At 38.5% G+C, this 69,060-nt stretch overlaps 1 protein-coding gene across 1 annotated transcript; it reads left to right on the top strand.

Moving 5' to 3' along the window:
• Positions 1-16,783: 16,783 nt before the first annotated feature.
• On the top strand, positions 16,784-46,365 carry LOC311289266 (uncharacterized protein). Its single transcript, XM_084407102.1, has 10 exons — positions 16,784-16,884; positions 17,017-17,098; positions 17,321-17,543; positions 34,700-34,950; positions 35,052-40,408; positions 40,516-40,681; positions 43,688-43,905; positions 44,227-44,499; positions 44,641-44,747; positions 45,159-46,365. Exons 2-10 carry the CDS (start codon positions 17,030-17,032, stop codon positions 45,374-45,376), a joined length of 6,882 nt encoding a protein of 2,293 aa, XP_084263228.1. The 5' UTR covers positions 16,784-16,884; positions 17,017-17,029; the 3' UTR covers positions 45,377-46,365.
• Positions 46,366-69,060: the final 22,695 nt, after the last annotated feature.

Raw genomic sequence — 69,060 nt, 5'->3', positions numbered from 1 at the left:
CACGGACGCTCAGCTTCTCTGGGGGTGAATGAAGAGTGGGCTGGCCTGGACTCTGGGCTTCTGCGTGATGATTGGAGGGTCTGTTGAAAGGCTGCATCTCCTTTTGATTGAAAGCGATTTCATACAATAAAAAGTCGCTGACGCTGAAGCTATTCAAGCTCAGTCCCATCGTGGATTTTGCAAGTATAGTCGAAAGACAAACTGCTTGTCACATGCCTGTCCTGTCTCGTGTAGCACATGTGGTGTTTGTGTTCCTGTCTCTGTTTTGACCCCACCCTCCTTGTTATCTCATTATTGGTTTCATTTGTCCCACCTGTTGTTCCCTCATCACCTGCCTGATTTGTCCCTTTATAAGTTCCTTTGTGTTTGCAGTCTTTGTCGGGTCGTTGTCTTGTTTACGTCTCCCGCTCTCCTGTGAAACCCCGGTATGTGTTGTTTTTGAAGTTGTTGTTTTGTTTTTGAAGTTGTTGTTTTGTTTGATATTATGTTTTCCCCCTTGTGGGTTTTTGTTTCATTTTATGTTTCTTTTCTTTAATAAATCATTCTTTCTGCACTTGAGTCCTCTCCCTTAGTTTTCTTTAGTTAACGTGACAGAACGATCCGACCATGTCTAGGACTCAGCAGAAGAATTCACGTCACCCACCAGACCTTCCTGTCTCGTGTCCCTACTACGAACGCATTGTTCGTTTTCAGTCACTAAGTGCCCTCCGCCAACAAGGGGCTGACCTGAGGAAATTCGCAAGTGAATTCCTTAGAGCGGCGGAGGGTTTAAAACTTAATGACAGGCCTCTTAAGGACCTTTTTTTTTACGCACTCAATGAGCCCATGGACTGGGTTCTCAGGAGGGCGTATGATGGGTGTACCTTTGAGGCTATGGTGGAGGGTCTCGCTCGCTTTCAGGAGCGAGAGGCCGGGAAGGTAGTCCCTGTTCCGGTGGTCCCTGTTCCAGCGTTCCCGAGTCCGGTGGCCCCAGTTCCGGTGGTCCCAAAACGGAGGAGGAGAAGGAAGACTCCCTCCGTGACTGTTCCGGTGGCCTCAGTTCCGGTGGTCCCGACTCCAATAAGGCCTTGGGGGGGCAATAAGGCCTTGCCGTGGCCGCCTGAAGGGCCGTCTCCGCCCTGGCCGCCTGCACTGCCTTCTCCGCCGTGGCTGCCCGAAGGGTCTTCTCCACCGTGGCTGCCCGAGGGGTCTTCTCCGCCCTGGCCGCCTGCACTGCCTGCTACGCCGTGGCCGCCCGAAGGGTCTTCTCCACCGTGGCCGCCCGAGGGGTCTTCTCCACCCGTGTCGCCTGCACTGCCTGCTCCGCCCTGGTATCCCGTCGTGCCGCAGTCTCCAGGTCCTCTTCCGCTTCATGGACCTGGCCCTCCATCCCACCCCCGGGTCCGCCTCCGCTCCACCACCCTCCTGGACTATTGTTTCCTGGGGAGTGTCTGGAAGCCACTCTTAAGGAGGGAGGGAGGGAGGGAGGGGGGGGGGGGGGGTTATGTAATGATTCATGTCTGTGTTCCTCTGTCTTGTAGCTGTTTCCATGTTCCTGTCCTGAGTTCTGTGTTCCTTTGTTTGCCCTGGAGTTCCTGTTTGTTTCATTAAATTAGTTTTGCGTATGGATTTCTCTCTGCTATATCCTTGCCTCATCGTAACACTCCCACATGTGTTCAAGAGTGTTAAGGCAGGGTGAAATACTCGTCCACAGAAGGTTTTTCCACCTTGAGAGTGTATATTGTAGTTATGGTTAGGGTTGAAAAGATGCCCAACAACACGGGATGAGGAGAGGGTAACATCTTCTGTTTCGAGTTTTTGTTCAAAGGTGTTTGAATTCATGACACCATTAGCTATGTTTACATCCAAAGTTGCGAATATGCAAATCGGCATCCTTCCTGTCTCTCCCTTGAAACTAATATGGAAGTGAATTAAACTGCAATTCATTGACTGGCCGCTAGAGACAGGCTGCAAAAGAGAGTCAATCCCATAGACCCCCTAGCCTGGAAATCCAGACTCAAATCCGAAAGATTAAGGGTCTGGCATTGAGTAATGAAAGTGGCACCAAGCATGCATTTGAAAATTTCACTGCACGCAATTTGGATAACACTATGACCAATCACAACAAGCCCCATTCGCTTAGCTACCAGCGGAGCTAACTGGTAGATTAGACTCTTACCGTATCCGGTCGGCAAAAGTGCTTTTGGTCTATATAGATAATTTTGCCCTTCATGACAACTGTGATTTTTTTTTATAACTTATCCATTTAAATTAAATTAAATTTAAAGTCTTAAAGTTCTGCATAATTATGGGCATGTCCACTTGAGTGACAGGTGGATTGCCGCTGCTGTCACTACTAGCCGTTTGTCTGCTGTGTGTTAGCGTCACGTCACCTCAGCTAATCTGCCTCGCTGCACAGTTTCTGTTATCCGGGAGTGACTCGCTGCCAAGATGGCGACGGCCGGCTCCGCCTACTTTGGGCTTCAAAAATGCTCATCAGAAACACTACGGGTGATGTCACGGACACTAAGTCCATATTTTTTTTACAGTCTATGGAATATGCGCAAAATTTGCAAAGCACCGTTTCCATCCAGTGAGTTGAAAGAACAAAATCGTCACTTCCTGATAAACTGGCATTAAATATCACTAAGAAAAGTAGGAGAAGCCACTGTATATAATAATTTTCTTGTATAATAAATGACTTGTGTCTCAGAGTGCAGACAAAACACGATAAAGTTTTCTTAATTTCTGAGGCTGATGCTGCTGTTTGGGAACACAGACGGTTCTGGGAGGTAATTATACTGAACCATTTTAACGACAGACTTTGCTCAGGCGTTTCAGACGCTGTGCAACGAGATCAGTCATCTGGTTCGTCCAGTCATGCCATCCCATCACGCAAAATCACATGATTATTTTGATGTGCATGGAGGAATTTATTCGGTAAATGTGTTTCCATCAGCCTTCATGAGTTTATTGCTCTTTGGCTACAGTTAGTACAGTAGATCCGATGTGGACAAGGATCATACATTTCACTTCTGCACGTTGTGACTTACTATGGGAGATGAAACAGTCACTCTTTACATAGCTTTTGTCAGCTCTGAGACACTTGCTTGGTATCTTTTCTGCTCTTTTCCTCACTCAAAAAAATCACTCATTATAAAATGTACAAAGACATAAGCCTCCTGACAATGAAGTGATTCTATTGTCTCCTTTAGTCAACATCATCATGCACACTTAACTAGAGCACAGTAAAAATGTTCTGCCTCCAGTGTTGCGATACGTTCGGCTCATTTCTTTGTGGTCCTCTGCATGTCCTCTTCCTGTTGGGCAGCAGCAACCACATTTTTAACAGTGTTTGCACACCTGTTTTTATTTATTATTTTTCATAATCAAAATGTTTAAAGTGTTGCAATTTCTTCTAAATTTGTTTACACAAGTCTCATGCGAGTAATTTACTGTAACCTCTCATTGGTCAGAAGTGTGACGTTATGTTCAGGGCTTTGGCTCCCCCCCCCCCCTTAACAATGGTCATTCTATAAAAACGTAAAATTTGGTTTAAAAAAAGAATGTCCAATAGTTCAAATTTTAAAGCAATACATTTAAATATCAATATCATAGGAACTTTCCAAATGGATGACAACATGTTAAAGTTAAGCAATGCTAAAGCTAAACTGTATTGTATAACCCTTTATATCCAGATCTATTTTTTTTTTTTTTTGCAACCATGTTGACAGCTGATTTGCTGTGAAGAAAAAAATAAAAGAAACCGAACATGTCAGCTTTTGGCATTAGTCCTAGTGCATAAGTTCAAATTGTTCCTTATGTACTGGCTTTTCCTCATCTTCTTTTAATTACTTCTGCTTTCAATATGACTTCCTCGTTCTTCTGTGCACTTGCTACTATGCTATTCTCTCTTCTCTCCGTCTCCTCTCTTTCATTCCTCCATCTCAAGTGAAATAATCCTTTATCTGTCTGTTTCTTCACCCCCTTTGTCTGTTCAGTATTTTTGTCACTTTTATCTCCCTCTCTCTCTTTCTTCTTCCACAGGTCTCTCTGCTTCTATCTCCCCACTTTCTCTCTGTTCTTCTTCTATCTGCTCTGAATCTTCCCTCTTCTACATTCTTCATAATGTATGTATTTATTCTCTCATGGTCTTCCTCTGCGTCTTCAACATCCTCTTTCTCTTCCAAGTCCTGATTCTTTTCCTCATCACCTCTTGTTATTTATCTGAAGGGTGAATTTCTGCACTTAAACCTTTGCAAAATGCAGCATTAAAAACAACTGTGCAGTTCAACATATACATTGTATAGCTACAGAACTTATTAAAGTACGAATTAAAATATTTTTTAAAAATGTACGTATCAGTGCTTTCCAAAACATTTTATCCTGTAAAATATACTCAAAGAATAATGAGGATGTATTCCCCCCAACAATCCATGCCCCCCAGTTGCCATCTCAAACATTTGCCCCAAAGCAGAAGAGGGACATGGCCAAGAGCTATTAGCTTTTCCATCTAAAATGTCTTTTTAAAAGTAGTACAATTGTCAAAAATTGTTCATAACAATTCTGAAAAAAAGAGTTCAAAACACTCAAAAATCTGCTTAGCATCATGTCACTCCAAGCCAACATGTTAAAAAATAGATATTTAACAAAATTGCCATTCTTTTCAATACAAAAAATTATGAAAGTCCACAAACAATAGCCAAAAAACACAACTTCTGTTTTCAATTCTTGTAAAGCCGTGCATCCATAAATGCATGCAAAATAATCGAAATAAACAAATCATGGCTTTTGCCAAAGTTCCTTTAAGGAAAGTCAGTTCATTTAGCGGCCGTATTTGCAACACCTCCAGGCAGCTATTTTGGTCTTGCAAGACTAACTCCTATTTATTTAAATGGGGAACTACTGAAATCTGAAAAAATACTTGCCAAACTCTCGATTAAATAACATATTTCAAATCAGCAATACAATCTGTCATGAACTGTGTCATATATTTTGAATCTTACCCCTCTTTCACACCGCAAGCGTGAGCGGCGCACGAGCGGCGCGTCCGTGCAACTACATCGTCACTGCAGCAGCAGATTCTCGCGAGTATTCACACTGGAAGCGTAGCTAAGTACAGCGTCACAGCAGCAGCTGCGTATTCGGCAGACAATAAAACCATTTCAAACAATGACAAGTTCTTTCAACATTTTTGTTTTTATACATTATAACTTGCAGAATATTTGTAATACCTGGAAGAGTTTGTTTTATCTAAAATCGTTGTTCATGGTCTACTTTACCGCCGTACGTATTTAAACATTTTGTTTTAATTCCTTTTAGAACGTGTTGTTTTTTGGGTCATAAAGCACTTTGTGCTTCTCGACCTCCTCGTGTCATCCATTGATACAGGTTGTGTTTACATCATCTGCTGCACGCACATGTTTACTAGAGCCTATATAGCATAGTGTCTGTGTATAATAAACTCAAATAAAGTTAATATCTTATTTTGTGGCTAGTTTGACTTTATTTTATTTTTATAATACTACCATACTTTCACCCAAAACGAATAATTAAAAAATGTAAATGGGTAACACATATTTGTTATACTTAATCAATATTTTCTGGCATAATTGTTAAAACACTAGACATTGGCATTGTTGTTAAAACTCTTGACATGCTTATTCTGTGCATTTTAAATCACATTTATTTTGTCCATCAAAATTGTGCTTTCACTTTAATTGAGCGTGAGCAGCACAGCAAAAAATAGACTGGGCGCCGAAACCCTCCGCTTCACTACTGTTCACGCGACGCTCCTGCTTGACGCTCACGCGCTGCTCCTGCTCCCGGTGTGAATGCAGTCATTGATTAACATGGACGCCGAAAAAAATACGCGCTGCTCACGCGCCGCTCACGCTTGCGGTGTGAAACCGGGGTTAAGCTCAAATAGAATTAAAACACTGTTGTTGTTGTTTTTTTAAATTAATGAATTGCTCAGTCTTACACAAGTAAATTATTCACATTGGCCGCCTCTGTATTAAAAAAAACTTTCAGTGTTTTTGTTATGGTCCAAATAGATGCCATCATCTTACATTTAGAGGAGAGGATGAAGGACCTAGAAAGGGAAAGTCCCGCCAACAGTTTTAGGGCGTTCGATCCATCTGGCCCAAATGTGAGAACTCAGACCTCAGTGCATGTATGCAGTTCAGGAAGAGTGGTCAGGAATCATTAACAGAAGCACTTCAGTGGTCTTCTGATGTTCTATCTGACTTCCAGAGTTACAAGGCATTTGCTCAGGGCAGATCAGCACATTTGTGAAGATCCTGATGTCAGGAGTGTGTAGTACTGTACTGGAAAGAATTGATATTCAATTCTGAATCCTTATATTCTGCGTCCTTTACAGGACAATTTAAGTATGATTATTCGTCCCTTTTTTAATTCATGATATGAAATGAAACAAAAATTACAGCTGAATGTCATGCTTTTCAGAGGAAAGGTGTACAAGTTTCAAGAATGTGCCTCTTATGAATGTCTACCTGGTCCAACCAGTGAACACAACGGTGTGCGAGAAGGATCCTCCACCATGAAACGAGTGAAGTCTGATTGGAGGACCAGCCTGAGCCCAGTCCAGCGACTGATGTTTTTATCTGTGGAGGACCAGCAGTTTAAAGGAGCATGCCGACTTTTTGGGACTTTAGCTTATTCACCGTATCCCCCAGAGTTAGATAAGTCCATACATACCCTTCTCATCTCCGTGCGTGCCGTAAATCTGTCTGACGCACCCACCGCTAGCCTAGCTTAGCACAAAGACTGGAGGTAAACGGCTCCAGCTAGCATACTGCTCCCAATAAGCATGTTGTGATTTGTATAGTCACAGCATGTACAAATAACAAGGTCACATGAGACACAGCCATCTTCTAACCATATCAGAAGGCGAAGCACTGCTACGTGGGCGGAGTGATTTGCTCGCAGCGCCTGAGAAGCCCCATGGTGAGGAGTAGAGAGTTCGCTTGCGCCTAATCACTCCGCCCAAGTAGCAGTGCTTCGCCTTCTGAGAATATAGTTCCCAGTATGTATACGGTTAGAAGATGGCTGTGTCTCATGTGACCACGCTGTGACTATGAGAAGGGTATGTATGGACTTATCTAACTCTGGGGGATACGGTGAATAAGCTAAAGTCCCAAAAATTTGGCGTGTTCCTTTAAAGCCGGACTGACAGTAGAGAGGTGGTGGACCAGCAGCCAAAGACGATATCGACAAGGGTTTAACTGCTGGGAATAAAGACATATGTACAGTGACACCAAAGATACAGAAGTGCTGGACTGAATGTGATATACACTCAAACGTGAATGTATACACTACTATGTGCGCTAACATTTTCTATAACTACAAGAAATAATTATATTTACACCTCAATTGAAGTGTCATTTTTTTCTCTCCAGACAAGTAACTTTTTTACTCGGACAGGTGAATGACAAATTTACTTGTTCCAAGGACAACCACACGACTGCTTAATGTCAGACCCTGATTAAGAATTGTATTATGCTTTAAGGAGAATTCAGCCCTTTAACATTCCAGGAGGTGAGCCTCATAACACCACTACAAGTACACATGTTTTGGAGGTATACAAAGAGAACAGAGGAGAAAAAATGCACCCTGAGATAAAAATACACAAGTATAAACAGTCATACAACCCTGATTTCGTCAACACCCGTTGGAACCTTCTTTTATATCGCTCTTTTCATCTTTTTTCAGCTGCTAAGGCTTCTTGTAGCTCTTTCACTTTGTCCTGGAGCTTCTTCCTCTCTTTCTTGGAACGCTTCCGTCCCTCTCTCTTTTGCTTGCAATATTCATCACACATACTATCACCCTGTTATAAGCAAGCTGTAATATGAAGTGGTACTGTGATGGTAGCCCTTTCTAAACTTGAAGGCCCTGGCCCTAGCCCTGGAACAGCAGCCTTTCTCTTATCCCTAGAGGTTTTCTGTTGCTCTTTCCATAATTTGCGCCTATGTTTTTGGTCTCGCTCATTCAACTCGTGAATACTTTTCTTTCTTTCATTTTTCTGGCTCCATCTCTCCCTTTCTTTCTGAAGACGTTTCTCCTTACTCTCAGGGTCTACATTTAGTCGTGCCCGACATTGCCTCTCTCAGCTGCACTAACTGGAGCCATCTAACTGCAATCTGTATGAATTGGAATAATTACAGTCATTGTTACTAAAAGCTGATATAAATGACAATTATATCTATTTATGTATTGAAATATCATTAATATACAAATTGCAACCCTTAAAAGCGGTGCTACACAGGCCTAGGTAAAAAAAAAAAAAATGCCAATGAGCATAAAAAGCTTCAAATTTACAGTGTAATGTCTATTTATTCAAATAATGTTTTACTATGGCATGCATTAAATACATATTATATGCAATAAAGGTAATAAAAAAGAACAATGCCATTCATTTGTAAGGCCGTGTCACAGGACTGTCAGGCCCTGTCACAAGGGATGTGAGTGTGACAGGACCGGACATGATAGGGCCTGACGGTCGGCCATTTTAAACTGCTATTACTCAGCCTGCTAGCATGATAGCATAAAAACTGTTAACATGCAAACAAGGAATTTCAGTAACATTTTTAGACATGTTTTGGATTTAAAAATAATTCATTATTATTCTGGGATGTTTTATGTAAAGTGACAGGACTGACCGAAAACATGGGGACAGTTGTAAAATAGTATTTATTTGTAGAATTTATGTATAATTTCACGTTTTTAATCAATTGATGTGAATGAATACAAGTTAAACTTATTGATGGAGTTTTTTTCTAAATAACAGTTTTTAGCATAAGAAAACTATGAAAGATGTAGCTCCAATTTGGCTGAGGACAAGTGTTTTTAATAAAGAAAAAAATATCTGAGAACCTAATGAATGACATATTCATTTACAGAACAACTCACAGAAATCAACCATCAGTCAGTTTTAGAATTTTTTGGGGATGAAATACTATTTATTCACTGTAACAGTTCAAGGACAGATTCTAGTTACGTTTCTGGTAGAATGTCCCATATACCCAGTGCTGAAGTTGCTAGAAATTAGAGCGGTTAACGTCATATTCCACGTGTTAGTCATATTAGCAAATGCATAGCAGCCCTATCCACCTAGGAAAAAAATAAACAGTGAGCAATTTATTTATGTAAACCGAAAATAAAACTTACCAGTAACTTCTGAGGACAATATCTTCATCTCTTCATGTCTGCTTCGATTTAGACTTGAAAAGCTTGGCTCTGATTGGTTAAATTGAATGCAAGTTAGCTGAAAAAGATGCTGTTACACTTTGTTTAAAAAATACGACTGGCACAGACAAGTGACGTTAATTTAATAGAAATCTTAGCTAGAATCACAAAATAATGAGGTTCAAAAAGTCACACACCATGCAAACTTGACGAAGCTGGGTAAAAAAATACATTAAAAAATAACACTACGTTTTCAAAAGGCTCATTGCAAAAAAACATCAACTAATCCATATGAATCGCGTGGTTTTCTCCAAGTCCTCTGGAGAGACATGATTGCTCTATATAATTTAACAGTTTAAATTTAGACTTCTAAATCTAAACACATTCAAGTAACAAACACACGCACAGTATATCTGATAAATGGAAGCTCTGAGTGAGGTGCAAGCTCATTATCATAAGAACCAATCACAACCGTTCAGCGGCTCTGGAAACAATCAGGATTAGTCAATCGTGTCATGCATTTTGTTTGAATTTAAACAAGTAAAAACTTTTTTTAAAATCTTTGGAAAATTTATTTATGATGCATTTCAAATAATATACTGTGATGTGATATAATAAATTCCTTGTGGGAATTTCAGTAGTACAAACTTATCATGTAATGGACAACAGCCCATTAAGTAGCCTTTTACAAGTACAAACAAGTTAAAGTGAACAACATATTCATTTGAGGTATGCTTATTGCAATGCTTCATAATAGTTGACAAATGTTTATAATACATTATAAGTTGCTACATTGTAAATGTAAATTTCTTTGTTCAAATTATTAAAATGATAAATACATAAATATTTAAAATATATTGCAGCAGGCCTAAGCGTTTATAAAGTACATATATTTTAAACCCACTGAAAGCTTAATCATTTTGCTACGTTCTTACACAAAAGTACACATAAAATATACTATAAAGTAAGAGTAACATAAGTATGTTTTCTGTAAATACACTAAAACTTCACTAAAAGTAAGTTTGTGTTTAGCATATTTCTTAAAAGTGTAACTAAGCATATATTTATTACCAGTTTACTTCTAGTATACTTTTTTTTTAGATATATATTAAAATGTAATTCAATAATTCAATATATTTTTTTATAATTTTTACAAATGTATTATGAACATACTATTTGAATTTCAAGTATATTTTTAATACATTTAATACTACGTCTTTTTCACCTGGGAAGTATGCATATGTGTTTGTGGAGACATGCAGTGTGTTATTAAACTTAGACAAAGATTAAAGGCCAAACTGACCGTTCTCTTTCTACAAAATATGACTCTTGAATGAGAAAACTAAATAATTACAAAACTAGCACATATTTATTCTCTGGAAGCCGAGCTAAACACTGTTATTGCAATCCTGGCATGGTCAGACCCTCAGTCACCTCTCAGATACCAAATACAGACATTGCCTGTAACAGAAATGCCAGAATAGATACACTGGATTTAAGAAAACTATGATGACCAATTCATTATAAAAATAGGGATTGTGAATCCACCTCCTTCAAAAGCCTGTGGTGAAAGAAAGAACGACACGGACCAGAAGACTTGAGAGGTGAACTAATCGATACAGGCAACAGAATTGATTAGTTCACCTCCTGGGTCTTTTCATTCATAACGGAAAGGATGTTACACATGTGTGGTGTCAAAAATGAACTCTTTGAGTAACTCTTAACTCTAACTCAATACTCCTGATGTGAAAGATTTGTTCAAAATTAATCGTTCATGATCGACCCACAGTTTTGTCGCTGGAGGGTGAGGACGTCTCTCACTGAACAGTGCAAGATACGTAGCTCTTTTGCTAAAGCTAAATGAAACCTGTGTTTTCTAGTAACAAAAGCTACTTTAAAACCATAGTTGTTTCATAGGTTTTGTGTCTTAAACACATTTGTTTTCTTTTTTTTTGTTAAAATATTTGAATACTTCATACTTGTCTAGACTTTTTGATTTTGCCAATAAAAATGAATGTACCTTTTCAAGAAAATAACAAAATATACATTGAAAAATGAATAAAAACCTTTTGCAATTAGAAAAAAAATAATTCACAGGGAATATTTTTTACTTAGTTCTTGAATACGCTGCTTTGGTAACTGCTTTCTCTTCTTTCTTTTGCTGATCTGGAAGTAAAAATGCACTGTTTTTATTTACACTTCTCTTATTTTCTTTTACAGTTCCTAAATTTTCGTTCCTGTTCTGATTCAAATCCCTTGTGTGGTCGGCGGTTCTCAATGGCGATTGAGTTTTTGACAAATTCTTGACCCGAAAGTGAAGGCTTCATGTTTACAAGTGTGACTGAGAATCTGTAAGCGACTTCCTGTTTAATTTTAGTGATATATAGGAGTTTTGTTTTTGAAATTTATCTGTATTTAGCTTCTATCTACCACTCCTTTGTCGACAGGCTTCCAGGACCAGTGTTGCTCCAATATTGTGTACTGGACATTGGTATGGTACAATAAAAATATTAATGCAGCCAGTAAACTTAACCTGTGGCAGAAAACCGTAATGAGATGCTTTACAGCTTCCTCCTCTTTGACCTAGAAACCTTAGATTCACCTAGAGTCTGGATCAGAATGAATCATCTAAGGCTTATCCCAGGGTGTTTACATCGGTTTTAATGTGTAAAATAAGGGATAATCCACGGCTAGCTGTGGATTAAACTATTATAATGCACGACGTGCAGGCAAAGAAACATTAGATGCGAAGCAGAGTGCATTAAAATGGTTTAATGCTCAGCTAGCTGTTGATTATCTCGCCTATCCAATGTTCATTTGCCAGTTTTAAACAATTTTAAGCAGTTATTGATGTTTGCAGCACAATATTTAACCAGAAGGGTAAAAATCTCAGATCTAGCATTCTGCCCACTTTACATCAGACACAGAGATGAAGCAGTGCAGAAAGATTACATTTATTTGAATGAATGAATTATAGTATTTATTCAAATGAATTACCGAGAGATGCATGTGTGAATCATCTAGCCTACCTCTGTTCAGCATCTCTAACTACAGACAACAAAGCTGTAAATTTAATTATTTAAAAAGCATGTAGCCCCCTCATTGCTGAGAAGTATTATGTATTCAGTAGTAATCAATTCAGTAATGAAGCAATATGACTAATAAAATTTGCATCTATAATTACCAGTGTTGAGTTTTCCCTTACACCTCAACCCACCCTTAAACCTACCCATACCACCAAACCTGTCCCTAACCATACCTGTATATCCACCTTAATAGCAGCATATGTACTGTGATGTAAGTACATAGTAGATAAAGTCCCCATGTGGTGAAAATCAAGTTTTTAATGTTATTTTTAATATGCTTTTTAATTTAAAAGAGAAACCATGTGTAAATTCACAAGTCAACACCATTGCTGAGTATTTTCTCCTTAAAACTGCAGTGAACCAAAGACAGTCTCAAAAACACGCTTTGAAATCGCTGGTGTTTCTATAACTACCTTGTAACCACTCAGATCAACGTGTGATCGTCAACCAGTGGATCTCTGAGCTGAGTGAGTGAGTGGAGGCGGGGCTCATTTGCATATTCATTGAACCACGTATACTAAATTAATTGAGGAGTTACATTCTGCTATTTTAAGGCATGAAGAATGTTTTTTCAAGGAAAAAACATTTAAATATGTCATTTTATGGCGCTTTTCCACTACACAGTACTAGCTCGGCTCGGCTCGGCTCGGCTCGGCTCGACTCGACTCGGCTCTGTTTGGTTTTCCACTGTGTAAAAGTTGTACCTGTACCTGCTTCCAGGTACTTTTTTTCGTACCACCTCCGGCGAGGTTCTAAGCGGGCTGAGGCGATACTAAAATGTGACGTGAAAACACGGCAGACTGCTGATTGGTCAGAGAGAATCGTCACTATTCACTGCGTCATCATTGCACGCGCCAGACGGAGTATCCTGAATAAAAAACAGCAAAAACAAAAACATCCAAAAACAGCATACACTCGATTTCCTCCATTGTCCTGTGTGTGTAGGTAGCGGGTGTGTCTCGCGTAAAAGATTAAGTCACGGCAGTTTCCTGCGGCGTCGCTATGACGACCAGGTACTATTGTGGAGGTACTATCTGCAATGGAAACCGGAGCGAAAAGCGAGCCGAGCCGAGCTGAGTCGAGGCGAGGCGAGTCGAGTCGAGCTTTTACTGGTAATGGAAAAGCGCCATTAGTGATCAAAGATGAGTTTTAAGGGATACAATTATTGACTACAGGGGGACTTTAAGAACATATTATTTTTCTTAAACCATTGGCAGATAATTTACCCTAAACCTACCAGATAGTGTTAACAAAAGCAAATGTGACATAAAAACGTAATCATAACCATGGCATTCTAGCTTGTATTTTAACTTTGAGCCCTCATATATCGTGACTCGTCTTTCACAGGGTTCTTACCCAAGCTCTCCGCATCACAAGTACAATTCTGTACCAGCTGAGCTATCGAGCAAGCTTAATGAGTCAGTAGCTACGTTTACATGGACACAATCGGAATGAAATCAATACGATTGATGAATCCGAACAAGGTGTTTACATGAATGATAAATAAAGTAATCAGGTTAATGTACGCGTTTATATGTCATTATATGTCTTCATTTGTCTTAAACAGCAGACGTAATATTAATTCGTCTCTGGTCATAATTTAGAGCATATTAACCGTTTTGCCGTGCTGCTTATTGATCACGCAGTAAAAATGCTCCTCCCCGCGGCCAAAACCAGACGCCTGTGGATGAGAATCCAAAACAAGGACTGGTGGGACGTTGTCCTGCTTCACTTCACAGACGCACGAGTGAAATGAGAAGTTTAGAATGACGGGAAACGCTATTACGCTATTTAACGTCATTGCACATGCGCAGTCCTTTCAGTTTCGGTTTTCAATTCGATCAAGTGTTTACATGTTCTCTCGATCGGATTACAAAAGGGATAAACCACCCCTTTCAATCGGATCGAAATTTCATTCGGATCGAGCTCAATCGGATCGATTAAGGTGTTTACATGAAGGTTTTTTAGTCCGATTGAGCCGTCAATCGGATTTTAAGTGTCCATGTAAACGCAGCTAGTAAAACATATGGAGCTGGTTAAGTGATGCAAACTCCGTATTCGTTTACAAATCATGCACTATGGTAAAAAGTGTTTGAGGTCATAACATAATTGAAAACAGGTCTTTATTAATCCATTATCTGGCCCTGTAATCATCATTGTGTGTGAAAACGATTAAAAGTGTTAGCTGTTTTACTGCCTCTAGTTTTAATTTCTTTTAGAAACTGCAGGGATATGTATGTATTGGTACGTATTCTGCAAAAATGTTACTATAGGACCGTTTTTTTTTCCAATGAGCCTGTGTTGGTCCCAGGCCTGGTCCTCTCTCGTCCTTCACTGTCGCCACTCCTCCTTTTATCCTTCCAGAGCTCCTCTGTGTGACTCAAGACCAGTGTGGCACACAGGTGGCGCTCATTAGCACTCGCTCCGTTCCCACGGCTCTCGGCCCTGCTTGCCACAAAGACATAATATCTTATCTAGTAAATGCATCTTTTTAAAAACATTTTTAGATATTTGGACTGGGAAAAAGACAAAAATACTAAGTAAGAAAAAAAACTTTTTTTGCTTTTTTTTTTGCAGTGCTTCATTTAAAGCAGTGCATTCATATGGAAAGGTGATTACCTGACTTGGAACTACATGTGCTTTAAACTGTTTTATTGTACACAACCAGCCAATCGAGTATTCAGACAGACAATGGTATAAATACATTTAAAATATTATCTGCTACCAAACTTATATGTTAAAGAGTAAAATTTGAAGACATTAATAAAACTACTCAAAAGAAAAAAGCCGAACTGCAGATCAAAGCGATGTGTGAACTTTCTGAAGAGCACAAGCACATTCATCAGCGGGGAAGCACAAAAACAGCTTATTAGAAAATATTCATTTAAAAAATAAATAAAAATTATTTACATTATAGTGCATGTTCTCATACTGAACTCTCTCTGAACTCCCTGAAAACCCTGATCTTTCTCTTTGATTTTCTCTCAGAGACTTCTCTTTTTTTCTTCTTCCTGTTTTCTATAAATTCTGGTGTTTCCCTATCATGCACACAAAAAGAGGAAGTGTGAAAGAAAGTTGGAATTGGAAATATGCAACTGTGTTTAGGACATGTATATGTGAGAGATATTGTGACAACCTCATAAATAAGTCCAAAAGGGGATAAGCTTAGGAACATTTAAGATTAACTTATCTCATACATTGTTTAAAGTACAAAACACATACTTAAAGTTGCATGTGATAATATTTAACTCCTGGATTCTTGTTAAGAATATAGTGTATGATAACTGATTTTTTGGTATAATTTCTTGAATAATTTCTGTATCTGCAGTTAATCAACACAACTGTTTATATTCATTTAACACTTTTTAACACATTTACGACTGTGGTTATGACTTTACCTGACAAAATAGAAATTTCAATATAATTTTAGTTTTTTTCTGTCTCTTTCCAATGTGCTTTCTAAAGCTGTATTTTGTGTGCCCGTTTCAGGTTTCCCGTTTCACAGCGCGCCAGTAAGATTTTAGTTCTTTTTTTTTTTGTGCATATTATCACGCTTGAATGGTTTAATAACTGTAACACAGCCAAATGATAAAAAAAAAAACAGATGCTGTGTTAATTGAAAAAAAAAATGTATGGCATGCAATAATGTGTTAAATTATACACTGCCATTTAAAACTTTATTTTTTTTTATTTAAAGAAGTCTCTTATGCTTAACAAGGCTGCATTTATTCGATTAAAAATACAATTAAAACAGTAATATATTGAAATTTTATTACAATTTAAAATAACTCAATTTTTTAAATATAAATTAAAATACATTTTAACTTATTATTGTGATCGAAGCTGAATTTTCAGCATCATTACTCCAGTCTTCAGTGTCACATGATCCTTCAGAAATCATTCTAATATGATGATTTGATGTTCAAGAAATAATAATAATTATTATTATTATTATAAATGTTGAAAACAATATTTTCTTCCCAGGATTCTTTGATGAATAAAAAGTTCAAAAGAACAGCTTTTATTTGAAACAGAATCTTTTGTAACACTATAAAAGCCTTTACTGTCACTTTTGATCAATTTAATGCATCTTTGCTGAATAAAAAGTATTCATTTCTTTAATTTCTTTCCAAAACATTGTTTTTTCTTACTGAGCCCAAACTTTTGAACGGTAGTATTTAATGTTACAAAATCAGAATCCTGAAATTAATAATAATAATAATAAATGTTTCTTGAGCATCAACTCATCATATTAGAATGATTTCTGAAGGATCATGTGACACTGAAGACTGGAGTAATGATGCTGAAAATTCAGCTTTGATCACGGGAATAAATTACAATTTACGATTTACTATATATTCAAATAGAAAACAGCTGTATTTACATTGGAATAATATTTGAGAATATTTAATAAAATAAATGCATCCTTGGGATGCAGAAGAAACTTCTTTCAAAAACATAAAAAATCTTACCGATTATGTCTTAAGTAGTCCTAAGCTCAGCCCCCTTCTGTCCTCACACTCTGATGGACGGTTTATAAAGAGCATCAGACTGCATGATCTTCTTCACTTTTCTCACAGACATCCACTTCTCTGCACAGGAATGAAATCAGGTTTTATTTTATTTTTTACTTTACTTTAATAAATTTAGCTATAATGAATGCAATTCCAATTGTTGTTGTTTTTTTATCGTACCTTGCATAACTGTTAAATACTGACTAGTGTTTCTTGTTTTCCTGTAACAGAATATCCTGAATAATGGGGGCCAAGGTTTCAGTCGTCAATGAGACTCCTTATACCTGGCACTATGCCACCCAGGACGGAGGGGTGAGAACTTTTACATTCACTACACCAGATTATTTATGCAATTAAGTATTCAAAGTATTCAAATATCTTAGTTATTTTTTCCATATTTAACATGTCCTCTGATTAACCAGATAATAACTGAGAGCATGAAATAATATCTCATAACAACGTAATACTGTTCTTTGCATGTCATTTTATTTCTTCCTTTTCTGATGGAAACTGATGTATAATTCTGCTCCCCAGTTTACTCGTGTCAGTCCTTACAGCAGAGCAGAATATGAGGAGAAAAAGTTAATCCACCGCTACATCTACGTCAGATATGATCATCACTCATGGAATAGTATGTCCTACGAGTTTAACACCCATAAAGGCGACACCTCCTTCATCTTAAGAGAAACCTACGACCGTTCCCAGATTCAGATGCACTGCACCTCTGAGGGTGGCACTAAATACTGTCCCAACTATGGTAAGTTTCTGCAAGTATAGTATCAGTTCTGCACTACACTATACAGCCAGAAGTATGTGCACCCCCATATGACCTTGTTGAATGTCCCATTCCAGAATTATTTCCCCTTTGCTGTTATAATAAGCTCCACTCTTCTGGGAAGGCTTTCCACTAGATTTTGGAGCATGGCTGTGTGTTCATTCAACTACAGATGTGGCCTTTGAGATTGGTGTCGAAAGAAAAAGGGGTCAGGTGGGATGCTCTGGCACAGGAAATACATGATCAGTAGGGGGCAGTCATGTCACGTACGGCGGCGGCGGAGCACAATACACATGGGCGAGACATAGCATATTCAAGTTTATTGTTCAAGTATTATTCTGCGCTCATGCCAATAAAATATTCCTGATTCTGTTATTAACAGTATTATTACGGTTAACATGCTAGTTCAATCATGGATAAAATATCTCTCATTACTACTGTATAGCGCTGAGTTTTATTTTATGCTCCGCTATACGTCCATGTAAAACGCATGTTGGAGTGTGGTAAAAAACAATGACAAGAAACCAGCAATTTTTTATCACACTCTTCTTGTCTTATGCCCAATTCACAACCAAAACAATGATACTATAATTTAGCAGAGACACTACAGGTGAATAGGGTAAAATTTTTAACTAGCGGATATCACCATGAAACTTTCCCAGATGATTACCTACATTAAGATGAGAAAAAAATGTATTACAAGTTTTCTGTAATTTAATGTTTAAATATGCAAATTAGGCAATATCTAATTAAATATGTGCTAATTTGCATATATTTAAAAAAAAAAATCTGAGTATTGGATAAAGCCAGGTTAAAAAATATTTTTTCATTGTGTTCACATATAAGATGGAAAAAAATTACAGAGGGATTTATGGATATCTACTTTTGTTATCCTGTAAATCAGAATATACTGTCAATAGCCTTAAAAAACGATTTTCGCCATGTTTTTTTGGAATAAAATGTTATATAAATCAGGCTAGGAATAATATATTTACAAATCCCTCCGTAAATGTCTTCATAATATAACTAGGTAAAAGACTGGGAAGTGTGGTGTATATCGGTGCTACTGAAGTGGAGATTTCGGAGAGAAAAGTCATTTTGAGAAAACAGGCTCTAAAGATTTATCATCAGCCAATGAGATTGCGCATTCAGCCCTTTTCCTTTTTATCAGCAACTAATCATGAAAGTAAATTACCATATTTGGATCCGACAGTATTGTACAGGAGAGAGAGAGCTTTCCAGCGGTGTATGTGATGACAGTGAGCAGACAGAGATCGCGGAGCAGCATGTTGATTAAGAACACCAACTTTTGTTGAATTTATGAGAAATCTACAGACGCAAACAGACAAAGTGTAATAAAATAAAGACCTAAATGTGTATTTTGGACTTTTTTTCACCACAAGTCTGAAAGAAGACATGTTATTGAAGACAAATATCCAAAAATCTCAAAATTGACCAGTAAAAAAAAAAAAGATGTTTTTGCCTGCGGTGTCTCGCCTTAAGAAGACTTAATATTTAGGGCCCAAGCCCTGAAAGGGCGAAGGCCCTATTGTTTTCGAAAGGATTATTTTTTTCTATATTTTTTTTTTTGCCTTTTTGCCACTTTTGGGCCCCTTAACATGCTTAAAAACTCTTGAAACTTTGCACACAGGTCAGAACCCGCGGCCATCAGGGCCGGGCTGAAGCTGGTACCGGGGTGTGGCAGGGGGGCTCAACAGCGCCCCCTTGAACGAGGTCCGAAAACTTGGTTCATATATCAAACACACTTGCATGAATTAATATGAAACTCGGTACACATATAGAACTCATCGGGCCGAACAACCTCCACACTCTATGTTATTAGCTCCGCCCAACAGGAAGTCAGCTATTATGGGTTGTTTGAAAATATACGCTCTGGAATTTGAAATACTCCTCCTAGAGAATTAACCCGATCGCCACCAAACTCGGCCAGCATGAAGTCAAGACATTAAGGATGATAAATTGCGGACGGATTTTTGATATCTCGAACGGTTTGGCCGTGGCGAGGAAACAAATTTATAGCAAGAAAAGAGAAACAGGAAGTGTGTTATAACTTCTGCATACATTAACTGATCTTGATAAAACTTCAGCAGTGTGTTCGTGGTCAGAGGCCGATCACATTGATGTGACTATTGTGAGTCAAAGTTATAGCGCCACTAACTGGCAGCAGGAAGTGTGTCACTTTCAAAATGCTTTGAAATCACCCTCTTATTTTTACCCGATTTGCTTCAAACTTTATGTGTATAATGTAAACACACGGCAGATGTAGACCCGTGAAAGGATTTTTGATATCTTTAATACTGTTGCCATGGCAACGCTTCAAACTTTAATATTCTTTTTTGATGCTTTTGAGACTCTTAACATACTTGAAATTGGATGAAACTCGACAGACACATCACATTTATTAGCCAGTAGACGTGCAAAGTTTCAGAAACGGGCGTGGTGAGGGGCTCAGTAGCGCCACCTTTAGTCATAAGTGGGGGGGGGGGGTAGTTTTATCAACAGCAACAAAACTTGGTATGTGTATTGTTCTCATCAAGACGGACAACTTTCTAATTTACATGAACTATCTCCGACCAACAGGAAGAGAGATATTTTGGTTTGAATGTGGATTTTCTGAAGAATTTTCTCTCCCTCTCTCTGTGTCTCTGTGTGTGTGAGGGGAGGGGGGGATTTGACTATTGCTTTTATATTGTTAATCAAGGTTTCAGGGGCTTTTGGGGTCCTTAACGTGCTCAAAAACTCTTGAAACTTTGCACACAAGTCAGAACCAAGCTCAACAGCGCCCCCCTTGAACGGGGTCCCAAAACTTGGCCCATAGATCAAACACGCTTGCATTAATTAATATGAAACTCGGTACACATATAGATCTCATCGGGCCGAACAACTTTCCCCCGATCAAGTTTTACGACAGCCCAACAGGAAGTCGGCTATTATGGTTGTTTGGAAAACGCTTGCTGTGGAATGCGAAGTACTCCTCCAGGGCTTAAAGTACTCCGGCCGGGGGCCGGATTTTCGGCTTGAGGGCTGGTCCGGCATCCGGCGCAGGCAAAATGTATGCTTCCATTATGAGCGTGCATACCGCGCGGCTACATTTGAAATAACGAACTTGAGTGCGCAAAAGACGCGATATGTGAACAGGCCCTAATCTGACTTAAATAACACACCGGTCCCCTTCAACCTACCACCTTGATTCAAGAGTCAGCGCGCACAGCTGTCACAGCCAATGGGAGCATGATATTAGGTTGTCTTAGCCAATTGCTAGAGAGGAGGGCGGATCTTGTGCAGGAACCAGTTCGCAGTTAGCTTCAGAGCTGCCAACTCTCACGCATTCACCATGAGACACACGCTCTCACGACACACATCAATTTTCTCACGCACAGAAAAAACGCTAAGCAAAGAGGACACGGAGACCGACAGACTAGACAGAGCAGGTTACTTATGGTATAAAAAAATCTCAGCTCTCAGACTCTGTCACTTTTATTACGAAATTCAAACAATAAATACCGTTTTGGCGCTTGTAAATGTGACGCGACCACTTATCTATATAGAATTTTAGTTTAGTTTAGTTTATTGGTTTATAATAATGTGGACAACCTCTTTTTAATGAAAAGAGCAGCTTTAGCCTCTACGGCTAATTTCCAGCTGTAGTCCCCAGCCAGTTGTTAATTGGCATACATCAGTAAATACATTACAATTAAAACAAGGCTTAAGCAAGAGCTTAGACAAACAAACAAGGTGGCACAAAATTGAAACAGACAAGCAAGCACAAATTGCAAAGACATAAAAGCAGGTCAAGCAATAAACTTTGAAACTAAGAATGACATTATATAGATCAGTGGACACGACAGATCCCTAGCGGCAGGTGAACCGATCATCTCTAGCTAGTAAATAAACACGAATGAACAATGTTGAAAGATACAGTACAACTTACCAAAATGTATATTCCTCATACATAATATCGACCAATCAATCAAACAAAGGGGTCAATAAAACAGCTGGAGAACAATTGTCACATTACATTTACCTCAGGAAAGCCATTTGATGACCATAATATAGGCTATAGCACGGTAGTTGGCTAGAAAAAAAGAGCTATAGAGAGTATTTTGCTAAATATGTGTACTATATTACACATTTATTATATTTGTACTTATATCATTTAATAAAGTTGTTATTATAATAAAAACGCATTATATATCTCTCAGTATGTTTACAGCATTAGGTGAGTTGTTTTTTTCTTAAGAAAAATTAATGCCTATCTTGTGTAGCCTACCTAATATTTATCCAAATGAGTCAATATTAAATCAAATCACAATAATTGAATTGAATTGAAAACCAGAAATTGTACCATGTAGCCTAGGCTAAACATTGTAACATGTTGTCACTAAGCCTAATAAAATTCAGTTTAGTTACTACAATGTTTCGACAATCACAATACACTTATTGTGATGCAATAATTTTTTTTACATCCCCCCCAAACCCCCCCGCCACCATAAATCTCACTCCAAGCAAAACTCTAAAGTTGGCAGCTATGTAGCTTGTACACACGCTATATGGAGAATGGAGTTGTTATTTTCTTGACACAGTAAGCCTAGTACTATTTTGGCACAATAGTTGTTAATGCGTTGAAAATATGACTGTGCTGTTGCTCATAGAATTGGTTAATAGAAAAAACAGGCTTGGTAAAAGTCCTGGTTGAGCCACAGAAAGTTCAGGTTCAGGATTTTTTTTCACTTTAAGCCCTGCTCCTCCTAGAGAATTCATCCAATCCCCACCAAACTCGGTGTGCATGAAGTCAAGACATTGAGGATTCTAAATAGCGGACGGATTTTTGATATCTCGAACGGTTGGCCGTGGCGAGGAAACGAATTTATGGCGAGAAAAGAGAAACACGAAGTGGTATAACATCTGCATACATTAACTGATCTTGATGAAACTTCACCAGTGTGTTCGTGGTAAGAGGCCGATCAGATGGATGTAACTATTGTAAGTCAAAGTTATAGCGCCACCAACTGGCAGCAGGAAGTGTGTCACTTTCAAAATGCTTTTGACAAAAGTGGGGGGGGGGGGTTAGTTGTATATACAGTAACAAAAATCAGTACGTACATTGGTCTCATCGAGCCGGACAACTTTCTAATTTACAGTAATTAGCTTCAACCAATAGGAAGTCAGATATTTAGGTCTTAATATGGATTTTTTGGGTAATTTCAGACTCAATTTCAGAGTTTTTAGCTACTCCTCCTAAGTGGTTTATTTTATTCACAGCAAACTTTTTTAACACGATGAAAATACATTAAAGATGCTAAATTGTGAACGGATATTAAATATTTCAAACGGTTTTGATATAGTGAGGGATTAAAGTAATGTACAAAAAGGAAACACTAAAAGCCTAATATCTTCTAAAAATGTAATTATACACCATTTATTTCTATATAAAAGTATACAAATATCAGATCTAAACCCATTTTATTCTTTTTTTGCAAATGAAGTAGAATGAAAAAGTTAAAAACAGGCTATTTAGTGCTATTTGGTTAAACAAAAAAAGCAAACATAGGGCTATACTGCCCTCTTGTGTCCAAAAGGATATCAAAATAGTATATACAACTTTTTACCAGGTAGGCCTATATTGTAGTTAAATATAAATTTATTAGGTATATGACTGTGAGGATATTTTCCCACCGGTTAATCGACGTGTGACACGAGCGGTTCCTTTTAAATCACTAATATAAAAGTGAAAGTAATATACGGACGTCCGCACGGACATTGATAATGGTGCACACACAAATCACACACACGTTGGAAAGAATGATACTTTTAAACATAACACTAAACCGCCATTAAGTGTCGCCAGGCGACCGTCTTAATGAGCGAGTCATTGATTCATTCGTTCAAACGATTCGTTTGAATGACTGAGTCATTCATGATTAAGACATGTTTATGGATTGATCATTCAATCTTTGAGTCAACCGATTCGTTCAAAATGCTGAATCATTCAGAAATGAGAAAACACATTGCTGTGAGATGCGCGTGATGGTTCTGCTGTGATCTTTTTGTTTAACTATTTTCGCTGCTGAAACAGAACAAAAACAGTCAATATTGCATCTAAAATGTAAGTGACTTGATTGTGACATTGATTTCATACAACAGGTTAAAAAACAGTTACAGTTTCAATCGTGATTGTATTCAGGAAACAGCCTTCTCGTCAAGTGAGGTTGCTTAACTGTTATAAAATATATAAAAACTCCATATTTGTAATTTTTATAGTCAGTATGTTGTTAACTGGGTTGCTTTTTTGTGTGCTGCGCTCATTTGTTTACAAATCTCCTGGAGAAGCTGCATGAGCCTCAGCAGCGCAACCTTGTTACCATTGATCAACTGATTACTGGTAATACATTTATTAACAACTGTTGATTGCAACTTAAAATGAATGTAATAAAATTAGAATAATCTCTCGTTTTAGTGATTCCCAAGTTATTTTTTTGTCATTGACATTCTAATCAGGCTACTCTGGTCGGGCAAGTAAAATTCTCTTTCAGGTTGGCCTATTGTATTTATATATAAATATATTAGGGATGTGACTGTGGGAAAATTTTCCCACCGGTTAATCGATGTGTGACACCGCTGGGGGCTTCTGAATCGGTAAAATAAATCGGTAAAATATGTTCGTCCGCACGGACATTGATAATGGTGCAGAGGGAGCGCATTGCAATCTTGATATCGCAGTCTGTTCATTATAGCCTTAATAAAATATAATAATAAAATAGTCAACCTAACATATAAAAATTACACTGCTCTGAATAGCATGAATTGTACTGACTATATATAAAAATTACACTGCTCTGAATAGCATGAATTGTACTGACTATTTAAACACAGTAATCACCGCTAAACAGTGATGTTTCCAAGCACATATTTGCGCATGTGAAGAGGATAATTTTTCCCTTCAATAGTGGAATGTGAGTGAAGTACAAAGCCTATAATAAACAAATGTTTAGCATCCAAAAAATGTAATATATATATATATTAGGGGTGTAACGATACGCGTATTCGTATCGAACCGTTCGGTACGAGGCTTTCGGTTCGGTTTTCGGTACGCATTACGTACCGAACGGTTCGTTGGACCATTTTTTTCTGCCGACCAAAATTTTGTTATTTCAAATGAAGGCGCGTCGCGGGTGGCAAGCGCGCTCATAGAGGCTGGCGCGACCACAACATCAACTGGCAAATGCAATGTAAGGAACGAAACTGAGCTACTCTTATTGTGTTTGTGTGGACCGTTTATCAGTTTTGACCTGTGAAGCGGGACTCGCGAGCCCTATGCGCGAGGCTGATCAAGCAACACCACACAGCGCTAAGAGATCCAGACCAGTAAAGAAAGCATTTACATTTCAAATGCTTTTTGAATTCGCCACTGAAGTAATAACATCGCTGCGAGATCTAGTGAGAAACATGCACATTTCTCTGTTATTAACGGATCAAACAGCGCTGACGTGGAAACCAGGAAGAAACATCGTGCCATGAATGAACTATCCCGTGTCCACAGATAAGCAACATTCACCGTGGAATGGATTTGCTGTAGTAGTAACACTAACTGCAAGGTATGGAAGTTTGTCAGGAATAGTGGGCTATAATGCTGTCAAGTAACATTACGTCTGTTTTATTTTGACATTATGAATACAATTGCTGCCCTCAAATGTTAATCTGAACTAAAATAAACCTTTGTTTATAACTAGCCTACTACTACAATATTAAATTTCATTTTGTCCAAGGAGCTGTTTTGTTTTATATGCTCATAAGAAGAGTCAAGTATAGCTCCATTATTGCTCAGTAAAAAAAGCAAAAAAAAATCATACTTTATGATGTTAGTTTCATTAAATAAAATAATAATAATAAAAAAAATGAATTCAAGGAAATTTCTCTGGCATTTATTTATTTTTGCTGTAGCCTATGGAAAACGTACCGTACCGAACCGTGACACAAGTGTATCGTATCGAACCGAACCATGAATTTTGTGAACCGTTACACCCCTAATATATATATATATATATATATATATATATAAAAAAAAAATATATATATATATATATATATATACATATATATATATAAACACACTTAAAATAAATATATATATATATGAAGAGTTTGGTTCCAAAACGCGATAAACGCCATTTAAAAAAAAATTGAGTTCCCGCAAAAATCAGTATTGTATAGGGTCGGTATTGAAAAGTCCATTTTAAATTTTACGTAAAATGCGATATCCGCCGTGTTATTCTGTCATGTTTTCTCCCTTTCTTTCCAAACCGCGACAAACGCCAGTCTCCTTTCTCTGCAGAATGCGATAAATCCGCTCAACCAATCACAGCGCACCATTCCACGCATTGTAAACAGTAACGGTGGCGCTCTTAATACACCCGGCATCCTAGTTTTTCCTATCTACTTTGTACTTTTTGATCAACAATCAAACAAAATTTTTTATAATTTTGACGGCATTGATGAACCTGTGGTGGATTCTGCGGTACGGAAGAAATGTAAGCCATCGAAATCTAATCGCGAGGAGATTAAGCGAGGAGATTAAGAAGACGAGGCACGCGGGAGGAGGAAAAATGCCGGCTGTTGCTTGTCCTCACATGACAGCATCAAACTTCAGTCACGCTGACACGTTGACCCCAGGGGATCTTTTGAAAAACGTTCAATTGTTTTACTCAAAGTCAACGAAAACCGAGCAGGACCAAGCCATTTTACAGATGATCGCCGTCAAAAAAGTTCAGGAGGTATTTCCTAGCGATGGCTGATTGAATGTATTTTTAGTCCAGTGCCTGTAATAAGATATTGACGGAGTTCAGAGGCTGTCATATATGGATCAACTTATTTTGTTGTGTATTTTCAACAGTTTCAATATGAAAAATAACTTGCAATAAATTGCATTTTGAAAAAAAAAAAGTGTCATGAATTTATTGCATTTTGGGGAAAAAATTATCAGTTTTTATAATAAATCTTTGAAAATCAAAATCTGGATTTGAATTTTTTTTGTTATTATAACCTAAAGATGCTATGTGAAAGTTTGAAACAGAAAATAGTGGCGTTTTGGAACCAAACTCTTCATATATATATATATTTGTTTTTTTTTGTTATATATATATATATATATATATAAATATAGCTGGAAGCAGCGATGGAGGGCCCAAGCCGGTGACACCGCCACCCCAGTGCCTTTAGTGTAACTAAACCGGCTTGGGCCCGCAATTGCTGCGCGCAGCTATATATATATATTTTTTTTCTACTTCTCGGGCACTTTTGTGGCCCTTAACGTGCTCGAAAACTCTTGAAACTTTGCACACAGGTCAGAACCCGCGGCCATCAGGGCTGGGCTGAAGCTGGTACCCGGCGTGGCAGGGGGGCTCGACAGCGCCCCCTGGAATGGGATTCCAGTGTTCTGGAATGAACACTTGTCCAACACTTGTCAAACACACTTGCATGTAATAATATGAAACTCGGTACACATATAGATCTCATCGGGCCGAACAACTTTCGTGCTCTAAGTTTTACGCCAGCCCAACAGGAAGTCGGCTATTATGGGTTGTTTGGAAACGCATGCTGTGGAATTTAATGTACTCCTCCTGGAAATTCATCCAATCGTCTCCAAACTCGGCCAGCATGAAGTCAAGACATTGAGGATGCTATATTGCGGACGGATTTTTGATATCTCGAACGGTTTGGCCGTGGCGAGGAAACGAATTTATGGCGAATAAGGGAAACAGAAAGTGTGTTATAACTTCAGCATACATTAACTGATCTTGATGAAACTTCAGCAGTGTGTTCGTTGTAAGAGCACACATGGATGTGACTATTGTGAGTCAAAGTTATAGCGCCACCAACTGGCAGCAGGAAGTTTGTCACTTTCAAAATGCTTTGAAATCACCCTCTAATTTTTACCTGATTTGCTTAAAACTTTATGTGTATAATGTAAACACATGGCAGATGTAGACCTGTGAAAGGATTATTGATATCTTAGATACTGTTGCCATGGCAACGCATCAAACTTTAATATTCTTTTTTGATGCTTTTGAGACTCTTAACATACTTGAAATTGCATGAAACTCGACAGACACATCACATTTATTAGCCAGTAGACATGTGAAAAGTTTCAGAAACGGCGTGGTGAGGGGCTCAGTAGCGCCACCTTTGGTCAAAAATGGGGGCTTAGTTTTACGTAGAGTCACAAAAATCGGTATGTATATTGTTCTCATCGAGCCGGACAACTTTCTAATTTAGAGTCATTAGCTCCGACCAACAGGAAGTCAGATATTTTGGTTTGAATGTGATTTTTTTGAGAATTCTCTCTCTCTCTGTATCTGTGTCTCTGTGTGTGTGTGTGTGTGGGGTGTGGGGGATTTGTCTGTTAGGAGAAATTTGCTTTTATAATTGTTTTCAAGGTTTCAAAACTCTTGAAACTTTGCACACAGGTCAGAACCTGCGGCCACCAGGGCCGGGCTGAAGCTGGTACCCGGGCGTGGCAGGTGGGCTCAACAGCGCCCCCTTGAATGGGGTCCGAAAACTTGGTCCATAGATCAAACTAGCTTGCATGAATTAATATGAAACTCGGTACACATATAGATCTCATCGGGCCGAACAACGTTCGTGCTCTAAGTTTTACGCCAGCCCAACAGGAAGTCGGCTATTATGGGTTGTTTGGAGAACGCTTGCTGTGGAATTTGAAACACTTCTCCTAGAGAATTAATTAAATCGCCACCAAACTCGGTGTGCATGAAGTCAAGACATTGAGGATGCTAAATTGAGGACGGATTTTTGATATCTCGAACGGTTTGGCCGTAGCGAGGAAACGAATTTATGGCGAGAAAAGAGAAACACGAAGTGGTATAACTTCTGCATACATTAACTGATCTTGATGAAACTTCAGCAGTGTGTTCGTGGCAAGAGGCCGATCAGATGGTTGTAACTATTGTGAGTCAAAGTTATAGCGCGACCAACTGGTAGCAGGAAGTGTGTCACTTTCAAAATGTTTTTGACAAAAGTGGGGGGGTTAGTTTTACCCACAATTACAAAAATCAGTACGTATATTGGTCTCATCGAGCCGGACAACTTTCTAATATACAGTTATTAGCTCTGACCAACAGGAAGTCAGATATTTTGGTTTGAATGTGGATTTATTTGCAAATTCAGCCTCTGCTTTTTACCCACTCCTGCTAAGTGTTTTTATTCACAACAAACTTTTTCAACATGATGAAAATACATTAAAGATGCTAAATTGTGAACGGATATTGAATATCTCAAACGGTTTTGACATGGCGAGGAATTAAAATAATGTCAAAAAAGGAATCAGAAAACATCTCATATCTTCTTAAAATTTAATTATACACCATTTATTTTTATATAAAATTATACAAATATCAGAACTAAACCGAAACAGAACTAGTTTTGGGTTTATTCAGTTTTTTGGATTCAAGAATTATGTACAAGCTTAAAATCAGCCAGAATGCGCTATTTAGTAAAAAAAAAAAAGTCATACATAGGGCTATACTGCCCTCTTGTGTTCAAAATCAGGTAGGCCCATTGTATATTGTATTTATATATAAATATAATAGCGATGTGACTGAGCATTTTTTCCCACTGGTTAATCGATGTGTGACACCGCGGCGGGGGCTTTTAAATTGCTAACTTAAAGGGATACTCCACTTTAAATTGAAAATTCTGTCATCATATACTCACCCTCATGTTGTTTCAATCCTTTATTAATTTCTCTCTTCTGCTGAACAGAAAGGAAGATATTTAGGAGAATGTCAGTAACCAGACAGTTTCTGATCCCATTGACTTCCATAGTATACCTACTATGGAAGTCAATGAGACCAGAAACTGTCTGGTTACTGAGATTCTTCTAAATATCTTCCTTTCTGTTCAGCAGAAGAAATAAATTCATAAAGGATTAAAACAACATGAGGGTGAGTATATGATGAAAGAATTTTCATTTTAAAGTGGAGTATCCCTTTAAAAGCGAAAGTGAAATACGGACGTCCAGTAGGAATAAACTAAAAAACATTCACTCTGTTCTGCTCGTTCCTCGCTGTAGACGCATTATTGCCCATGCAGCCGTGAGCATTTTAGTTTCATTTAAAAAATAGCGCCATTTCGGGGGTGGGATTGCTTGAATGTTTTTTTACAAAAGCACAATGTTGTGTTTTATTGCGAGTGTACATAAATATAAGTAAACACAGTGCAGTTTAAATGATGTCCTGTATGAACAAACCAACGGAGTAGCCTATGTTTTTATGTTTCCACTGTTCGATCGCGCCCACGCCTCACACACACACACACACACTGTGCATTCCAGCATTGCAATCTTGACATCGCAGCCGGTTCATTACAGCTGTAATAAAATATAATAATAAATATAAATAGTCAACCTATTTGCAGCAAATGATAGTAGATTTTAGATCAATATATTTGTTTTCCTTACAATTTTAATTAACACTAACTTTATTCTCATCTGAATTATAAATAATTTATTTCTGTATAAAATAATACTACCATTAAAAAATACATTTGATTGTCTTTTTTAATCAATGGAGAATGTGTGACTTAAAAATAATAAACAGATTAGTGCTCGGTTTGAGGACAAGAAATGAAAACCAATGCAATATGATGAATGTCCAAAAACGTTCGCATTCTCTGCCCGTTCCTCGCCTCGCCATATATATATATATATATATATATATATATATATATATATATAAATGTAACAAAAAAAAAATATATATATATATATATTTTTTTTTGTTACATTTATATATATATATATATATATATATATATATATATATATATATATATATATAAATATAGCTGCGAGCAGCGATTGCGGGCCCAAGCCGGTGACACCGCCACCCCGGTGGCTTTAGTGTAACTAAAGGCACCAGGGTGGCGGTGCCACCGGCTTGGGCCCGCAATCGCTGCTCGCAGCTATATTTTCCCCTTTGCTGTTATAATAAGCTCCACTCTTCTGGAAAGGCTTTCCAGTTGATTTTAAAGCGTGGCTGTGGGGATTTGTGTTTATTCAACTACAAGAGCATTAGTGAGGTCAGGGATGGATGTTTGGTGAGGAGACCTGGGGTGCAGTCAGTGTTCCTGTTCATCCCAATGGTGTTCAGTGGGGTTGAGGTCAAGGCTCTGTGCAGGACACTCAAATTGTAACATTTAAAATAAAATTTTACACTCAGAGTAAAATTATAGTCTCAAGTGTATCAAAATTCAAAAAATTATTTTACTCTTATTCCTAAACCTAAGAATAAGAGTGACTCATAAATGTTCCTAAGTGTAGGTCTCAGCTCCTAAATAATTTAAGAGTGCTGGAGAGGTATCCTAACCTAGTTAGGATTAACAAGATGACAGCAGAGAGGAGGAGGCCGTGCACTTTTCAATGAAAATATAATGTAGTGAAGTTAATCAAACTATAAAAGCTTGATCATCAAGGTATTCTTTTTGTAACAGATTTTTTATTTTTTTTTGTCTTTTTGCTGCATTTCTTAGTTTAATACATACGGTCCAGGCCCCACGTTTAGGCATGCATGTGATTCGCGGATTAACTGCTAAGTTTAACCATCATGTAAGTTTATCAATTGGACATTTTTTTTCTTGCCAATTTACACATTCAATCAATGTTAAATGTGGAAGAAGAAGCTAAAAAAAAATCTGGACTTGCACATCATCTGTGCACACAGCCACACTGAGCGCGCTCGCAGAGAGAGAGAGAGAGAGAGAGAGAGAGAGAGAGGTGCATGTTTCAGTCAGCGCTCGAACACTGAATTGATTCCTCTTATGTGTTTCCTTGCCCTTGAACAGACACATACACACAAAATTATGTCAAAATACCCACCTCTGCAAGTATTCTCTCGGTTTATGTCATAGGTTAATATTTGAGAAAAAAAACCTGATGTTTGTCAGTTTATTACGTCCGTGCATTCAGTCATAAAGGGACAGTCACAGCAACCTAATATTCCTGCTGTTGTCTGTATCATTAATGTTGATAAAATAACTAAATTCAGCTTTAACAAAGATCAACCTATATTTAATTTCTACAGTGAACAAATAGTGTTATTTTACATTCGGGCCTAATTATTCATTTCTGTACCTGAATACTGCTGTTAGACTTTGATACCACAGAAAGAAAAACTATTAAATAACAAAGTACTTCAAGGGAGCTTTAAGTAATAAATGAAAAGCAAAGTTACATTTAACCCCCCACGTACCAGATGTGGGCCAGACATATGTTGCTCATTATGTTGCTGTCTGGGGCTTATCCAAAAAATTATCCAATCCATGGCTCAAAAACCGTGAGATTTTTGATCCATTGCACCAGCAGCTTTGGTGCCTATGCTCTGTTGCTATGTATCATCATCATTGTTCTGCGTTCTGATTGGTTTGCTGTCATGTCAAGTCAAGTCATCTTCATTTATATAGCGCTTTTAACAATTTAGATTGTTTCAAAGCAGCTTTACAGAGATAAACGTATAATTTAAGGTAACAGAGATTGTTTTGGCTTTATAGCGGTTCTTTAATAAAGTTATTTTCCAGCTAGAGTTAGTTTTGATTGATTCGCTTCTGTCGCAACGATCATTTGTTATTAAATTAGGGGCCGCTATAAGACGACACCATTCTCTCTACACAGACTTTAAACACGAACCTGTGATAAACGCTGATGGCGTTCACATGCGCATTAAGAATCGGTTCTATAGTTATGTGCATATAGTTATGTCATGTGGGGATTTCGTGTGCAGGGAAAGCTGTTCTCGAATCGCTTGGCCAAGAGGAAAAGTGTGCTGTTGCTGCCAGATCTCAATCAACGAAAATCACATTGTATTTGATACTAACTAGACTAGACCTAATGAAAAAATATCATTATAGTATTTCATTTTGTCCATAAGAAATAAAAAAATTTTACGAAAACTTTTAAACTGTTTTAAGACAGACCTATTTTAAGCAGACCTACTGGGCCTCATTTATCAATATAACTAAGAATCGAGTGCAGAAATCATCTTACGACAGGGTTCATGTGTGATTCATGAAACATCCGTATGCTGCCAATCCCATTGTACAAATGATTGTACGTTGATAATTGTGGCGGCTGAAAACTATCGTCTAATGAATATCACGCCCCTAGAGTTTACGAAAGAGAAACGTAACCCGGCCAAGAAGAGGAAGTAATCTCATGAAAGAGAAATTGGTCTTACTCCAAAAACACCTGTTTACTTCATAATTGCAAACAATTACATTAATTTATATGTATATTAAATACCAGTAAATAAAAAGAACTATTTACAAATATTATTAACACTATTTTCCCCTCAATCCACAACAAATACTTTAAATTTAACAGTATTCAGAACAGAACAAGAAAGAAAAATAAGTAAATATTAAATTATTTAAATTATTATTAAGGGGTTATATATATTAATGTTGGTTTATTATCACGTTTGCAAAACATTTCGTCATACAGAATACCATTTCTATTCTTTCCCACTGAATTATGTGATCTGAAGAGCTAAAACAGCCTACATAGCGAGCTACATAGAAGAAATCTTCCTGATTTGTGTCAGATTGTGCATTCATTCGATCTCTACAACGGTCAATCATCTCACGTGATGATATTCCAGCCCTTCTACATGATGCTGTCCTGTATACTTGATGCTGTCAAGTTAACTATATTAACTGATCCAAATATACATAATCAATCATAACCAGTTATTATTGATTATTAATATTTCATAGAGCTAATTTGAAAGATAGTGAAATAAAAAGATAAAGCCCCATCCAATACAGTCTCAATTGTGCGGTTAAAACAAACAATAGAGGCATCTCTAATGTACAGCTGCATGTGGCTAGTGCGGAGAGATAGCAGGTTATTTCAAATTGAGTACCGTATTTTCCAGACTACAAGTCACACTTTTTTTCATAGTTTGGCTGGTCCTGCGATTTATAGTCAATGTGCGACTTATATATCAAAATTAATTCATACTGACTGACATGAACCAAGAGAAAACATTACCGTTTACAGCCGCGAGAGTACTCTATGCTGCTCCTGTAGCCTATACCCCTGAAAAAATTAACTGAAAACAACTGAAAAACTGTTAACTGAAACATTAACCTAAACACAACTGAGAAAGACTGAACACAAACAAAAATCTCCATGTTTTCGGTGCTGATGCGGTGGTGACATGTTCATGTAACATGAGAGTGGTGCTGCCAATAAAGCACCTAAAAGCTGTCAAAAAGAACTGGCAAAAGTAATGATTATGAATATGTCAAATATAGCAAGGAGACATTTTAATTGTTTACTAATTAGATTAGATTAGATTAGATTCAACTTTATTGTCATTACACAAGTACAGGTACAAGGCAACGAAATGCAGTTTAATAAACATGTGTTTTCTGTGTCAGTGTCGGCTGCAAAGATGAAGATGCCGATGCTGTCTCGCGATCTTCGCAGTGAATGCGCCAGAAAGAAATGTACATTTCATACGGATTACATAGGCAGAGAACAGTCTTTTCTTTCGTTTTGAATTATTCTGTTTAAAAGTAGACCTTTCAAGCTTTCTAGATATGTATCAGGTCTGTGAGGCAAGTAGGCTACCGTATACACTGAATTTTGGTTCATTTATGAGACGAGCTCCAGTTCACGTGCCGGCGCCTCCGTGTCGTAATTATCTATTGTCTGCTATATTTAAATCCAGGCAATTGGTTGATGAAACATTGATTAAAATTAAGATACAATTAATACAAAACGAAAATTTTTAAGTTTAAATTTAAATTTAAAGACAGGCTTTGTGCTTTCTGTTTGAGGTCTCTGTGAAGGTTTTAAAGCAGTCTTTTAGTGCTGCTTTCAGAGTGCTTATGTCCGTAACGGAGAACTGTCCCGTCCGTAACATTGTTTTTTGTGTGAAATAAATTTCTAAATTATATTTCTTATATATGTTTTTTTCCTCTTCATGATGCATTTTTTGACTGATGCGACTTATAGTCCGGAAAATACGGTAACCCATAAACCGATAAAGTGTAATCTGTATGCTGTTTCTAATCTTGTGGTGTCTGATGATATCTTTAAACAGGAAAAATTGAACAAGATGAAAAACAAAGACAGCAAGAGGAGGAGAGAAGACGCCTGGAACGTTTGGAACGTGAGCAAAGGATTCAACAAGAGCTGGACAGAGAGAGTGAATCATCCAGACTCAAGCTTTCTCGAGCAACTGAGCGGCTTCGTGAAAAACAGAGCTTCAGAGGTCAAGAGCAACATCATGAACGCACACAAGTTCTCCATCAGCAAATAGAAGATGATGCTGCTGCGATCGAGAGGGACGAGGTATGACTTTAATTTGGATTGAGCGACATGACTGTATATACAGCATTTGATAACACATCACTTGTTACTGAGACCCATTTTTGTTTTGCACATTTATGTAGGTTACCGATGTTGAAGAAAAATTTGAAGACATTTTGTTAAAGTACCAGATCACAGAAAATAAAGAGATACAGCATGAGATTTGGGACAGGATTAAGATGCTCCAGAATGAACTTGCAGTTGAATATTGTAGAGAAAACAACCTTTCAGTATGGACTCAGTTTACATTTGATCATGCCATAAGATATAATGAGCTGTCTCTTACAGAGAAGCTCACAGTTCTCGAGGCATCTCTACAGTTCATTCTGTACAGTAGCACTGAGGACGCTAAAGATGATGAAGATCAGCCGCTTGGCTGGGAGAAGAAGTATGACTTTCTCTTGGGTTTGGTGGAGCAGCTTTATTCCACAAATCCAACTTTGGCAGAACACATTTTATTAAATGTACTTGACATGATCTCAGAGCTTTCACCACAAAGTAGGGACATTTTGGGTCAAATGTTGTTCAACAGAATCTGGACGCCAACAGAAATAATGCTCTTCATTTGCAAAAGTCCAGGTATTAAATGTGATCAACTCGATTCAGTTCTCCACACAGCACAAACCTACCACCTGGACTGCATCCACGTTCTCTCTGCTCTTACGAATGAAAACCCTTTAATGTGTCTTCAAGAACAAATAAAAGACGACAAAGAAAAAGACGCTGACACAATTGTGAAGGAACTTCGTGAAGCAAACTGCCCAGAGAAAGTCTTGGTGCTGTTGAAGGATGTACTTCGATACGTAGAGTCGGAGCTACCAAAATATCAATTGGTGGACCTTACTAAAGAACAAATCACTGATTTGAAAAATAAGATAATATCTCTTAATCTTACAAACCCAGATATCAACATTCTGAAAGACGTATTAATTGGAATGTCAATAGCAGTGCAAGACTGTTCAACAATCACCACAAAAGACACAAAGATTCAAGGCTATTTTCCGAGATGTACACAACTAGCATCATTGCTTTTGCTCCTCCTGGCACAGCTGACAGAAGATAAAGGATGTCTTCTAGAGATTGGCACAGGTGAGGGCAAGTCCTGTATCTTAGCCATGTTTGCAACAATTCTGGCCATCCGTGGAACAAAAGTGGACATTGTGACAAGCTCTCCAGTTCTAGCCAGACGAGATCAAGAAGAATGGAAAAAGTTTTTTGAAATGTTTGGTGTCACCTCATCTGTAGTACCTCCACATTACGGAAGTGACTATTCGCCAGAGAAACAAGAGAAAAATCTTAAAGATGCTTACTTGCAACAAATAGTATATGGCACAGTGGGAGTATTTGCAGCAGACATACTGAAACAGGAATTTGAGAAGAGAACTACTCGTGATACAAGGCAATTTGAGCTTGTGATAGTGGATGAAGTGGACTACATGACCTTGGACAATGGAGTTCAAGTAACATTCTTGTCACATGAATCTACTGGATTTAGGCATGTGGAGCAAGTCCTTTCCAACATATGGGCCATGATATCTAATTGTCAACCAGTTGAAATGCTTGAAACAGGGGGGATAAAATGGGCGACAAGGATACAGTGTTTTCATAAAGCCGTAACAGCAGCCGTTATGGGACAGGAAACAGACAGCTTTTCAGCAAATGAGATCTTGCTACCCGGAGTGAATTTGGGATTTTACACCCAGGAGGATTTTGAAATTATATATCAAGATGATGTGAAAGAGGACGGAATGTCTGAAGCATTATCTGAAGTCATGAAGAAACTTGGAGTTTCACAACAGTACGATCTTCTGAGTATATTTGAGGAGGTCTTTGAAAACAGTGCAGTGTTTAAGTGCTATTCGTTAGAGAACAAGAAAGCAAAATGTTTTGAAGCTCAGGAAAAACGAGGTGACCTTATTGTTGAAATGCTACTGCTGGAAGGAGGACAGGCATGTGAAATCATGTCTGAGAAATCACTCATTGATGCAACTGTAAGCACAATAAATTCATATATCATGTACTCAGATAACCCTCAAACAGCCAACAAACGCAACAACTTCATTGTCATCCCTGTTTTCTTGAAAAGCTATGTTGAGAATCAGTTACCAGTTTTCGTTGAGAATGCACTAAAGGCTGTTGAGATGTCACGGGGCCGGGAATACATGATCGACACCTCACCGGCCGCTGAAAGAGAAGTTGCTGACAGCCATGACAAGTATAATGCGATAATTCCAGTGGACTTTAAAGCGAGTGGTGTGCTGGAGAAAAACAAGAAGTGGGGAAATGGTCTGCAACAATTTTTGGAGTTCAAGCACCAACTTTCAATTTCACCGATATCCAATGTGACCAATTACATGTCAAATTTCCATTATTTTCAAAGGTATCTTAGTGGGAGTGGTATATTTGGTGTTTCTGGTACATTAGGAGGTAAGGCAGATCAGGACTTTCTGGCAAGACATTATAAAGCAAAGAGCTACACTGTACCTGCACATCGCCATAAAAGGGTGGTGGAGCTTCCAGTCATCCAGGTGAAAGGTGGGAATAACCAATGGATCCAGACTATTTGTGAAACTTCATGGAAAGTAGCAGAGAGAGGACAAGTTGTCTTGGTAATTTGTGAAGATGTTAAAACAGCAGATGAACTACATGAGAAAATACAAGGCGGTGGCAGATTCAAGGCAGAACAGATTACTCTGTACACAATCAGTGAGAAGCACAACATTGAAAAAGAGAAATTCTGTGGAGGCAGAATCATCATTGCTACAAATCTCGGAGGACGGGGTACAGACATCAAGGTTGATGAAAGTGTGAATAAGTGTGGTGGTCTTTTCGTTCTTCTTACTCACTTTCCACAGAACCGAAGAGTTGAGAAACAAATATTTGGTCGTACATCTCGAAAAGGCAATCCTGGGATGGTCCAGATGGTTGTGAACTGTGATCATCTCGCACCAGCTTACCAAGGTCAGTCTGTGGAAATCATGCGCCAGCTAAGAGAGGATTATGAAATTAAACGAATCCACGACATGGAAAGTGATGAGCTGGTTGAAATAAACCTAAAGGAAAATCTGTTCTCCACATTTTGTACATTGCTAAAGGACTTTGATGGGCATTACACACAGCAAGAAAAACTGGACCCCATGCGAATGGAGCTCAAAGATATTCCTGATTGTTTTAAACAACATCAGCCTAAATTTGATTATCAGCCTGCCATCAATGCTTTGAAAGAATCTTGGGCCTTGTGGTTGACCCTTCACGAAGATCACATCAATAGGCATGATGACTTCAAACAACTTGAAGCAGACCTTATCAGGACAATAAACAAAACAAGTGGAAAGCTGCTAAGAGGAGAATGTGATAATTTCTATGATCACATCAAACAGGCAATTGTAAGAACTGATCTACACTGCCGTGACAAATCCAACAATGCATTCGGAGCCGAATCATACTGGCAAAAAGTTGGTAGCTCTGACCCACACTACAAGGCTGTGGCACTCTATAACCAGGCGTACATCACCATCAACCTCGGTAAGGGTAACTATAAAGCAGACGCTTTGAAACTGCTGGAAGATGCAAAGAAATCCATTGACGTCTACGTCTCAGAAGTCTCAAACACAATGGTCTCATGTAACTTATCAGTCACTGGTAACAAAGATCAGAGTACAGACAACAACAACTTTCAGAGTCAAATGGAGGCCAGAATGAACATCTTTAAGTCTTGGAAGACGTACATTGATAATGCATCTGCTAAACTTAAAGAGTTGGAGGAAAAAAACAGTGGCGCCATAACGGAAGACTGTTCAGTCTACATGCTTTCTGAAGAAAAGAACTTCATCATCATTAATGAGCTAAGATCGTTATACGACTATGGCCTCGGTGTTGTTTTTGAGGTGAAAGAGAAGCCCAAGTTTTGCATTGATGCTTTGATATGTTTCATGCTCGGGGTGGTGCAGGTTCTCGCTGGGGTTCTTGTTTGTGCGCTGACCCTGGGAACAGCCAGTCAGTTTGGAATGGGCCTGATTTCTGAAGGAGTTTCTGACATGATCAATGGAATAGAGGGGATGATAAAGGGCACATTTGATTGGGCGTCATGGGCAATATCTAAGAGTATTAGCTTCGGACTTGCTTTGCTAACGGCTGGCTTTAGCGCTATCAAGAAAGCAGTTACCACAGTGTATAAAGTGACAAAAGGCCTACTCAATGGTACAAAGTCTTTCTCTTCTGTTGCATCTGAATTCATTAAATCGGGAAAGGCAATGTTTACTTCATTCAAAGGAAGTGCTCAGTCTGGTTTATCGTCCCTTGGTAAAGAATCTTTTAAGTCTGGAATTAAAAACATGACATCTTCAACAGTGGTTAGCCAGAACTTCAAACTTGCGACTAAGTATGCAGTTAAGGAAATCGGGAAAAAGGCTGTGCTCACTGCCATGAACTACGCAATCGATGCAGCACTTCAGGAAGTGTTTAAGAAGATTTTGCAAAGAAGTTTTGAGAATATCGTTACTTCATCAGTGATGGAGAGCCATAAACTTGATCAGGCTCTTGTCGAATTCATCAGCTCAGGCGTTCCGAAAGCTGCCTTGAAAAAAGAAAATTTCAAGATTGACCAGAAATATGAGAAGCAAATAAAAGAATCAGTTGATATGCTCTGTAAAAAGATAATTCCTAACCTCATACTGGACTGTACTAAAGCACAGGATGTTATCAGTAGACTTTCTGAGGTGTGTGAAGGAGCAACAAAGATTATGAATAAAGAGAAACAGTCCGGTGTACTTGAAATGGCAAAGCTGGCTCTAAAAGTTGCTGATTTCTCAAAAGATCTCTGTCAAATGTTGAGTGCCATACCAACAAATAATATAATACAACAAAACTTTGTTCCTGAATTACTGAAGAGCATCAGTGAGCTTGAAATTACAAAGTATGACCAAGATGGACGTCACAATTTACATGATGTACAACGCCTTAGAGGAGAACTTCTACAGATTATCGCTCAGAAAGTTTCAGAGCAATTCATCAGTTCCTGTTCTACACAAATTACTTCTTTAATGACCAGCTCATTTACAAGGGAGGTGAGCAGTGCTGCTGGAAAGGCAGTATACAAGGTCATGCGCAGACATAAGACTCAGCGTTTCTTTGATGACCAGAGGGAAAAACACAACAAAAAATCTGCGAGCCACAAGGAAGTGGAACAGCTGTCAGATGAGGCCAAAACAAAACTAATGCAGTATACAGAAGAAATGTGCAAAACTGATCAGCCTGTTAAAGCTCTTGATGTGTACGTGCTCACAAAAAGTAACCTGCTCGATGGAAAAGGAATTCAACTCACTGTCATTGATGAAAATGGGAAACAGCTCACTGAGGAACGTTACCCAGGAACCAGCAAATCAGCAGGCGATATAAAACTGAGATTAACCAAATCTGCAAGAGCCCAACATACATCACAGTAAGACTAATTACTAGAGTATTATATAGCTCACATATATAAATAATTTTCATGTAATGTTTATGAACTTTATGTACTGAATGTGATTACTTTTATTTTTTAAACAGAGCTGATGCACAGCTGTACAGCGGCCATTTTGACATTGTGCAGGATGATGACAAGATAATCAGCGTTAACTCGGATCATCAGAGTGCTCTTTATCATGCTGTAACACAAGCAACTGGCAGCAAGATGGAGGACGCATTGATGCTACGCAAGAGAGTGCAAAATGAGGTGAGTACACTTAATTTGTCTACGATTTCTTCATGGGATAATGTGTGCCAGATTTTAGTTGAAGATATGCTCAGATTTACTGATGTACTAAAATCACTAGCTGTTTGTCAGACAGACAGAATGACCAACCTATAGATCACTTTATTCATCCCAGAGGAAAAATCACAAAGAAGTCATCACTACTCAGAAGTTTATTACCAGGTTACCTTTTAGGAAAATACAAAAGCATAAAATGTGGGTTATTAGCCAGCCCAGCTGACGTCACCTCCTGATGAAATATGAAACATTATTCCTTTATAAGAAATAAAACACTCAGGGGGTGAAGTAATAGGTAAATAATCAATAACTGGGTGGAGTGATGAAAGCAGAGTTATTGTTACCACCCCAATTATTATTTTCTCCTAACAGCACGTCCCCAAGCGTGCTATTCTTCTTAAGCTGCGTTCACACTCCCAGCGACACAATACCATTCACTTCAATGGCGATTTGTGACCATTGGCGACCAGATGGGGCGTGTCCAGTGTTGCAACAAAGTTGAAATCTGTTCAAATTTATGCAAATGAAGATCGACTATCAGGTGCGACAACCAATTCAGGAGCGAGTGAAGTCAGTGGAGCGCACGTGATCCGTCACTCTTTAGTGCCGAGTCCTACCGAGGCAAGATGAATGAGAAGCTCATTTTAGTAGAAACTGTCCTATAATTTATGTTATCTCTCAGTGTATATATGGTGGTACTCGCAGTGCTGACTACGAGCCTGAATGGTTTCGTGAACCCAGACCGGAATTTGCTGCATTTAAATAGCCACAGTGGCAAAGAGCACTCGCTGTTTTTCGTTCATCTTTAATATTATGCAATTTATTTACTGATTTAAGTTTAGACTTTTCCTTCCAAAATGTTTGTTTGTAGAGGCAAAACAAAAACTGATTTGTCATCTACAACATGGAGTAACATCCATGAATATCAGTCACAAACATTACTAGGCAATCAGTAGTGGGAACGCCCACTAGCGACCTCAACGCCAGTTAATAAGATAATTAAGTGATTAATTGAACATTAATGACAAACACCTGCTGCTAAGAAGCTGAATCACTGAAGGAAAAATAAATGTTTTGTTACCATTGTTGAGGTTTGAATGTAAGTGTCTCCGTTTTTACACAAAAAATATTGAATATTTATATTTATATTATATTTGAAAAACTGATCTCTTCTCTTTTCAGTGTCAATGTATTACAGTGATTTTGATTTCACAACAGTTGTATTTGTATACTACATGTTTATTCATTAATGCCACAAATTCACTATTATTTGCTTTAAATCAGTCTTCAAGAGAAAACAGTGCATTTAAACCACTTTAACGCAGACATCTTAACCCCATCTGCTTTTTCATCAATCTCTTTCTTTATCAATATATAAATGTTCTTTTAAAACACTATTGCAGTTGCTGAAAAATATTTAGTTTCAAAGCCCAACCACAGGAAATGCTAATCACCATAATATTGGCTTCAAATGAAATTTATTTTCAATAAACCATCAAAATTACCTTGCTAAACCTCTGTAAATTCTCAATAAGGACTTTTGTACACATTTTGCACACATTTGGCAATCTTGTTTGTAGTGAGTATGGTAATGCAGTTTTAATGTTCAATGTACTACTTTTTCTTGTTCTTGTTGTTCCTCAATGATTCTGCTTGTTAAAAAGGGCAAAACATTTTTTTAAACATTTAAAAATTATATTCTTAATATTTTTTATTTTTGTCTTTTATGTTTTAGCCTATATTTCTCCATATTAATTACCGTCTGAGTAATTCTGAGTCTTGAACTATAAACTCTCAAGTGTTGGCTTTTGAGTTATGTTTTCTATTCAGAATGACTTATGAACAGCAACCTTTTTTTTATTTTGGGTATATCATTAATGCATCACTTGCCAAAATTGGGGGTAAGGGGTTAAGGAGTGTTTGTCACTAATGCTCAATCATCACTTAATTACCTGATTAACTGCAGGTGCTTCAGGGACCGTTTACACAACACCATTTTAAACTTAAAATGTAAAACTTTATATGGTTTTTGGCCATTCATTTTAATTTACGACAACAACATTTTTGGGTCCTGAAAACACAAGCTTTTGAAAGCAGGTTTTAAAGTGCAAGTTTTTGAACGAACGTGAATTTGCAAAAACGGTGATGTCATGTGCATACATATTACGTGTTCAGTGTTTTCTTTACAACATGACATTGCCAACTACTTGCCAGGCATGAATAATACAGCGTTTTTAATCATTTTCGTGGATCCGTGTGAATGGGGATCGTTTTGACAACATTGTCGTCTGTACACGAAAAACACAAAGGAAAAACGTTTCCGTTTATAGTACATCGTTGTCATGTAAACATACCCTCAGTGTTACTGTTTACACTGTAGATTGGACCTATATAGACATCAAGTAGTGTACATTTAACACTGAGGATTTTGCTGTGTAGAATGTGGAGATGTTAATAAAAATTAAGTTTAAAGAATGTTTCAAGAACATAATAATGTCCTGAAAATTTCCAATAACATTAAGAAAACATTTTCATCATTCCCATAACCAAAACATAATGTTTAGAAAACGTTCTTTGAACAAACATTCGTCAGCTGGGTAGCACGTTTGCCTCACACCTCTGGGATTGGAGGATTGATTCCCGTCTCTGCCCTGTGTGTGCAGAGTTTGCATGCTCTCCCCGGGACTCTGGTTTTCTCCCCCAGTCTAAATTCATGCGTTGCTGACTGATTGGCATCTCTAAATTCTCTGTAGTGTGTGAATGTGTATGTGATCGTGCCCTGCGGAGGGTTTGCACGGTGTCCCATGCCTTGAGCCCCCAGTGTCCTGGGATAGGCTTCAGGCTTCCCGCAACCCTGTGTAGGATAAGTGGTAGAGAAAAAAGACTGATGAAAATCCCATTCCTGACCAATCATTGTACAGATGATCAGTATTGTGTTTAATCTCACAATCTTAATTCTTTTCTCATTAGATCCAGACAAACCTTGAATTGTACAAACCCCTGCTTATTCTCCAGAGAGGATACGACTTCTGCCACAAAAACCCCAGGATATACAACATAACTGGAGGAATTAGAAAGGAGACAGATGGTGCACTGCAGAAATACTTACAGAGTGTTAAATTCATCAGAAGTGACGAACGTATCCTCATCAGAATGTACCATCTTGGATTTGTTGGTGAATATAACAGGTAAAGTTTCTGATCGCTGAAGCTGTTATTTATTCACAACACAATAGGACTGTGTCTGGAGATCCACAAAGGAAATAGAGAAGATTTACCTGATACACTAAATATACAGTATATATATATATATATAATTTAGGTATTGAAAAATAGTATTCATAATCAGGAGTGTCATTTGTCCATTTATTTGATTCCACACAGCAACAGAATCTAGAGGAAGATCATATCCTCACCTGACCTCTAAATCAGCTTACTAGTTTAAATAAGCAGATTTCATGCTAATTTCATTCTATCAAATTATCAGTAACTCTCATTCTGTCTGGACAGTGTTCAAAGTGCTCGGAGGTCCAGTAAGAACAACACAGGGACACTCAACACGAGCCATATTCCACCCAAGGACTCCATCAGACGAGCTCTGACGTTCATAGAAAACCCAAACTCAGAGAGCGAGTTTAAAAATAAAAACCCTGAGCTTCATCAACTGATCAGCAGCATAAAGACTGACAATAATGGACAGAACCTGATTGCCATGGAGGTTCTGGGACAAGATCACAGACGAGCTTTAACTACGGGCCCAAGCAGCCGCTCACAGATGGCCAGGTAACGTTCACAGTTACGGACCAAATCCTCATCCAGAATTCCAATGAACACTACAGGAATCTGTAGCAATATTTAACATTGAATATTTTAGGTACAGCATCACAAAAGGTTAAATCTGTTTTTAACATTTGTTTTTTACAGGAAACTTCTAGCAGACTCAATGATTAGTGGAGACGTGGAGCTTCTGCTGAAACACTCCATGATTCTTCATCATCCGTTTACTTCACAAAAGCTCAGAGAAGCTCTAGGTAAGAAACTTTTGAGGTGTTAATCCTGTAAAACACATGTATAGATATATAAACTACCCTCCAGCAGATACTGTGATGTTTCAGGGTGTTTATGGTAGATATGATAATGCAGGAGCTTTTATGGTGAAAATGTAATCTTTGACCAATTGTTATTAATCTCTAAGATAAACATACATGTGAAATGTCATTACTTTGAAGAATTTGAAGGAGGTCTTAAAGGGATAATTAAATTACTATTTTATTTTATATTGTACAGCACTTTAGTCAGCCTTGTTTCTGTCAATAAATGTGCTTTAGAAATAAACTGAACTGAAGAGAATACTAAATGTAAAGCATAACACGACTGATAGTCTGAGATTAACAGAGCAGTCATTCTGCTGCACTTGATAATATTCTTGTGTGTAATTCCAGGTGACAGCGTTCTGTCTCAGAGCTGCGTTTTGTCGGATGAAGGCATCCGAGGCTACTATAAAGCAGGATACCAAAACCTGGTGTCGCAGTACAGCCGCGTGGGAATCCTGGATCAGACGCAGCGCGAGCGTCTGGATGAGTGGGTGAATCAGGACCGGCACGAGGACACCAACACTGAGGAGTACGGAAAACTTCTGCAGGGATTACAGGGGAAATGAACAAGTGTTCTCTTCTACACCTCATGATGAAGATGGTGGTGATGGCTATGGAAAGTAGCAAATGATTGATCTCTACCCCTAAAATCGCATTCACCAAAAAAAAAAAAAAAAAAAAAAGCATTTTAGCAAATCTATTGGTGATCATTTTGGTAATTGAAAGCACTTATTTCTAGAAGTGATAGAATAAGAGCATTTAAAACTCAAAATCAGTAAAAATGTCTAGAAACATTGTGTTCTATTGGAAAAAGTACAATATGATTATTGTAGTTACTTCAGTTTTCATGGTAATAATGTTTTAATGAGTGTGTTTGAGGTTTAAACATGTAGAACATTGAGTTCAAAACAGAGGAATGGTGTTGAGTGAATAAATTACAAAAATATATAACAGTGATGAAATCCAAATGCAATTTTTCAGCTTCTCCTCAGTAGACTGATGTAAACACTGCTCTGTAGTGTAGAACAGGAACATGCCCAATCTGATGATCATTACAAGTGAAATAACACACTGTGAAATCATATTACTTTAAATCATATAATTCTTTATAATTAGTGAAATGAAGGAAGTTTTTTAATAATCAAAATTTTACACATGTAAAACATTTTGAAGATGATTATGGTGAAGATGATGGCTATAGAAAATAGGAAACAATTGATCTCTGGCCATAAAAAAAAGTAAAGATGACTTGTTCTATTGGTGATCATTTTGGTCATTTAAGCATTTATTTCTAGGAAGGAGTGATAGAATAAGAGCATTTAAAACTCAGAATCAGTAAAAACATGTCTAGAAAGATTGTGTTCTATTAAAAACTTACTTGTATTTTACTTTAAATCATATAATTCTTCATAATCAGTGAAATGAGTTTTTAATCATCTAAATTTGTCAAATGTAAAATGTTTTGTTACTAATCTGCATGATGCTGGTGAATGGATTTATACTTATAACTGATCAAATTTTCTAAAACTTTTGCCAATAAAATTTGATTATTTTACTTGTGTGCCTTTTTCATTCTTAAACATGAGGTTATCACTCATTATCAAATAAGATACACACTAAAGATAAGATAAATTACTAAACACATGGTGGAATTGATCAAATATACAAAGTAAGAATGAAAAATAAAAGGGACCGTAATTGATAAATGAAGTTTATGTCACGTTTTTACTTTGGAGGCATTTAAATAATCTGACTAATAAATCAAATAAACACAAAAAGATTACAGAACTTAACATTAATGGTAATAGTATAACCGATCGTGCCACTATGGCTGATGAATTAAATTAATATTTTGTACAATCTGTTGAAGAATTAACAAAAGAATTCCAGCCTGTCAATCATTCATTGAGAGTCACCTCAACAGATTCCTTTTATATTAAAGAGGTGTCGGATACAAAAGTTGCAGAAATAATTAATAAACTTTCAAATTCCAAGTCTGATGACATTTTTAGGATGAATAGTTGTTTTCTTAAAAAGTATAAGGATGATCTTGTCAAACCATTGACCCATCTTGTTAATCTTTCCATAAGAACCAGTACATTTCCCAGTGCATGGAAACAAGGAATAATCATCCCTGTGTTCAGAAGTGGTAGCCAAGACTCAATGAGTAACTATTGCCCTATATCGATTTTACCAGTTTTATCTAAAATAATTGAAAAAGTTGTAGTAGTGCAACTGAGTGACCATTTAGAAGCCAGACAGCTACTCCATCCTCACCAGTTTGGGTTTAGACCAGGTTATTCAACAGAAATAGCAAACTGCTGTTTAATTGAAAATGTAAAAAAAGTCCCTGGACAAGGGCAATGTGGTGGGAGCTGTATTTATTGACCTTAAAAAGGCATTCGATACGGTCAATCATAGTCTGCTTTTATCTAAAATGTTACATTTTAATTTCTCAAATGAGGCAGTGTTGCAACCAAATGCATAGGTTCTGTATACAACCGAGCAATAAAAATTATGGATAAAAAACCAATACGCCACCATCACTGTACCATCCTTAAGAAATATCATTTAATGAATTTTGAGAGCTTTAGCAATTTTTGCTTTCTTAAATTAATTCACAAGTGCATTAATCATTTAGCACCTGAGCCACTAAGTTCATTGAGAGACAAAGCAGCACTTGAGTCACTAGGAGTTTCACAAATCATGACTGTAAAATACCATACTGCAGGACCACCTTTGGTCAGACGACCTTCTCTGTGAAGAGTTCCAAACTCTGGAACTCATTACCATCTGACATCAAGACTGTACTGGACTTTAAAGTGTTTACTTACAGGCTAAAAAAATGGTTAAAAACAAACCAAAAGTGTACTCATTTTTAATTATTGTAAGTAGGTAAGAGTTGTATATGATATGCATGTTTATATATTTTTTTTTTTTTTTTTTTTTTTTTTTTTGAGGTAGTGTAGTATGTACATTTTATGGGAAAATATAATGGGTAAATTTTATTGTGTATAAAGGCCCAACCAGGGACAGGAGTTGTTTATATATCATGTTTATATTGTTTTAAATTGAAATAATTAAGTATGTAAATTCTATTGCGTCTAAAAGCCCAACCAGGGACAGGAGTTAAAAAATTAGCATTTGCTATAAACTTTTTATGCAGCACTTCAGTGACAAGCTTGCTTTGACACTATGGGCCCTATTTTAACGATCTGAAACGCAAGTGTCAAGCGCAAATGCAAGTAACTTTGTGGGCGGGTCTTGGGCGCTGTTGCTATTTTCCCGGCGGGATAAATGACTCTTGCGCCCGGCGCAAATCTAAAAGGGGTTGGTCTAAAGTAGTTTCATTATTCATAGGTGTGGTTTGGGCGTAACGTGAAGTAAACCAATCAGAGCGACATCTCACATTCCCTTTAAGAGCAGGCGCGCTTGTTCTAAAGCGGATTTCTATTATAACGGCGGATTTGCCAGGCGCATGACAGGAGCGGTTCAAGGCCGAGGAGACCGACGTTCCCGTCAGGGATGTTGGGATGGAGAAACACACCCAAATTAAATTCAGTTAAACAGGCGTATGATAATTTGGGTAAATGTGTAAGCTAGATGTATGCTTTTATAATAAAATGTCTATCTATCTATCTATCTATCGTAATAATGTATGATTTGCAAAAATGATAACTGCTGCGTCTGTGTGTAGATGAGAGAATCAAAGTGTATGCGCATTGTGCACACGCTACATTGATTAAGGCCAAGCATGCGCCCTTAAAATAGCATATGAATAACATGCGCAACGCGTCACTGACTTTAAATAGTTTTTTTCGATAAGTGGCGCAATTGTTTTCTAAACCTGTAAAATAGCATGAGGGAACGTTTGCGCCGGAACACGCCTCATCTTTGCGCTGAACCGCCCCGGGGAGCGCAAGTGTATTTCTTAGTTAACCGACGTGCGTCTGTGGAGGGAAAAGTCCGCTTTGCGCGGGTGCAAAATAGGAGTGATACATGCGTCCGTGTACAAAGTCAATTGCGCTGGGTGCAAGATAGGGCCCTCTGTTTGTTTGCATTGTCCCTGTCAAATAAATAAAATAATTAAAAATCACTCTATAATCCCCATTTGTACTTGGTTATAAATGTAACTTATTACATAGCTAATTAAAATAAAGCTAGCGCAAGTTCTGCCAGGGAGACTCAATCATTTACGTCACTAATTGCCTCTTCAACTACCCATTCATTTTCTTGCTGTAGCATAAAAGGGCAGCACTTACTCATATCTGAGTCCGCAGATGCTGTTGCTCCAGCCACCACCTTCCTCCCCACCACCACTAAGACGGATCTTCTCCTCCATCCCCCCCCATCACGACCACCCAGGTGTCCACCATCACCATCCCCAACATCACTAAATGGGCTCTCCTCTCCAACCTGAAGTCTTCAAGACGCCCTCCCTTCCATCCACCCCACCACCACCAGATGGCCCCCTTCATCGCCTCGGGGGGTGAGCGGCGCCCCTGCCTTCATCTTCAGTCAGCAGTCGCTGATTCAATACCCCTGGAATTCGAGTCATGAACGGGGCCTCCGCCAAAGAATTTGATTGCTTGCTGAGCTCATTAATAAATGTCTATGCTACAGCATTAATTCTCCCGAGTCTTTCTGGCAGAACTGTATATTTAGTGCTGCAATATTGCTATAGTTTACAATCCACTGTCTGTATATACTGTACAAGTGGACAACCTTAATCCTCATTGTGTGGTTTGGAAGACTTGTTTTTGGTTAAAATAGAAGTCTCTATCTTGCGATAACGGATTGGGCCGCTCTGGTGTTATTCTGGTTGAAAAAGTGGCACATAAACCGTCTGGAGTTGAAGGCGGTATCTTTGGCCCTAGAAGCTTTTCGGTCGCAGTTGGAGCAGCAACATGTACTGATTCGAATCGACAACACGTCTGTGGTTTCGTACATAAATCGCCAGGGCGGCGTGCACTCCAGAGGTCTGGAAAATACAAAAATATACATATTTAAAACTTTATAACAGTGAACGTGCGTCGACCGCGACCGGAAGCCAGTTATTTTCGTTTATAAAGTCTTAAATATGTATATTTTTATGACAAAACCGCACGGATTACCCTCGGAAGGCCTTCGTTTATCCCCCTGGAGCCAGATGGATTACTTTTGTGGAGGATGCATGCTCATTTGCGGACTTCAACGAGCTGGACCCCATTGCTTCACATTATAACCACTGAAAGATCTAAGACATTTTCTAAAATAACTGAAAATGTGTTCGTCTGAAAAATTTTTTATATATGCATCTCGAACGGCTTGAGGGTGAGTAAATCATGGGCTAAATATCATTTTTGGGCGAACTATCCCTTTAAAGGGACACTGTGGAGAAATTGTGTTTTTGTCAAACAGCGACCCCTAGAGTCGCTGTGGAATACTTGCACTGTCGTGAGATATTGAAAACTGTTCTCATGATAATCGCAAGAATCAACGTCAACAGCGTCGTCTGATATCCCTCAGGACTACGTGATAAATACACCTCGCAAACTAGTTCGTGAAGCAAGCTAGGCAATAAAACATAACGCAAAAAACACGTAAGAGAACGAGTGTTTGTTGTCTGTTAACAGCTCTGATAATCGAAAGCTAGCTAGACATATGTGGAAATTATTGGACTGGTCTAATTATCAGCAATGGATGAATGAACAGCATGTAAAAAAATGACATACTACAAGCAAGCGCAACAACATACAACAGAAAGCAAACAAGTTTACAAATAAGAGATTTATTTACTGGCCACTTCATGCGTTTTCTCAGATCGGATAGCTATCAGATTTATCAAAACGATTCCATTTACACCTGGTCACATAAATGTGTTTTTGCGAAACGGATTTAAATCCGATCTTCAATTCTCGTGCTATATGCAGATTTAATGGAGTGCACGTCACCAAAAGCAACAGATATGAGCTGCATTTTATTGATCATCAGCTAAAATTTCAAAATCAAAGACCGCAATAAGAGAGAGCAGCAACAGCCCTGGTAAGATCATTTCGTTTCTTTACTTTTAATGATGATGATGATGATTGTGTGTTAAGCATCTGCGACTTACTTTCACTTTGATTTGCGATAGTTTGCACGTTGGCTTAATGAATAGATGCTCAGCTTCTCATCTGCGGTGATGCGTGTTCCAGCGCGTCGTCATATCTGGCAATAACATTACATATAGCCTATAACACGCTCTCAAATGTTTTTTTTATTATTTATTTTTTAGCATTTTTGGGAGGAGTACAATTTACATATGTGGTTTCAACAACCAGATGCATTTACACTTGTTCAGCTTCATCTGGAATGGGTCTCAGTCCTCCTCCTGAAGTGGTTTGAGCGATCGGATTCAAATCCGTCTTGAATGCGTTTCGGAGGGCATTTACACCTGTTTTTTTCACGATCGGATAGCTATCCGATCTGAGAAAACGCATGAAGTGGCCAGGTCTAAACACAACAGCCCCCATGACAAAAACATACGCACGAAAGCCGAAAACAAACGCTGGTTGGCATCTCACGTCCGAATTTGAGGAAGTGGTGGGGGAAGTGACGTATGCCGTAAAGCAGTCGAATTTTGTAGTTCTTTTTGTGCTCTGGTTACTACCCGAACCCCGAAGTTACATAGTGCCAGTAAAAGCGATACAGACCCCGTCAGGCTATGGCAGACGTGTTATTCAACCTATTGTAAGTCGATGTACCATCACAAGGGTCTTGGAAATATATTATGAAGGTTGAAAAGTTACACGGTGTGGCTTTAATTTACAGTACTACTAAGAGCAGTAGCCAAAATCTATATGATTAGTGACTCCAGTTATGAGCTTGAGACACGGACAACTTTACGTGTGACATGAACAAGATTTTATTAACTAGTCTAAACACTTAACTACTCTAACATACACACACATACATGCATACAGTTTACCAAGGGGAAGAGAGCTGAAGCAGAATACAGGAAAGCAAGAAGTTATAGCATTGTTTGAAATTCAGCAGATCAACAGCCTTGAGCAAACCATCAGTTTAGTTGGTTAATTAGGATACTTAATGTATCAAATAATGAGACTAAGTTTGATACTTGCATGTCTCGCCCATTTTGAATTAAACTGTCCTGATGCAATTTGTTGAGGCCCCAGTTGATCTTTGCTGATGTGGTCTTGATGAGAGAGAACCAGTGGTAGTCAGAGTATCTTTGGTGAATGGAAAGACAAGGCCGCAGCCTGGCACAAACTTGGAGGGTCCTTAGGAACTTCTAGTTCAGCATCATCTTCACGTCAGCATTTCAGAAAGGGACTAAGAGAGAGTTAAGAGAGCTGATCTTGTGTTTTTAAAGTGTGAAGAAGTCACACCCTCTGGAGGTGTGTCAGCCAATGAGAAGATTTCCCTTTGTAGGGAAATTTTTACGACGTATTGTTCCAGCAGGGCATTTGAACATTGGATGGGATGTTTAACACAAGAATTTTTAAGATGCTTATAATACTAATGCTTCACAAAGTTAGCAGAATGTAATGTAAATGAACAAAACGGGGATGAAGATTGGAGTTTATAGAGACCAAACATGTCACACATATGATTTTAGTTGACCATAGTATGCAAAGTCTGAAACATTAACCCAATAGAGTTTACAAGAATACAAAGGCCAAACCACATAAAAGGAACTTTGGGGGGGGGGGGGACTACATGTTGTAGTAGTGTGTGCTATTAATGTCATGTATAATGGATGAAGTGCTAGGATGTTCATCTTGGGTGGATGGAGACTCTGATTGCCGGTGCTGATGTGGACAAATCATAGGCAGCTGGTTTGGATGAAATGGCTGGGACAAGGACCAAGGACTAGTGATTCATGTTGGTGTGGGTGTCATGGTCCAGGCTAGCATTGTTGAGGAATGAGGTTGAGGCTTATCAGGATTCAGCGCACTTGCAAGAGTGCCCATTAGTTGCAGAAACATCTAGTTAGTGGCCTGTGTGTGTGTGTGTGTGTGTGTGTGTGTGTGTGTGTGTGTGTGTGTGTGTGAGTAAGTATAACGAGGAGAATATAACATGAAAGCAAGAAACAGGTTTATTTAGCTGCTCTTGGTTAATGTGAAGTATCCTAACTGGCTGTCATATTGGTAAGGCAAAGTATACTACTATCTATGCCTAAAGTTACACCATAACTTCTAAAACAAGAGGTTGGTATTGGCAAGTGCAAAAACTAAATAAACTCACCATCAACCTCCGTGTCAGATGCGGTAGCCCGGTCAACTGTTCTAGCATCAGTAGCATCATTGGACTCTGACGATGGCAATGTTGAACTATCATGGGATTCAACAACATCGACCGGATCAACGTCAAGTTTTGTCCCAAGTATTTTGTCGAGGATATTGTACCAGGGGAACTTGTCTTTCTCCTTACTTGAGCTGCCTGTTTTATTAAGTGCATCCCGCACTTGTATGTACTGCTGGCGAAGTTTCTTTGCCTCAACCCGGCACTGTTCCACAGATCTATTAAATCCCCTTTCCCTGAGCTGCTTGCTAAACAAAGCGAAGATTTCGCTGTTCTTGTGGGTTTTTGACAGTTGGGACCAAATATGGTCATCAGACCAAATTTCTATCAGGCTCCGCACCTCCTCACACCTCCAAGTTTGTCCGCGAGCTGCCATGCTTAAAGTGCAAACTGTCAACAAACATTTCTCCTCATCCCATAATGCACAGCGCAGCTGACTACGGCAACTGGTTTAGTCCAAAAATGCGAAGTTCTTTGGGAGTTGGTTCTGTTCGAGGTCGGATCACGTTCTCACCACAAACGAACCGCTCCAGAGTTCGTTTGAAAGCGTACGCTTGTTTGGTCCGCTTTTAGTGCGCACCCGAGTCCGATTGCCGCATTCACACCTGCCCAAACGAACCACACCAATGGGGAAAACATACTCTAGTGTGATTCAACCGAACTAAATGAGGCAGGTGTGAAAGCACCCTTTGGGCGTTCGATCCATCTGGCCCAAATGTGAGAAATCAGACTGTGTGTGTGCAGATGTGTGCAGTTTACATGCATCTTAACTGAGATGCAGAAATATCACAGAATCAATGTTCTGAAGAAAAACAACAACAACAACAATTTAGAGTCATGCAAAATAATCTGCTAACCCACACAGCCGGTAACCCATTGCTTTCGGTGACAAACCTTTAAAGTAAAAGTTCGGGGTGCATTGGTCAAGCTTGGCCAGAAAGGTTGATTCAAGGCTAACTGTTGTTATCCTCTTGAATTCTTCACTTATCTACAGGGGGTAACACTTTATAATAACGTTCAGTTGTAAGTCATTAATAAGTGGTTAGTTAATGATGAACTAATCATTTACAAAACATTCATAAATGATTAGCAAGTGATATACTAACATTTTATGTATGTTTTGGAAATTTCGTTACAAGTGTAAAAGTAATTTACAAGTGATTAGTAAATGATTAACTAATCATTTAAGAAACATGACTGCATTCATAAATGATTAATAAGTGATATGTTCATTTTTTTATGTATGTTTTGTAGATTCAGTTATAAGTCATTTACAATTGATTAGTTAATGATTAACTAATCAATAACAAAACATGACTATGCGTTTCATAAATGTTTAATAAATGCATTTACAAAATACTTTTTTTTTTTTGTATGTTTTGCTCACATCAGGTGCACAGTGGTTAAAGACTCCATGGGTTTCAGAGAAGACAGCTGTCTATACCCTCACCAGTCAGCACTTACACTGCAGTACACACTACACTACACTACACTACACTACACTACACACTACAGAAGACAGCTGTCTATACCCTCACCAGTCAGCACTTACACTGCAGTACACACTACAGTGTTCAACACCTGTTATAGATGTGTAAACGCATGAATAAATCTTTTACAACACTTTCTGCATCCCCTAATCTAAAGTGTAAACTATTCATCACTTGTAAATGTGTTACACTTAGCTGTTACAAATGATACTTACCTGTTACAAATGATCTGTACGTGTATTCAAGGCATTTACAACACTTTCTGCACCCTCTAATTGCTACATTTATTATGACCGCCGCTAGCGTAGCTAGCGAAAGCGGTCATATAGGGAATGTCAAAGTTTTTTTTTTTTTTTTTTTTTGTCACCTACTGAATTTTCCGTCAACGATACCAGGGACACCGAAGCACCGGGGAATATGAAATTTGGTGGGCATGTAGCCCCACTAGACTTTTACGGAAAAATTTCGTTTGGTCCCCGGGGGCCACTCCCCCCCCCCCGAGCTGGGGCCCCCCAAACCCCAAAAATGCAGTTTTTCCTACATAACTACCTGAACCGTGGCACCGAGGATGACGCATTTTTTATGGTATGTTGCTCTTAAGGGCCCACATCAACCTAGCCCATAATCGATTGTCAAAGTTTTTTTTTTTTTTTTTTTTTCGTCATCTACTGAATTTTTCGTCAACGATACCAGGGACACCGAAACACCGGGGAACATGAAATTTTGTGGCCATGTAGCCCCACTAGACTTTTACGGAAAAATTTTGTTTGGTCCCCGGGGGCCTCTCCCCCCCCGAGCTGGGCCCCCCCAAACCCCAAAAATGCAGTTTTTCCTATATAACTACCTGAACCGTGGCACCGAGGATGAAGAAATTTTTATGGTATGTTGGTCTTAAGGGCCCACATCAACCTAGCCCATAATAACTCATTTGTGATTTACGCCACTCCCATAAAAAATTAAAATGCAATATTATTCTGCTTTAATCGCCCCTATCTTCAGTTGAGATGTTCAGAACTGCACCATATTTCATGTGTATGATTAACTTGACATCCTCTGGGGGTATGCTAAGTTTCGTAGAATTTCATCCATGGGGGGGGTATAAAATAAATTCATTTATGTGCACATTTAGTGACTGTACACTCATCGGCCTGTAGATGGTGGTGTTGAGAGAAGGGTTTCTGGTTTAGGATGATACCAGAGCCCGTCTACGGAGAGCCTGCATTTAGTCCCTGCATTTATCCCAATCCGTGAATTAGTGAAACACACTCAGCACACAATAATCTCGGCGCAGTGAGCTGCCTGCAACAACAGCGGTGCTCGCAGTAATGGGGTTAGGTGCCTTGCTCAAGGCCACTTCAGTCGCTTTTTACTGGTCGGGGTTTGAACCGGCAACCCTTTGGTTACAAATTTGAAGTGCTAGCCAGTAGACCACGGCCTACTAGAGCAAGATAATAAAAAATAAAAAAAATAAAAAATTTCCCATCACTTTATCATGGTGTGCATGTGAAAGAGTTAATGATTGTGCACCCATCGGCCTATATGTGGTGTTGAGTGAAGATTGGGTGATACAGTTGATGTTGAAATGTCGTTTCTGCTGAGATAAACACACACATTCATGGACATACAACCCCCTCTTGTAATGTTGTAACATGTTATAACATTCACAGAGTTATAAACTGGAACATATACATATGCAGGCACACACACATTACCACAGTTATAACTGTACATACTCCAAAACCTACATAATTCAAACCCTGACAAGATAATTTTCTTAGACACTTCAGTTAACTATAGTCATTAAAAGGTCAACTCACTCACATATTGGACTCACTCAAAAGGTTGCGTTATGTGTTATGTGTAACATAACACTATAAAACGCTCTTTTCTAGCAGGACTTTGTATTTCTCATGTTGATACTTTGCATGGTTGTTATCCATTGTTATCATTTGATAACATAAATCTTATTGCAAAGTCAAATATCTTATGGCTTTTGAGATTTCTGTTAACGGCTATATGGTTTTGCCGTTTCTTCTGAATGCCGTACATGGGAAATTAGTAATTTCACAACACACCCTAACCCTGAGGACAACTGACATTATATGTAAGTACCACATTGAAATGTGTTGCTGTTGAATTTGACATGTTTATATGTAACGGATAATGTATAGAGAGGCGCCCGTTATAGTGAATAACAAGCCCGACAGGCTGAACGAGAGCCCGACGCGAAGCGACCGCCTCTCTGTACATTATCCCGCTTATTACATGGCTACCTACAAAATAGATAATTAATTTGACACAAAATATTGATTTAAAAAGGAGTTTATTGTTTTAAAAACGATTGTATTGCTTCCGCCAAAGAAAATAGTCCGTTCCGCGTCCATAGCAACGTGCTGTTTTTCATGGCAACGGTCTGTTATACTTCGCAGCGGTCTGTTATCAAGAAATAACAGACCGCATTCTACATTAAAATTCAGCCAAGCCATGTAATAAGTTAAAATATATTAGTTAGTAAGCAAATGTAGTTAATTACAGATCAATAATAGACATTCAACATTTATAACAATGATACCTTGTGCACCTTTCAATAATGTCACTATAGGTCTACAAAGAAACATTATAACTGACTTGCTTTTTTATCAGCATTTTCATGTATTTCATATATTGGTCATGAATTAAATGTTATTTGGTGTTTGTGTTTTTTCACACTTGTTATGACCGCCGCTAGCGTAGCTAGCGAAAGCGGTCATATAGGGAATGTCAAAGTTTTTTTTTTTTTTTTTTTTGTCACCTTACTGAATTTTTCGTCAACGATACCAGGGACACCGAAGCACCAGGGAACATGAAATTTGGTGGGCATGTAGCCCCACTAGACATCTAAGGAAAAATTTTGTTTGGTCCCCGGGGGCCACTCCCCCCCCGCGCTGGGCCCCCCCAAACCCCAAAAAATGCATTTTTTCCTAAATAACTACCTGAACCGTGGCACCGAGGATGAAGACATTTTTATGGTATGTTGGTCTACTAGACTTTTACGGAAAAATTTCGTTTGGTCCCCGGGGGCCACTTCCCCCCCCGCGCTGGGGCCCCCTTAAATTTTTCGTCAACGATACCAGGGACACCGAAACACCGGGGAACATGAAATTTGGTGGGCATGTAGCCCCACTAGACTTCTAAGGAAAAATTTCGTTTGGTCCCCGGGGGCCACTCCCCCCCCCCGCGCTGGGCCCCCCCAAACCCAAAAAAATGCAGTTTTTCCTAAATAACTACCTGAACCGTGGCACCGAGGATGAAGATATTTTTATGGTATGTTGGTCTACTAGACTTTTACGGAAAAATTTCGTTTGGTCCGCGGGGGCCACTTCCCCCCCGCGCTGGGGCCCCCGTAAATTTTTCGTCAACGATACCAGGGACACCGAAACACCGGGGAACATGAAATTTGGTGGGCATGTAGCCCCACTAGACTTCTACGGAAAAATTTCGTTTGGTCCCCGGGGGCCACTCCCCCCCCGCGCTGGGCCCCCCCAAACCCAAAAAAATGCAGTTTTTCCTAAATAACTACCTGAACCGTGGCACCGAGGATGAAGATATTTTTATGGTATGTTGGTCTACTAGACTTTTACGGAAAAATTTCGTTTGGTCCGCGGGGGCCACTTCCCCCCCGCGCTGGGGCCCCCGTAAATTTTTCGTCAACGATACCAGGGACACCGAAACACCGGGGAACATGAAATTTGGTGGGCATGTAGCCCCACTAGACTTCTACGGAAAAATTTCGTTTGGTCCCCGGGGGCCACTCCCCCCCCGCGCTGGGCCCCCCCAAACCCAAAAAAATGCAGTTTTTCCTAAATAACTACCTGAACCGTGGCACCGAGGATGAAGAAATTTTTGTGGTATGTTGGTCTACTAGACTTTTATGGAAAAATTTAATTTGGTCCCCGGGGGCCACTTCCCCCCCCCCCCGCGCTGGGGCCCCCGTAAATTTTTCGTCAACCATACCAGGGACACCGAAGCACCGGGGAACATGAAATTTGGTGGGCATGTAGCCCCACTAGACTTCTAAGGAAAAATTTCGTTTGGTCCCCGGGGGCCACTCCCCCCCGCGCTGGGCCCCCCCAAACCCCAAAAAATGCAGTTTTTCCTAAATAACTACCTGAACCGTGGCACCGAGGATGAAGAAATTTTTATGGTATGTTGGTCTACTAGACTTTTACGGAAAAATTTCGTTTGGTCCCCGGGGGCCACTTCCCCCCCCGCGCTGGGGCCCCCGTAAATTTTTCGTCAACGATACCAGAGACACCGAAGCACCGGGGAACATGAAATTTGGTGGGCATGTAGCCCCACTACACTTCTTTTTTTTTTTTGAATTTTTTTTATTGAAGGAAGAACAAAGTGATGTATCACATACATAAAGAGTTTAACAATACTCCTTGTTTTTACAATTTTTTCCCTTTCCCACAACCCACCCACTGAACAAAGAGAGAAAAAAATAAATAAAATAAATAAATAATGATAATAATAATAATACAATATATAAACGATGTAAAAAAAAAAAAAAAAAAAAAAAACATTTCAAAGTTCTAATATTATAAACAGTGAGAAAATAATTGACAATATTGTCAGCCAACTGTGTCGGATTACGTCATCCAACCCAATGTGCACAAGCCTTTTAATAATAATTAGTTTTAGTTTGGGGGGAGAGTTGCATCCTTTTCAAAATAAGAAATCATTGGGGACCATACTGAATAAAAACGTTTGGTGGATCCTCTAAGAGAATATTTAATTTTCTCCAGTTTCAAAAACAGCATCACATCACTAAGCCAGAGTGAAACTAAGGGTGGTTTACTTGACTTCCAATCAAGTAATATTCTTCTACGAGCCAAAAGACATGCAAAAGCACATGCGTCCTGACACTTTTTGGACATGACCACATCTTGTTCAGGTACTCCAAAGACAGCCATCTCAAAACTAGGCCTGATATCCTTAACATATACCTCAGACAAAATTTTAAATATAGCTGTCCAGTAATCCAGCAGTCTGGGACAAGTCCAAAACATATGAGCAAGGTCTGCTTTAGCAGAGTGACAACGCTCACATGTATCAGCCACATTTGCGTATATCTTAGACAGCCTAACCTTGCTGTAATGAAGTCTGTGGAGGACTTTGAACTGGATTAAACCCAAGCGTGTACAGGAGGTTGTTCCATTCACTCTAGATAATGCATTATTCCAGGTTTCCTCTGAAATATCCACTGCCAAATCTTTTGTCCACTCTGCACGGATTTTATCTAGATTAATATTTTTTATTGACATTAAAATATTATATATATTAGAAATTATTCCCTTCAAATGTAAGGGAATGTTTAAAATTGCATCCAATTCTGTACTGGGAGGAATGGATGGATATGTGGGACAAAGATTTTGAATTAGATGACGAACCTGAAAATATCTAAACATGTGTGAACTTGGCAGATTATATTTTGAGGAGAGGTTGGAAAAAGAGGCGAAAAAATCATCAATGAAAAGATCACTAAATTTGACAAGACCTGTCTGCTGCCACTGACTGAAGATCGAGTCCAATTGAGCTGGAAGGAATAGGTGATTTTTGCATATAGGACTGGCTATGAGGAAGTCTTTAAAACCAAAACATTGTCTAAATTGAAACCAAATCTTGAGAGTATTTGCGACGACTGGGCATTGAGTATACGTAGAAATACAAAGGGGCAATTTAGATAAAGCTAAAGCAGGAAGGGATGATGAGGTACAGGAGTTTGCCTCTGAGATACACCAGACATCTTTGGGGTTCTGAAGCCAATAAAGTAATTTCGAGATATTTGCAGCCCAATAATAGTACCTGAAATTAGGAAGCGCTAAACCACCTTGAGATTTCTGTCTCTGGAGAAATTCCTTCCTAATCCTAGGTGTTTTTCCACCCCAGATAAATGATGAAATAAGTCTGTCTAAATTCTGAAAAAAGGATTTTGTTAAAAATATTGGAATGCATTGAAACAAGTACAAGAATCTTGGTAAAATGTTCATTTTTACACAGTTAATTCTACCTGCAAGAGAGAGAAATAGCAAATTCCATTTTTTGAGGTCTAATTTTAACTTGTCAATTAGAGGGACAAAGTTCTCTTTGTAAAGGTTAGGGAAGCCCTGTGTGATGTTTATACCTAAATATCTAAAACCCGATGTAGACAACTGAAAAGGTATATTGGTATTCGAAATCTGGAGGCCCTTACTGTTTATGGGGAAGCAGACACTTTTCGAAAAGTTCAGTTTATAGCCTGAGAAAGTTCCAAATTGTTTCAAAATTTTAACTACCTGTGGAATACCTAAGATCGGATCTGAAAGATACAACAGCATATCATCGGCATATAAGGATACTCTATGTTCTATGCCCTTACAGATGATGCCAGTGAAATACTGTGAATGTCTTAATGCTATAGATAGGGGCTCGATGGCTAAAGTAAAAAGTAAAGGGCTAAGAGGGCATCCTTGTCTTGTACCCCGTGATAGGGGAAAATACTTTGAACATACTCTATTTGTAATTACAGATGCTTTAGGGGAAAAATATAATAACTTAATCAATGAGAGAAGAGATGTATCAAAACCAAATCTTTCCAGCACAAAGAATAAATATTTCCACTCCACCCTGTCGAATGCTTTTTCAGCATCTAACGAGATGACTACTTGAGGAACAGGGTTTTGAGAAAGTTTAGACGAGTGTATTACCCCTAACAATCTCCGGATATTACTAAAAGAGTGTCGACCTCTGACAAATCCTGTCTGGTCTTTTGAAATCAAATTCTCTATTACTGTATCTAATCGTAAAGCAAGGATTTTTGCCAAAATTTTTACATCTGAATTTAAGAGAGAGATTGGCCTATACGAGTTACATTTCAGGGGATCTTTTCCAGGTTTTAGTAAGAGTATAATGTTTGCTTCATTCAAGGTTTGTGGCAGGCTACCCTTTTCCAATGAGTCCTCAAACATATCAAGAAGAATAGGGGCTAATTTATCTGCAAATTTTTTGTAAAAGTCTATTGGATAACCATCAGGGCCAGGAGTTTTTTTTGCTCTGCATTAATGTGATTGAGTTTAAAATCTCTTCAATTTGTATGGGCTTATCCAAATTAGTTTTCTGCACAGAATTGAGGGTGGGTATATCTATATTGTTTAAAAATTCAAAGATTTCAGAGTTAGATTCAGGGCTTTCAGAAGTATACAAATTTGAGAAGTCGTTCTTAAAAGTGTTATTAATTTCAATTGGATTAACTATTAAATCATTATTACTGTTCGAAATTTGAGGTATAAGTTGAGAGGCAGCTTTAGATTTTAACTGGTGGGCTAGAAGTCGACCTGCCTTTTCTCCATGTTCATAAATATAACCTTTAGAACGTGATAAATACCATTCAGTTTTATTTGTTGATAACAGATTGTATTGAACTTGAAGGTTTAACCTCTCTTTATAAAGTTCAGGTGACGGAGACGTAGAGTTGAGGCAGTCTACCCTTCTTATAGAATCAATTAGATCGTCCAGTTTTTGTTTACGTTTTTTATTGAGAGTTGCGGTATATGAAATTATTTCTCCCCTAATAACTACTTTAAGTGTCTCCCACAATGTAGATGCTGTAATAGATTCGGATCTGTTATGTAATAGGAAATCGTCTATAGCTGTTGATACAAATGTACAAAACGCAGGATCTGATAACAAGGCCGTGTTTAGTCTCCACAAAGGCCGTTCGTTATACCTCAAGTTGCAAATAAGGTCTAATTGCAAAGGAGCATGGTCTGATTCCACAATAGGTAGATATTCAATTTGTCCAACAGAAGGAAGGAGAGATTTATCAATAAAGAAATAATCAATTCTTGAATAGGAGTGATGAACATGTGAAAAATAGGAATATTCTTTGCTGTGTGGAAATTGAAATCGCCAAGGATCAACCGCCCCTACTTGCTCTATAAATGTAGATAAGGCTTGGGCCATCTTAGAACGGGATAAAGATTTGGGATTAGAGCGGTCAAGGGACGGATCCATTACGCAGTTTATGTCACCACCAAAAATCATAAGATGGGAGTTTAGGTCTGGCAATAAAGAGACTAGCTTATTAATAAAACTCACATCATCCCAGTTAGGCGCATATACATTAACTAATACGACAGGAACATAATATCCCAGAGACTATAACATATCTTCCCTGAGGATCTGCAATAGAAGCAGAGGCAGTAAATTGAATGCTTTTGTGTATCAAAATGGCAGTTCCCCTTGCCTTAGAGTTAAAGTTAGAGTGGAAAACTTGCCCCACCCATGATTTCCTAATTCTGAGATGATCAACAATGCGTAAGTGGGTTTCCTGTAAATATATTATTTCAGATTTTAATTTTTTTAAGTATGCAAAAATTCTGCCTCTTTTGATTGGGCTATTTAGGCCTTTGACATTCCAGCTAACAAATCTAACTTTCGACCCCCCATGAGATTTAGTTAAATCGGCCATATCAGACATGAACAAATATACATTTAGTCAAGAGTTCACTGATCAAAAATGCAAACAACAGCATAAATGTTTCCTCACTATTCAGTTTGTATAAAAACATAGCATAAAACAAAACTTTCCCAAAACTTTTTAGATAAATGAAACTTAGAACCAAACTTCCCAACATTTTCCTAATGCTTGCTTCCCCAACTGAAACAAGCCGCAGAAACCTATATAACTTGCATGGCTCCCGATTATCCAGTCTTTACCTCTCGATCTTCTTGAGAGACTCCAAACCACAATATTGACGTTGAATACAGCATAGCGTCAATATTACGCAATGTACTGAATGAGCTTTGAGAAAATAAACAAAAACAAACATGCCGTCTTTTCTTGAAGTTTTAGATAAATTTGCGATGGAAGAATAGGCGGAGAAAGTCACCTTATTACTTGAAGTATATTGTCTGTGCCATTTAAGCTCATAGACAACATATTACGGCCAGAGTCGTATTTAGTCTTGTACAAGGACGCGTTGTTTGTAAAAAGCCTCGGCCGCCTCAGGTGAATCAAAAGTGTGAGTTTCCTCTCCGAATTTCACACGGAGACGTGCAGGGTGCAGAAGTTGAAACTTTATGCCTTTTTGATAGAGGGATTGTTTGACTTCTTTGAATCCGGCGCGTTTTTTCGCTAAAGCTGCACTCGTATCCGGGGATAGCCGCAGTGACACTCCGTTGAATTTAGTATCATGTCTTCTGGCCCAGTGAAGTGCTTTTTCCTTTTCCTGAAATCGGTGGAAGCAGACAATGAATGGTCTTGGAGATTGCCCTGCTCCAGGTTTGGGGCGAAGCGCGCGATGCGCTCGCTCAAGTTCAGGAGGTTTGTCAAACACGCTCTCCATGGCATCTTTAAGCAGCCCAGATATAAATCCAATGGGGTCTTTTCCGTCCTCAGCGCCTTCCGGAAGGTTGATAATACGCAGGTTAGCCCTTCTGGATCTGTTCTCAAGATCGTCAATTTGGTCAAGAAGAGATGAATTCTGTGTCTTCAAGGATTTAATCGTCGCTTCCGCGGCGGCTAGCCTTTCAAAGTTTTCACCGGCCAGTACTTCGGTAGACGTAAGTCGGTGCTGAAACGAGCCGACTGTCTCGCGTAGCGTCTCGAGGGAGGCCTGTAACGGCTTGATTGAATCTTGAATTAAACTTGCCATGTCCTCTTTTAAACTGGCCCGCTGTTTTGACAGTTCGGAGACTAGTTGACTCATTGTCAAGTTATCCGTATTGTCTTTTACAGGTATATCCTTGTTGCTAGTAGTTGTGTCGTTAGCCGCCATTACTGCTAGCTTACTCGCTAGGGTTGCACCTGACCGTGTTGCTGGTGCGGTACTTTGCTTCTGTTTAGAGTTGCTCATTTCGCTTTCTGGGCTAGGTGTAATACTTATGTTATGTTGCAAAGCAATTAGATTAGAAAAAGAAGACGCATAAATATGTTTTAAAGGAGTGTGGTTAGGAGGTCCTCGCCTCTGCTGCCCTCTCTTACATCGCCAAACCGGAAGTGGCCCCACTACACTTCTACGGAAAAATTTCGTTTGGTCCCCGGGGGCCACTCCCCCCCCGCGCTGGGCCCCCCCAAACCCAAAAAAATGCAGTTTTTCCTAAATAACTACCTGAACCGTGGCACCGAGGATGAAGAAATTTTTATGGTATGTTGCTCTTAAGGGCCCACATCAACCTAGCCCATAATCACTCATTTGTGATTTGCGCCCCTCCCATAAAAAATGAAAATGCAATATTATTCTGCTTTAATCGCCCCTATCTTCAGTGGAGATGTTCAGAACTGCACCATATTTCATGTGTATGATTAACTTGACATCCTCTGGGGGTATCCTCTGCTAAGTTTTGTAGAATTTCATCCATGGGGGGTATAAAATAAATTCATTTATGTGCACATTTAGTGACTGTACACTCATCGGCCTGTAGATGGTGCTGTTGAGCGAAGGGTTGCTGGTTTAGGATGATACTGTCACACACACACATGCAGGAATACAAACAAACGCAAGCATGCACACACACTGACATCCACACGCACAGACACACACCCATACACACCCATACAAATCCACATGCACAGACACACACACACAAACACACACGCGCACACATGTACGCACACATACATACACGCACAGACACACACACACACACACACACACATACACAAACACACACACATACACACACACGCACACACACACACAGACAGACATGCACATACTATTACTTTTTTTAGGTATATACATAAACACGCAATACAGCCAAATTACTCCACGTCATTTATTTTTGTGGAAAGCCAGTGCAGGCCTGAGCGGCGGTCATATTTTGTACCGCGATGCGGTACATCTAGTTAAACATTTATTAAACGCATATTCATGTTTTGTAAATGATTAGTTAATCATTTACTAATCACTTGTAAATAACTTATTATATTTTACCTCTAGGTATGGGAATCAGGAAATCATTTACTGTATATGCCAAGTCTGAACACAGTAGGAAGACTGCGATATGCAAATTTGTATAATTTCATCTGAAAATCTCCAAAAAGTATGGGCACCATCTATGGAACATAAATGCTGTGCTTAACCCTCTGGGGTCTGAGGTGTTTTGGGGTCCTTGAGATGTTCTGACATGCCCTGACATTTGTGCTTTTTTCAGTTGCTTATAAACATATTAATGGCAAAGGTGTAATTACACTCTATTTAGCACAAACAGGGCTACCATAATATGTGAGCAACATGTATGTACATGTTTGTATTTTTGAGAGAATAATGTTTATGCATGGTTATTGAAAAAACTAAAAATGAAAGTTTCTGAAATAAGGCCACAAAACACATACTAAATATGTGTCCACAAGACTTTGCATTTTGTCACCTAGAGTTTTTTCTTCAAAATGATCTGAAAATCATCCTGCCTAATCATTCTGTCACATTCACGTCTGTCATCGTCTTGTCAGCACTACACTACCCAGAATCCTCTGCCTTCATCACCTTCACCTGCACATCATCACCATCACCTGTGTTCCATTATCATCTCCAGCACCTGTTGTCTTGTCATTATCCTTGTGTATTTAAGTTCCTTGTATTCACTCCTCTGGGTCGGTCAATATTGGTGTTTATAGCACTCTGTTCCGAGTTCTCACATTTTTGAAACTTCTGTAAATAAACTATTGAGTTTAAGTATCTTCGCCTGCAGCTTCTTCCTCTACATTCAGCCCGTGACGTTACACATTCACATAAAACAATACATTGATTTAAATTTTGTAAGACACCTTTTGTTTGGAAAGGCAATATGCGCAGGGGCGTCAACGATCCAACACCAACATGAATAATAAGTTCACAATGGTTCACAATAGAGGGCTGAATTGGGATTGATTCCCGCCGGGTCCCACGGGACCCAACGCAAATCTCGCGGGAGGTTTGAACTTTGCTGCAGGCGGGAATGGGCGGCTAAAAAAAACACTGCGGGATCGGGAGGTAGCCTAGCGTCATGATGGAGATGTCAATAATGGCGCTTTTCCACTACACAGTACCAGCTCGCCTCGGCTCGGCTCGACTCGACTCGCCTTTGTTTGGTTTTCCACTGTGTAAAAGTTATAACTGTATCTGCTTCCAGGTACTTTTTTTCATACCACCTCCGGCGAGGTTCTGAGCGAGCTGAGGCGATACTAAAATGTGACGTGAAAACACGGCAGACTGCTGATTGGTCAGAGAGAATCATCACGCATCATTGCACGCGCCAGACGGAGTATCCTGAATAAAAAACAGCAAAACAAAAACAAAACCATCCAAATACAGCATACACTCGATTTCCTTCATTGTCCTGTGTGTATGTGTCCAGAATACATGCCGGCCAGGGAAACGAAACAAACAACCCCATGAATCTCTTTAATAATAGCAATACAAATATGTGTTTTTGCCTGCGGGACGGGAGGAGACACAAAATCAATGCATCTCTGTATTATTGTGCGGGAATAAATTCTCAGAGTTTTGCGGGTGCGGGTGGGAGTGGACATACATATTGCGGGAGCAGGCGGTAATGGTCAGAAATTCGGCAGGCGCGGGCGGGAGCGGGATGAAGAAAACAGTTCTAGTTCACACCTGAGGAGACAATGGGGCCCGCATAATGGGGCTGCATACATAATGAGCCTTTCATTCAGGTGTGTGACTGAGCCACAAGAAAGAATGCAAGGACAATATATATATATATATATATATATATATATATATATATATATATATATATATATATATATATATAAATAGATTCACAGTTGTTGTTTTTTATCCACAAATTGTGCTTGCAAATTGTATAATATCCAAGGTAAACATTTCTAGTAATTGTGCAGTTAATTGTTCTCATACTGTATTTTCAGAAAGTTTTGGAATATATTCTCTACCCAAATGTGTCACTAATAAAACACAATAAAAGTAATTTAAAGAGAAGGCTTATATTGACCTTTTAAGATTTTGTTTACATCTATCCTTGTATATATTTTTTTGCTCTTTTATTAATTGTATAAAAGGTTAGAAAATTACAGCAGCAATTAAAATGTTAACAATATTTCCAGTGTAATCTTTCTTTGTAAAAACTAAAGTATATATTTTATCATATTTATTTAAAAGTTAAGGATTCATTAGTTTGAATATAGCCTACATTGGAACAAACACTATAATAACATCTTAGTTGATGACTTTATTTTGACATATATATATATATATATATATATATATATATATTATATTCTATAACATATGAGCAGAAATTGGCAACATTATAAGCTTATTTGATGTGGCAGTATTTTACAGTAAAAACTTTATAATTTATCCGATTATTGTTGTCAGGTTTTCATGGTCTTTCTGTTAGTTTCCTTGTCACGGTCTTCATTTGTGTTCAGTTCTCTCACCTGTGTGTTGTTAATTAGTCTTTCATCTTGATTTCCATCACCTGTTACTAGTCATCATCTTCTGTGTATTTAAGTTCCTGTCTTTCACCTTTCAGTTGTCGGTCAATGTGGATGTTAGAGTTTAAGTCTGTGCTCTGAGCACACGCTACCTGTTTTCTTGTATTTGCCATTTTTGAGAATTAAAACCTTTGATTTATTAGTATGTTCGTGTTCGCCTCCTCCATCATCTACCCAGAACCTGACAATTGTAGTCGATTTTTACTCATCTCAGTATAGTAGTAGAGTTTGGTGAAAGCTGTTCATTCATTCACACACAAAAACGCGATTCATTTTGAAACAGGATTTTTGCCAGCTGTAGTAGCTACACAACAGCGCGCATCTGTGCATTCATTCATTCACACACAGAAACGCAATTCATATTTAAACGCAAATATAGAACTGACCTATTCCTCAGCTGGAGCCGTTGCTCCTCGAAATGAAACTTCCAGCACTTCTGAGGTAAATTTTCCAGGATTATTATTAAGATAGTATTATTCCTCACAGCGTCGTAACGTACATGAGTCTGAAAGTGAACTTGCGGTGTGTGTTATCCAGCTGATGTGGGTGTTTCACAGGTTTTCATGGATCGCCTCAGATAATTTGTGTTTGAATAGCGCGCGCTCTCCGTGGGCGGGGTCACATTAAAACATAATGAGCTGAGATGAGAACGACTGACATCTCTCTCTTTTCATACATATTACATAAACTGAGAATATTTGTTTTTTATAAAAATTACTTCATTTAAAAGAAGAGAATTCAAGCTTCATACCTGTGTGTCTGTATGCCTGTTTGACTGAGTATTAGCTGTGTTATAGTTCATTTTCGGATGCGTTTCAGAATGGACTTCACTGACAGAGAGAAAGCAGAACTCACATCATGTTTATTTTTCTTTATTTGGCAAAAAGCACAACACTTTGTTTTTATTATGAGTATACACAAAAAAAATACACACTTAACAGGATCGATTGATGTATGAAACTTGTATGTAAGATCAAAGTCAACAGAGTAT

This window comes from Rutilus rutilus (genome assembly GCF_951802725.1).
Source record: "Rutilus rutilus genome assembly, chromosome: 4".
Classification (NCBI taxonomy): Eukaryota; Metazoa; Chordata; class Actinopteri; order Cypriniformes; family Leuciscidae; genus Rutilus; species Rutilus rutilus.
Note: the sequence above shows the minus strand (reverse complement) of the source record. Positions and strands in the feature narration are given on the sequence as shown.

What these genes read in the sequence shown, in the direction of transcription:
- LOC311289266 (XM_084407102.1), top strand. Translation starts at nt 17,030, where the DNA reads ATGGGGGCCAAGGTTTCAGTCGTCAATGAGACTCCTTATACCTGGCAC. An exon ending in ATGCCACCCAGGACGGAGGG is followed by an intron (nt 17,099 to 17,320) that starts GTGAGAACTTTT and finishes TCTGCTCCCCAG; the next exon opens with TTTACTCGTGTCAGTCCTTA. An exon ending in AGCCGCTCACAGATGGCCAG is followed by an intron (nt 44,500 to 44,640) that starts GTAACGTTCACA and finishes TGTTTTTTACAG; the next exon opens with GAAACTTCTAGCAGACTCAA.